The 72,089-nt window shown below is 39.5% G+C and overlaps 1 long non-coding RNA gene across 1 annotated transcript; it reads left to right on the top strand.

The window, feature by feature from the left end:
- The first annotated feature begins 39,061 nt into the window (after positions 1-39,061).
- Positions 39,062-44,448, top strand: LOC134146124 (uncharacterized). Its single transcript, XR_009959781.1, has 3 exons — positions 39,062-39,793; positions 42,937-43,060; positions 44,221-44,448. It is a non-coding gene; the product is annotated as an uncharacterized LOC134146124 (long non-coding RNA).
- Positions 44,449-72,089: the final 27,641 nt, after the last annotated feature.

Genomic DNA, 72,089 nt, shown 5'->3' with positions numbered 1-72,089 from the left:
GATTTCATTTGCGTGTGGAGTGTCTGTCTTTCTGATCTCATGATCCCATTTGATGGTTTTGCTGTAAAACCACCATGAGCAGCAGTTAACAAAATGCAATAGAAGATGACTTCTGTAATACAATCAAATGAAAAGCACATAATTCCAGCTGCTCCCAATGAGAGTAATTGTTATGAAGACTGAATTGCTCAGTGCTGCGTTCAGGAATCTCTGCACAAACCACCTCTCTTGACCCCTCTTACCACAGAGATCTGGCACAGAGTAGGAGGCTATTAGGAAACAGTTATGTAGGCTTATGAATTCAGTCTCCTGAGTAAAAACCATAAATCTTTCTTAACAAAAACAAAACAAAAAAAAAAAAAACACACACACAGAGCAGTAAATATACACAACGCTCTCTAGCCTCACCCAGAGCTCCTTGTGGCCTTCTCGGGCTCCAGAGAGGGGCTGTTCTTAGCTATGCCAGCCCTAGGCCACGGCAGAGGCGGGAGCAGCCTATCGCCCACCCCGTGCAGCTCCTCCGAATGGCTGCTGCAGGGCTGAAACACCTCCGTGGCCAAGGCTCTTGGTTTCCACTAGCGCAGCAGTACCAGCGTTCCTAAGCTCAGGACCGCTACTGATAAACACCAGCTCCAAGAACCTGCAGTACCGGACAGCAAACTAAAAAAGCAGCAAGTTACTTCCTAGTGTGGACAGGGAAAAAAAAAAAAAAAAACAGACGTGGAGTGTTAGGACTAGGATTGGAAGTTCTCTCACTTTGCATCTGCTAACATTTTTTCCCCCCCATGCAAAGTAGAAGAAAACCAAACGTTATACTCCCCTACACCCCGAATCTCACAGAGCCTGTAAATATACACCACGATGTTAGTAGCGAAGCTAGATGTGGGACACAGCGTTCAATGTCGCTGCCACATCTTTTATTACATGCTACTTCTGCAGATCCATCAAAACAGCCTCACCTCTACAGAAACGCCTGCGGTAGAGCCCGTTTCCTCTTCCACAGCGCGCGTGCACACTAGCCAGTTTGCTTTGCGTTACTCTCACAGAAGTCAGTCCAGCTACCTCTTAGCATGTTAAGGGCTCCCACACCATTCCCATACTGTCGGTCCCACCACCCCTGCCCTCGGCTTCTGCCTGCTCGCACTCGAGACGGCTGCACGGACGACGCGGGCCCTGGCGCAGCACAGCGACGGGGCAGCGGAGCACTGCCCGCAAATTCACTGCGGATTTCAGCCCCGTGCTCTTTCCAGAAGGGCTGCAGGAGCAACGCTTTGAAAGCGTATGCTGTCTTTTATCATTTCTTCCCCAACTTAAATAGCTTGTTTAGGAGCCATAATTAAGCAAAGTTCTTTACTGCTCATGACATTTCAAAACTAAACTTATTCAGCAGGATAACTGATTCTTTAAATAGTTTAGGCTGCAAAATATCATAAAAAAGTTTATTAATGTAAATTTCATTTTTTTCCAGGATAACTTTCAAACTAAAGTTATTTCAGGAGGTATTTTCAGAAACCCCACTCAGCAGTTTGTAACTAGTGGAACTACTATGCTCTGTTCATTGTTTCTTTTCATGCCGGCTCACACGTGGTGGTCTTGGTAAAAGCTCACTCCATAAGCTTTCTGGCAAATTTTCATTCCTCCCAATACTTTGTTTCCTCTGTTTCCTAAGCCATAATCAGTACATGATACTAATATTTTCATCTTTGCAAAATCCTAGAGGGTTTAGTGGAATGCTGCACGGCCGTGAGGATCAGAGCACTAGACACATCCAGATGTGCCTGAAGTTGTGGAGAGACTACTTACGCTCAGGAAGCATGAACAAGAACACTTTTCTTGTCTACTTCTTCAAAAGGAATTACAAAGTTTGAAAGGTTCACAGATGTCCTTCTAATATACACAGGATGTCTATACTTCTTCTTCACTTACTTTTCTGTAGCCTCCTCAAATTCTGCTTTCATGAAACTGATATCCTCATGTTGCTATAGCATCTGCAAAAATATGTTCTGCAAGTCATTTCCATTCCAAGATTCAGAGAAGTTTTAAAAGAGAGAAATCCTAAAATGATTCATACTGAAGATGAAAAGGTCCTTAAAAAGGGACTAAAAAAATTAGTCCTGGATGCCCACAATGGGTTTAGGTAACAGTAAGTTTAAGAAGAAACTCTCAGTTCAGTGATTCATCCTTCTGCTTTTCAGAACTATGCAACAGAACAGATTATATATGATAATCATACCCAATGTACACAAAACCCACCACTGTACAAGTTAGTGATATTATTTAAAATCCCATTCTCATTCCCGTAAGTGTTTAAGGATGGAATTCCAGCTTTCAAAAAAGTATAATGCAGGAAAGAAGAAAATTTCTACTTGGGCCTTCACTGGACAGCATAATTTCAGGGGAGAAAGAAAAAAAAATACGTAATTTGATAGAAATTCAGAACTTTTTGTATTCATTCAAGAGAAGTATAGAGCAATGAGGATGCTTCAGCCATACCTTCAAGCCTGAGCAATCTACTGCTTCACGTACAGCGCGTAATGTCAGTGCTAATGGGTTGTAGCGTAGATAACCATTCCCCAGGGCTCAGCAGCCCCAAGCGAGAGGCAATCCCTCGAGCCGCGCTTCTCCTGGGCCCCAACAGCGACAGCAGACAAGCCCAACAAAACAGGCGGCACCAGAGCAAAGTAAAGCCTTCCCCTCCCTGACAGAAAGAACCAGCGCTTCTGCCACTGAACTTAAAGCCTTCCCGAAGGGCGCGCAATTAGGAAGAGGACGATAGCTAAAGTACAGGAATCGAGAGAGCAGAGTAACCTGCTCACCCTTGTTGACAACCCTTTCACACAAGCAGAAAGAGAGATGCATGCTGATAATCTTGTAAAATGCAAACTGATGAATCACAACTGCAGTGACTTCAGTGCACCCTCTTCCCAGCTCCCCATATACTGCACAGGCTGACAGTCTGATGTTTTTCTCTGAGGATTTTTAAATTTAACAGCCATTGAAAAATAAAATAAAATGCTCTTATAGACGATATTAATCAAAACTTATCCCTAGCAAGGCATCAGCATCTAATTTTTCCCTAGCACTAACAAAACTAGTTATCTTGTTTCCCAGCATGGGAAAAACTCTCCAGTTCTGATCTGGGGCTGTTCTTCTAGTATTTGCTCACTCAGCAGCAATCGTCATGCCCAAAAAACACTAGATGATCTCCCATTCTTCAGCATGGGAATTTCTACTTTTGAGTCATATTCTGAATAATTCAAGTAGTTTCAAATAAATTAGTATCAAATTGCCTTTTTTTTTTTTTTTTTTTTTACACAAACGAGATGCTACAGTGATACTCATCAACACAGAGATCATCTCTGATGGCGCTCACTTCTGTGAGCTTTAAAAATAAGAAGAAATGTTGAAATACGGTGGAAGAAAGCAGAAAGGCAACCCTCAGACACAGGTGTAACAGAACTTATTTATCAAAGTGCAATTTATTTACACAAAATGCTTTAAATTATGTTTTCCTCTAACTAGACAATACTTGCTCTATGTCTGTTTTTTCCACCCCCACAAAACAATGACACTGATTTGCAATTAGTAGGCTGACTTCTGGCAATGACTAAAGCAAATACAAAAAGTTTCTGCCTTCTAAAGCACTGGTTTAATTCCATCTCTAACAGCCAGTATAATAATTCTGTTTTCTAGAGAAGCTGTAACAACACAGTTTGATTGTCTGTATTGCAGCTATTAAGAAAAACAAGTTTATACTGCTTGATGCTCTTCCTTGGGCTGCACAGCAGACTTAGATCGTCTGCCCAATCATTATATCATTTACAGGCAGCCTCTATTTAGCAAGATGGGCAGCAAGAAACAAACAGATGTCATTATGCCCCAGAAAGTTGCCAAGTAGGGCCAACAGAGAAAAACACAGTTAAGAGGTTTTTCTGAGTGGGTTAATTTTAAAATTTATGTTTCCTAAAAACATTTGAGTACAAGGCATTTAAAATAACTCCAATGAAGAGGTCCCCATCTATTTCTTGAACACAGGCACTTTGATTAAACCCCTTTTTCCTATTATTTCTCCTTTGGTAATCTGAAGGCTCCAGTTTTCCCTAAGCTGTTCATTAGAGCTTGCTTGTGCACACTCAGGGGCCCACTTCCAACACAGCCAAACTCTAAATTAATTCTTGGTCCTTTTGCAATATTATCTCCAGCATGAGCACAGCTGGCATAAGAGTGTCTGCAGAGAAGAGAAGACCCCAGGGCTTTGAGGTATTCTGTTTGCCTGCAAAGAGCAAAGCTCCAGCTGAGAAAAGATACATGAACATGAAAAATTAGCTGTGAAAGGGAGAGCAAAACTATTTTAGAACATAGAAAAGAAGTGATAGGATTGTTCACCTTCAGTTCAATCCTATCTACAGACCTGGTAGGATCTGATGGATTCAGCAGTGTACCTCTTCACCCATTCTTACTTTAAAGGAAAGAGATGTTTTCGTCTCTTATTTTACCTAGAATCCAAAATGTTACCTGCAGTGAAAGAGTGAAAAATGACAACTGATACTGCAGGCAGATTAAATTGCTCTGTACTCTCTGCAAAAGTTTTTCCAGAATTTTACATGGCTTGTTTATGCAAAACTACTTTAAGTATTCTCTACTCTGTTCTTCAAATATTTCCAGATGAAAGGCTATTGCCTTTTTCCTTATCTCTAACAACAACAACAAAAAGGCATCTCAAGATCAAATCTAAAAAGAGATGTGGAGAATGACTTCCTTATACCACCAAAATATAAACTGACATCTTGGTATTTACTTTGATAGCCCCCCCCCTTTTTTGAGACCAGGTCTTGCCCACGCTACTGAGACAACCGTAGGAAAAGCAAAATAAATATATATATATATATATAGTAAACAGGAAATCCAAGATGTATTTTTTTCAGTTCCTATTATTTTGCCTGCAAAAAAAGAATGGTGGAGAAGAGCCTGCTCTTTGGTGTACCTGAACTCCTGAGTTTTGCCTCTCTTCAGCCTTTCAACATGTCCTTGGCTACAGAGATCATTAAAGCAAAATGGAAAATACCAAACATGTTTTCTGATAAAATTCTTGAATTTTTCATCAAGAAGCAGTGAAGGCCAAAATTAATTCTTAATTAAGTTTCAGCCTATGTTGAGAGAGGTCAAATACACCACTACCATTATTAACGTCAGTGGTTTTGTTCAGTTAAAAAGCTACAAGTCTTTTTAGTTATCTTGACTTGCATTTTGCAAGCCATTATTGGATCATTTTGGCATATGTAGAATATTATCCACCCGAGGACCATCACATCACAAAAACACATTAAGATGTGCTCTCACTATGGACACACTGATTATTATAAATCCTTCTTCTCAGATCATAGGGTAGAAACTCACTTTAGCAGATGCAATTTATTGAAACATGCAGCAGTCAAAGGTTTCTCTGAAACTATGTAATCATATAACAACAGCACTGGAATCTCTCAGAGTGAAACAAAAAAAATCATTTTCAAATCCTTTTGATCATTTTGCCTTGCATGAGGATAAGCCTTGTCACATATTAACAGCTCTCATATATTAAAGTCAGTTTGTACTTAGAGAATCAACATCTTTCACTATGGGCATCCATTTTTTTCACGAGCCAGTGAAACCACTCTGCTTTGTCCTTCTTCCTTTGGATTCATCTACTAGCATTTGAAGAGACTGATTTAACTAGTACCTCTAATAGGTGGCTGCAAGTAGAAGCTTTTCCTTTCCTGTCTTAGGGACACGTGGTACCCATAGCATCCATCTCACAATCTTCACTGTATTTAATCTCGTGACACTTCCAGAGGCTGCACAAACACTATCCATCAACAGGGAAGTGAAGCACAGGCCCCCACAGCACCCAGGCACCTTGGGATCAGATGTGGTATCTGACCACCTTCTGAGACAGGAGTCTCAGTGGCTCTTCAGAAAGCTTCCAAGAAGCAGCAGCTTGTACCCAGCTCCCCAAAGCTACCCTGAAAAGATTATTAAATGATTTCGGGGGGGGGGGGAAGGGGGAAGCACACATATCCTTCTCATCAACTGAACAGCAGAGGAATTTTGAACACCCACCCGCAGAGGCACTGGAAAGGGACTGGCTTTCTCAATTGCTTTGCAATGAAGGCTGACCTAAAGTGGGCAACTAAAGCAGCACCACCTAACAGCGGTTACTCACTATCTCAGTTTTTCTTTGAGCTCCAAGGATCACTCACTTGGGCTTGTTCTAAGGAAACATTTGTCTGCTTATAAAGGAACCACACTTCAGTTGGGAAGGACTCATGATCGCATCCCAGGGCTGTCCCTTGATGCACACTTTCCTTCTTCCACACTCAACAGGAGAGCACACCTGGGCTATACTGCACCAAAGCCTTCTCCTCCTCATGCATCTCCAGTACCAAAAGACAGAACTTCTCCCACCACTCTCCTCACCTCAGATCCGGTTGTACAGCCTTGTCTCCATTGTGGAGTTCTCCATCTGCTTTCAGCTCTTCTCCCTCCCCTTTGTTTTTGAACAGAAAACACCCTTCCTCGCTCCCAGCTGATCTGATAACTGAAGAGGGCTGGTTGAGCTTGATAACATCTCTATATTGTTGCCTCAGTGACTGAAAAACATACAGAGGCTATTTGTACTATTAATATGGAGAACTACAGTGGACTACCCTCCTCCTTTGAGGAGCAAATTGAGAGTTTTCAGCAGGAAGCTCTCACGATTTCAGTACATTCTTTATCTGCCATTGTCCACAGTTGCTGACGAGCCAAACTGTTACATCCATCCCTTGCTGTTACTCCCTGGGAGTTCAATCAAGTCATTGTGTGATGTTTGGTGACAGCAGATATAGTTACCTTGCTGTGATAAAGAGTTGATCAATGTACTATTTTTTTTCCTTTCTTGGCTTTTCTTTCTTTCCAGCAATTGTGATACTACAGTATCACAGACAGTTTTCTACACTTAAAAACTCACCGTGCATTTCAAGTCCAAAGACAGTATTTCCTGCTTTATCAATAAAGGCATTTACTTTCACCATCTCAAAATTCACCATTTTCTAGCAATCCTTTGATTTTTCACAAAATGTAGTCGTTACTGCATTGGACTTTGCGCATTAGCCACCATTAATTGGAGACTTAAACCTCAAAGTAGCCATCTTCTCTACATATTCAAAAAAAAAAAAAAATCCTACTTCATTATCTTCCAGATTGCTGGCACTAGAAACTAAAATATTTAATTGGTCTGTTGTCCCATCCAACCTTGGTCCTTCTAGCTATTATACTAAAATCAAGCTGACCATGCCCAGATCAGTGAACATCAGCTGTAAAGCCATTGTACTCTGCCTTTTCCAGCAAGGTTGGGGTTAGCTTGGGCTGCTAGAACATGTTAAGTTTTACTCATCCACAGTAAAGCCTCAACCAAGCTGTTAGCCATATACGCTTTGTGCAAAGCTGCACAAATACTGATGATTAATTCCTAATTTTCATAACATTTCTTTCTACCAAGACAAAACATGAAATCTCCTTGGAAGAACAAAAGGAAAATAATCAGCATGAATATTGCTGTGGGTCTCCAGTGTCTGGATCTCATGGTAGCTTTTACGCAGTCAACATCACTATTTAGTCAAATCCTCAAAAAATGTTATACAAGAAATCAGAGCTCAATTCTTTTGATGCATATAAGAGAACTGGAGTCAGATATTAAGTTATTCGTGTATTTATGAAATAAGATTTCCTCAGACTTCTTTAATGGCTCTGCTTTTGACTTGAATTTAACATGCACAACATGCCACAACTACTGGATTATTAATTCACCGTATTTCCTTGGCTACCTCACAGAGTATGGCTTCTCTTCAATCACCAGATCAAACCCACATTTTCAGTGAGCCTGCATACATGTGTTCAAAATATATTTTCTACATACTTTCACTTCTGAAAAATTTGTCACAGGAAGTTGAAGATTTGGATTTTAAATGCTTCATGTGAAGCCACTTTCTTCTACATCTCATGTAGGAAACACTATCTTTGGCTGTAAAATACCATCTGACATCTAATAGGACAGCAAAACAGCACAGCATTGCCAGCAACACTTCATTCTACAACATCTGTTTTATTTGAAGGTCTCTCAACCCCCCAGTTCACTTGGGGATACTACAAGAGTGCAACCCTTTGGAGTAAATAGGCAGATTTCATATTAAAGATGAGTCTGGGCTGTCTGCAGAGCCTGCCTTGCTATTCAGTGCTGTTATATATTAAAAACATGTATTAAATTTAACTCCACATTTAAAAGGTAATTGAAGGATCAGAAAAACTAAACTCCCCTTCAGGCTTTTTGCTTTTACTGCCATTATCCATCTTATTAAGCAATGTCTTTATTGCGATGTCATTTTTTGTAAAGTAGTAATTGCAGGAAATGCAGAAATCACTCATCTACAGAAGGAGTTTGGAATGGGCACTTAACATCAGAACTTACCTGTACATTTTGATTATAAAAGAAAATGGCCCATATGGCATAAATATCTTCAAGTGAAATGAGAGTCCATGAATTTATAGCAAATGTGATAAGGGTAAAAAGACCTCAAGAGGAAATGCTGCTATAATGGTATTTTAATAGACTTGAGAGGAAAAAATGGCCAACTCTTACCATAGCTGAGCAAATAAAGGTACAAATCAATGACAAAAGTTGCCAGTTAAATAGAAGAGAATCCAGACCAAAGCTTAAATGATAAAGAAGTGATCTGCCTTCTAAAGCAAGTTAAAAAGTAAAATTCTTTTAGTAAGACAAATCTGAGAGCACTGAATAAAAATATGAAGACATCTGCATTAGTGAATGTTAAGAGCTTTTATTGTGCTTAGTGACTTAAAGTGTAGAACACAGCTCACAAGCTGCTTAATTAAGAGTTCTGTGTTGTTTTCTTTAGAAAATGTGATGTTCTTTACATGTGATGAAATTAATTCACTGTATTCAAAATTCAAATCTGTGTTCACTGGGGTATTAAAATACCTGTTTCTTAAGGAGATACCCTGTGGTTTCAAATACCAAATGATAAGAACACTTCTGAACTTAATCTGTGTTATTGCTTCTGGAAGCCTACTTTTATACTCTGGCACAGTCCAACAAGGAAAGAAACAAGCTCCTAGTTTGATCCTATTGAAAGAACTAAAAGATCACTTTTAATTAGCTTGAAACCTGCAAACTGTTGTTCAAATCCTGAAGTTCTCAACTGTTTTCTCCAACAGCCCTATCACAGACCAGCAGTTTCAACCCTAGCAGCAGCTCCTGTGCACCCTCTTTAGTCCTCAGCAGTCCTGTAAGCCTAAGGATTGTGCTCCAGTAACAGACGGAAGATCTCCAAGTCGAATGAACCTCCAACAGCTAAAAATTCTTTAAAACACAGTCTAGGGTCTGGGAATACTATTTAACTGAACTGCTGTATATGAAATGGAGACAGCTGAAAACACTGTTTTCTCTGAGGTTGGTTTCATTTTGTAAGGACACTCCCTATAAAGTTTAGGGCCATACAAGGAAGTGCAAGAAAAATGTAACAGCACAGATCAACTGGACTGTTTCACTGGCTGTGTAAAGCAGCAGCATGGGGACCTAACCAGAGAGCATGAGTGGTCACAAGCAACAAACAGCGCACAGAAACAGATGCCAACACACATCAAAACCCCATAATGATGCCAAACAAATCATTTAAACATAAGCATTCAAAATAATGCATTTGTCTAATTTAATTCAGTTCACGTGTCAACAAATGAGCATTCTTCTGTAGAAAAATGAACATACAGGAAAAAGACACACACACACACACTAGGTGATACATGCATGCACCTAGTGCAGACACCGACTCCAAAGGCCTCCCCGCTACATGCCAAGTCACTTGCACATTCCAGACAAACATCCCCCTTCAAAAGTAACAGCGTTCCCAAATCAAATCCTCCTGCCCAGGTAAAGTGAGGCAGAAACTAGAATCTTTTACTGCAGAATTTAGTGCCACTTTGCTGCATAATAAACAAGGCATTTATTATTCTCTTTCCTTTACCATAGATGAAAAGTTTTTGACATTTCACCCCTTAAACACAGCTGTAACTAATGGCAACAAAACAGGTAAAAATTTCAGTCAGGTTCGCCGCTTCCATTTCCCTTTCATCGTCCTGGAGCGAGAGCAGGAAGAGCAGACGGACAGAGTCGAAGACAACAGAGTCTTAGACACAAAAAAGTATAAACTTTTCCTTGATCTAATTCTTTCTTCTTGGAAGCAGCATTATACTCAAATCACATGGCAGGAGAAAATGAAAGACCTATGAAAATTTTAAATGGTATATAGACATAGCTATATACCTCCTATTGATTTCACCATAGTCAAATTTATCACACAGTACACTCTACCAAAGAGCTCTTTATTAAGTAAGAGGTTATTCAGTTTCTCCTGATGTAAATTAATGAATGCAGCTGAATTAACAGCTTCTCCCACATACCTACATACAGAAAACAAGGCTAGTTTTGGTGAACAAATTATTCATTTTGAATTATTCTTTACCATCCTCCTATCTGTTAGATGTGAATGTTTGCAGTTGTATCTTCACTCAAATTAGAAGTTCTTGTTTTGCCTCCATCCTCCTGCTCTTTCATCTCCCATTTTTCTTAACTTATTTTCCTCTCCCTTTCCCTGAAAGTTGAAAAATCTGCTTGGGAGTTTTAGTGTGGCTGTCTTCTGCTATGTGTACAACACAGATCACAAGTCCAGAAACAACAAAGCCTAATGAGAGAACCTCTGCAAAGACATATGAAATGATGACATATGATATGCAGGGTCATGCAGTACAATGTATATACATGATATATATATATATATATATATCATATATTCATATGACAACATACATAATTCAGCTGCAATATAATGACCAGGAAAAAAGATTCAGGAGTCATTGCAGGGAAAATATACATGCATATAGACACACGCTATCTCTCAGCAGAACGAGCTGCAGCAAATGTGAAGATGATATCAAAGCTGCTGAATTACACTGACAATTGCAGCTAAAATAGCTGAAAATAAGAATTCTAATGAACTTTCTAAAGCTAGGCTTTTGCCAAAATATCACAGCATGGATAATTTAAATATCTGAGGAAAGATGATAATCTAAGTAAAAGCACATGGCTTAAATTCACCATCAGGTTTGCAGAACTCTCTATTGGGTACTGGAGGTTTCCTTTAGTCTGAGGTCTGTCCAGCCAGGCAGGTGGAGCCAGGTGACCATGGACACCAGCCTGCCAGGGCCGTCGGCACAGCAAGCAGAGCTCCTGCCTTATTTCCACTGAAGGACCTTCTCTTGGGCAGCGAACTCTGCTGAAAATTTCTCAGCACTCTCAGTATGACTTTGAAGTCACTTCCCCCACAGGAAAAGCTAACCAACCACATCACCTTCTATGGTGCAACTTCACCAGGTAAGAGCAGAGGAAACTTTCAACCACATATTGCAGCAGCTGGTGAACTTAGCTTTTGCACTTTGGTTATCTTGCCAGTAAAACACTACAAACACGCTACAGAAATGAGAATCAAGCCTTCTGCTAAGAAGTATCTCCGGTCTGTCTAAGCAGACTTTTCAACCACAGTATACCAACAAGGCCACAGAAAGACTAGTTTTAAGGAATAAGGCTGGAAATGACAGGTTAACCTACACAAAAACACAGAGAAAAAACGTCATTTAGCTTTGATCTAAACTTATGAAATGAAAAATCTGGCAGGGGGAGGGAGGGGGAAGAGATCAATCAAGGGATCTAATAACACCGTAACATTTTGGGGCCTTGCTGTGCATGTGCATCAGCTGAAAAGATAGAGAAGCATAAAATCCAAACATTTCTGAAGTACCAATCAAACTTTTTTTTTTGCTCAAGTGAAGCAAGTTTTTTGTAGATTAAAGTTCTCTCTCTACACCTTTTATTTGGGCAAAATTTGCACTTTGGATGTTCTACTATTCTGCAGTACCATCTAGTGACATTACAATGAATGGAAGTTGAGCTTCCCTGCAGTGCAATCACTGGACCAAATCTTGCAAAACCCATTTTTAACTATTTGTTGCTTGGTTTGTTATGAACTTTTTTTTTTTTTTTTTTTTTTTTTAAAGGAGCATCCTACAAAGTGTGTGGTTAGAAGATACCACCTGGAAGAAATAAAAATATTTGTGAGCCAGACAGAAGGCACTTTCCACCCACTTCCAATCTGGAGGAGAAGAGAAGATTTCAGTGAATCTACAGGTCTGAAAGATGTCATTTCTGAAACCAGCTTTAAAATCTGATTAGGAAGTTCCTTAGGTTAATCTGTTGCCACTATCTGTTGGACAACTCTGTAGGAATCTATCTTAACTACAGGGAAAAACATAACAACAAAACCCCTAAAAGCTAGTGGGTTCACTGGTTCCTGAAAAAATTGAGCTGATCTTGCCCTTAGGACCTCTGGGGAAATCTAGGCAGGGAGAAGTTATTTCAATGCACATTCTAATATTCTATTGTGAAATAAATACAAATATTCTTATCGCAAAGTGTTAAAATAGTGGCTGTTAAAAGACTGTATTTGTTTAAAATACACACGCTTCAGATATTGTTCCCATATACCAAGAGAAATACTTCATTTGTAGACTGCCTTATCTCAGCTTTAGTAGGGAATTGAGAGAGACAAAAGATAATGAGTTTTTGAGATGACACAAAAGGTAAACAGGATCCTAAACTTAAAAAAGCTTTTTTCACAAAAAAGTTTTAACACCTTTACACAAAGAAACACATCAGTCTAGATTAAAACTTTTTTCCCTCAAAGTTGTTCTTACTCAGCTCACAAACACAGAAAAGCTCACTTTATATTCTCAACCCAGAACTTTCAATACCTTCTAACTACAATTCCAAGTAGTACCAAAACCAACTGCATAGCTTAAAAAGTTATTTTACACTAATATGGTGTATGCTTTACAAATTTCAGTTGTTTGTGTCCAACTAAACCAGAGTGCCTTTTTGTGCAATATTTAGATTCAAGACATATATAATGATTTGAAAAGAATACTAGAAAAACAGCTGATCACCAGCAATCCAGAATTACCAGCTATGCTCCCCCCCCCCTTCTTTCCCCCTTCTCTAATTTACTTAACAAATATTCAAATCATCTACGGTCTGGAGAGACAAGAGAAAGGAAAGTTTTTAAACTAGAAGTGCTGGCATCCACAGCCACTGCTGGATAACCTCCTATCCACACTTTCATCAGAAGAGGCAGGTAAAGCCATTACTTTTAGACAACAAGAAAAACATCCCTCAGGCAAGTAGTAACTTCACCTGGCTCTCGGGCATTTCTGTGCAGCTACCGAGGGCAAATGACATCAAAACACTGAGGCACTGACAAGCCTTGATGCTACAGGTCTTACCAGCAGCAACGATGCATCGGGACTCCAGGCTTTCATCTCCGTGCCCCCTCCAAAGGAAGGGCTACTAAAGAATCAGGCTCTGAATAAGCACTTCTGTACATGCATGTCCACAATTCAAATGTGACATCACATAAAACTCTTTATTTTCAGAAATTCTTAGTACTGCTTAATTTTGCTGTCACTACATTCAATATTCAAATTCTTCAACAGGAGCAAACATGTGAAACAAGGGCAAATGAAAAACTTCTGAAAATCCTCAAAGCACATGCACAGTGGTCTAATTGGCTAAGCTTGAGAATGAGTTCCATAAATTCAAATTATTTCAATAACCCAAATCAAACCTACTGTGCAGCACCATCTAGTGAAACTACATTGGTTTTGCAATAAACCAGAATTCCTAAACTTTCAGCCATTCAACCTGTGTGTATTAATACACTGCATGCAATTCATGTTGATCACTTGAGAGGCCTTTTAACTAGTATGGTTAGTTATATGTAAAACTAACAACAGCCTCCAAAACTCCAGACCATCATTGTATCAGTCGAGAAATAAATTACTTCTTAATCCTTCAATGGGTTTTAATTCTAAAAGTCCTATCAGCCACATTAATTAAAAGCAGAAACTTGAAAGCCATATATTAAGATGTGGGTTGTCCAAAGCAAGAGAATTGTTTTGTCACAATATTTTATTCAAATTTACGTGACAGATTTGAGACTACTGGATGTCTAAAAGTTTCAGATTCCAGGTAACTCATTCTTGTATCAGCAACCCCTAAGAGTACAGAAAAAGCTCCTACTCTTAAGACTTTTGAAGCTTTCTCTTTCAAGGAGGGCTCAGAAACCAATGTTTTAATTTGGATACTAGGGGAGCAAAGGCCTTTTTCACAAGAAGCTCTCACTATGTCTAACAGTTCCTGTTACTGCTGCGTTGAAGTTGCTCAGTCCTGTAGCTTTGTACTGACATGATTAAGACTAAGTTCCAGTGGCAGATTTCTAGCAGCTAAGAAATTAAAAAAAAAAAGTCAGGCGATTATAACAGAATCCTCCTCACTTTCTTCAGTAACTGCTGTTGTTTAAGGAGACTTATGTAGAAATCAGGCAATGGGGATTTAAATGACTTCCCTCAGGACAAGAATGAAAGCAGACAGCTCTGACCACAGCACTGAGCAACGGAGACCGAAGCTTTGGACCAACAGCTGCATTGCACATTAGCTACCAAAGGGCCACCACAAACCAGTGGATCTGGGCAGCCTCCAGCCACATTTTATAAGTTTTACTGTATGATCTAAAAATATTAAATATATAAACAGATAATGAATAAGGAAGGAACCTTAATGCTTTAATCTGATCAGCCTTGTTTTCCCCCCCGCTGTGAAATAGCATACTGATGCTACCTATTTGGGACCTCAGAAAAGGAGTAAGAAAGCATCCAGTCAAAAGCAGAGCTATTTCTGACCAAATATGACTGATCTATGCGGAGTAAGTGAAAGCAAAGGACAAGGTGCTAAAAGGCAGGATGTGTCAGGAAGAGGTGGTTTTGGCCTCTTGTACCTAACTGGAAAGGCATCAAACGACCCGTGTGTCTTCAACTTGCTCCAGCAATTCTTTGGACCTCAAGTGGATTTGGAGCAGTGCAAAGAAATAAGAGCCACTCTCCTGGACTGCATTTGTATTTATCAATAACCATATCCAGTCACAAGTTTGTAGGACAACACCGACTTCTCACCGTCGCACCGCTCGCTGACCCAGCGACACTCCCCACCAGCCCCCGGGCGTTCCCTGGCATCGCCCCACGGGGCGACACGGTCCCTCCGGCTTCGGCACCAGGGCTCAGCTCCACGTTAATTTCACTAAACGGGTTTTTACCCTTCAGAGTTACAGAGGGAGGGGAAATTTTGAAAACACGATTAAGTGCACCCACACCCAGATTTAAGAAGAAAGAAATCGGCTAGAGAGCAGACTCGCTCCCTCTCTCATGCAGCCTCTCCCCCCTCACGCACCCAACTGGCAAATCCACCAGTACAGCCACCAGCAGCCCTCGGGCCCCGGCTCAGCCCTTCCTGCCTCTCCCACACCCACTGGCAAACAGCTGTCCCGTGGCAAAGGTAAACGGGGACACGCCAACGCTGCAGCACCAGGGCAGCTCTAGAGGCTGCAAGAACCAGCGGCAGAAGAACGAGCAAGCAGTAAGACTCAGAAAGAAGGAAGCATGATAAACACATACAAATAATGCAAAAAATCCCTAGCTCAAATATGCACCCTTGTCAGACCCTCTTTTTCCCTGGTCGCTGTCAGTACTGCAAGTCTCAGGTAAGCATGGAATAGCAGTGATAATAATAATATATTACAAATACATTTTTAAGATTTTTTTTTTTTTTTTTTTTTTAAAGAGAGACTAGGAAGAAAAGCAAGACCACTGCAAGGAGGTGATTTAAAAGCCCAGGTCTCAGGTTGGTGCAGAAGGACCGTTATCACCACAAGATACTTTTTAGTCAGCCACACGTGATGACCAGAAGCAGCTCTGTGCTTTTCCCACCACCCTCCAGCCCCAGAAAGCTGCAAAGGGATCCCCCACTCTGCCAAGTGACGCCGACCTGCAGGACCATCCCAGCAGCTCTTGCAGCCCTCTTTGCCCAGTATTTCACCAAGACGAGTCTCTGCGGACACAAATACGCTGAAATAGCCTTCAGTTTAATAAATCAATCATTAATACTATGCAAAAAACAACTGTGGAGAAGCCTAGAACTTCTCCACAAAGAGATGTCTGGATTTCTAAAAGTCAAGGCTGCTTTAAAACAGAGCCCGTAGACACCAGCTAAAAAAAAAATTATGGACATTGCTTTTTATTATGAAGCTTTTACTTTTATTTGAACATACGGCAAAAGTACTAGGGTAAATCTGTTCTACTCTTAGTAGATTTATTTAGCCAAGGTACGTTCAATAAAACATTTACTCACTCTCCCTCATTACCTGTTATCTGATTCTTTCCAGCAGAGTAACAGTCGTTCCTCTGACTGCTGCGGGAGTAGTATATCCCTCTTAAGCAGGGCTATAGGATTTTGGGGGGGCAGAGGAGGTTTTGGGGGTTGGAGATGCCTATATGAAGTCAGTAGCTGACCATACAGCCTGTAGGTCTGCATTTCACTAGTCCTTTATAGACAAGCTCCAGAATCAAGTTAAAATTAAAAAATCTGCTGGAGAACAGCTTGGAGGACAGAACCACTCCCACATTCACACAAGGAAAAGCCTGCTGGCTTCCCATGGACTCAAAGCACGTTCCTCAGCAGCAGCTGTCCCACCTCACGCAGAGTTCTTCTGCGAGTCCAGCTCTGAGAACCACGTTTTCCAGGGCTGTCAAACACAACCATATCAAGAGCTGCTGTTGCGTGGGTCCAACACCCATCTCTGAATCTGCTTTTAACCCCTGCAGCTCTCCCAGGGCTGGCAGTGGTGGCCACGGCAATGTCCCCTGTCACCACAAGGACCTGGCCCATGGACCAGCAGCGCTGCAATGCCAGGGCGCTCCCTGGCCGCCAGGAGCACAAAGAAGTGCTATGGAGCTCAAATCCACGTTAGTGCTTCTCCTCCTCTCACTCCAACTGCCCATCAAAAAACGACAGCCCTTCTCCAAGTCCAGCTACAGGCAGAGCGACTCCCCTGCAGAAGGGGCAGAGGCATCAGCTCCTTCAGGCTGGGGCATCTTTCATTTTTGTTAGGTTTCCTGCGACAGATGAACAGTCTAGAGGATGCTCTAACCCTCAGGATGGTGGCGATGTGTGTGTAAAGAAGATTGGAGCCACACAGGTTACTTTTCTACAGGGAAAAATCTGTTATCTAATCAGTTTAATGAGGAGAGGACATCATCCAACTGTTCAGCTGAGATCTAAGCAACATCTTTAATGAATAAAATATTAGCACTAGAAAGTGTGTTTATTCTCTCCTACATGGGAATTTACAAGCAAAGCACAAAAACTATGGCAACAAGAATACAACGTGTTTGTAAATATTCATGACACTTTCTGTTCCACTTTATTTTTGCCCTAAAAATTCACTCAAGGCCCAACTGTTTTTTGGAGGACATTTGCTTTAAAATAAAGGAGAGTAAAGATTCAAAGGTCAATCTGACCATGCATTATCATTTTTAATTATGAATTTATTATACAATGGTTCTTTTTACAAAGGCAAAGGTAATGCCAGAATTAATTAGAATCCACACACTTTAATCCGCTACAAGAAGTTAATTTACTGCACAAGTGCCTTTGGGATTGCCACTATCTGTAGATTCGAGCCCCCCACCCCCACCGTCTTTTGTTTGTTTTTTTCTTTGTTTGTTTGTATTCCCATATCATTTTATCTGCAAAAGATGACAGGAAATGTAGACTAACACAATGAATTAATTTTTCAGGAAAGAAGCAAGGTAGCCTATGTATTATGGTAGGTATAAACTTTCAGCATTACTAGAGATGAAAACTGTTAAACTGAGCACAAATACTCAAAACCAGGATATTGCTACAGTTGGCAATAGTCTGCCTCATCACAGACCACCAGCTGCAACAACTACATGGCATCTTACATGCTCTCTAGATACTATAACTTTAGGAATTTTAACACACATTTGAATGGATATTTTATCTTTTGCAATTTGCATACAGAGTATTTCCCCTTGATAGGGTTTTCTCATTGAACACTACAATTCCACTGTACAATTCCATTTATAATCACATATGATAAATGACTATTCCTCTCTTTTTCTTGTCATCAGCTATTCGCAAGGAAGAATGCTATCAATACTCGGTAAAGCTGCTGCTGCACTTCCACTTCACATTTAGGGTTTTATTTTACTGTAGTAAATACATTATACTATATGGGACCTTAGCAGGTGAGGGAAGGGGGCATTTGTGGAAAATAACCATTCCATAGGTTTGAAACACTTTGCTTATTGGAAACATTTCTGCAAATTCCAGTTTTCAAGGCACAAAAAAGAAACAACACTAAGTGCACTGCTCCCCTACCAAATTTCCAGCTAGGTTTTGGAAGTGAAGAATTACTTATGAAACTAATACTACACAGAGGTTTTTCAAGCCATGAAAAATCCCATGTCAGCACTGGGTTGCAGATGCCAAGCCAAGCCAAGAAAGCAATCAACAGCACAGCCTGTTCATACCTGAGTTGGTACTTACCGCCAGTCTCTGAGCCTGTACAGAGCTCTTCAAGCACCCACAGACCATGTCCAGTGTTGCCTTGTTTTATTTGAGAGATTAATCTGTTTTTGAAACCTGAACCTCATGGGGTCAAGCATAAAAACCATAAGCAAGCTTCTGAACTTTGTCTGCAATGGAGGTACGCGATTACACAGACAGCAGCCGGCAAGCAGGGTAAAGTCCTAGCACAAGCACAGACTTCCAGTGATACCACAACAACCTCTCCTTGAAACAGGTTATGTTTTCTCCATACAGACAACTCATCCACAGTAGGAAGAACAGCTACACTGACAGTTATCCTCCAACATCCAAAAATCAAGGCAAATTCCAATAATATGCATCTTGAAAAAGGCAAAATACTGGAGGAAAGGGGAAAGAGGAGGAGGAAGACATGAATTAGCAGGTGGAAATCTGCAACAGGAAACAGTTTAAATAATCTTAACACCAGAACAGCACAACTGCTATCTCAGTCATATCACATCAGTCAGGAGGGCACATTCAGCTTTCAAAGCTCCTGGCCTCCATATGGAGCCCTTGTGAGGTGGGTGAAGTGGGCAGCCCAGTACCAGAGAAAACAGAAAAAGTCTGCTTACACCACTATGCAAAGCCTCAGATACCCTGTAAAGGGAAGCAGTTATCTCTCTTGGCACTGACAATGGTATCAGTACGGTCAAAGATTAAACCACAACTGGAGTTGCTGGGTAGGTCGCACACTGCTGCCGTACAGCTTCCGCAGCTCACGAGGCCATCCTCTTGCATTGCCTCTGGTACCGCATCTGCTGGCATGACTGTGCTTTTAACACAGTGTGGAAAGTTGGTCATTTTGTAAGCAGTTTCCCATGCCTGCTAGATCTTACTTTATAAGAATGAGATGTCATATTTGACTATTTTGACCTTTCCAGAGTCCTGCAATTTGATTCATTGGCAAATCCTACATATAACACAGCTCACCCACGTATGTGGACAACGCCGGTGTGCAAACAGCTCCAAAGCGAGCAGTTGGTGAAAAGGCTCAGTAAGGGTTTCCTGGCGGCTACAAGTCTATCTCACTCAGATATTCAGTAAGGATAAGAGTAGTTTCCAACAAAGAAAACCAAATTACATACAGGTAAGCACCAGAAAATTTTATCCACTTGCTGCTATTTTGAAGGTCTTAGTCATGGTTTTACGAAGCATTGCTTTTTCAACTACACTTAGACTAGAATCAAAAACATCAGGGTAGCTCCACTGACTAAAGCAAAAGCACAGCCTATGACTTTAAACAAATTCTCAGACACTAGAGGCTGTCATTTGAAGAGCTTTTGTCTTAAGAGCACAGCAACAGACAGCACCACAGTCATTTTCCACTCTTCAGCGAGCAACCGTGTGGTGCTTTGGCTTAGGTGCTGGCACAAGAAAGGTGATGAAAGGTTTTTTTTTTTTTTTAAAAAAACACCTCTGTCCTGATCCCAATACCTAATCCAAAAAAGTTCTCTTTCCATTGAAGATTGGCAAGAAATGAGTTCTCATCCTGGCAGACGAAGCCATTTCATTCCCACACACTCTGTGGTAATTTAGGATACTCAAATTGAGAAGCTACTACACAGTAAACTGGTGGGTGAATTTAGAGCATCTTCATTATTTCTCACGTGAATGCTTTTAGTAAGTGACAAGAACATCTTTGTCAATACAGTGCAATAGGTTGCACCATTTTATTTCTTCTCTGAAAGTTTATACAGAACCAATACAGTGCAGTAAATTCACTTGCTCTTTGACAACACCAGCATTGAGAAAAGCCTGTGTAACTCTATGCATCATTTAAATATCCTAAAAGGCAATATCCCGCATCAATATTCTTCCTTTTCTCAGGATTTCCCATTTGAAGCCTCGCTGGCTGGTTTACTGCAGAGCCCACACAGCACTCATCTCCACAACACCCAAGTGGAACAAACTCAAAACACACTGCTACTGCATAGGCAGCTTCAGGTGAGCAGTATGTACTTTTGGCCTCCTGCAGAGTCTCTAGAACAACCCTCTATCTTAATACCACCATGATTTTCACCACATTGAAGATGCAAGGAAAGAAAAGCTGCCCTGTGAGCTTCCCAGTGAAATTCCAGTCATCCCAGGCCCCAGCTCCTCCCCAGCAGCCCCAAGCAACACATTTACTTGCGCTGCTCCTTCCCGCAGGGCCAGCCCGTGCTGACCGAGCATGCCTGCAGCCAAGGCACTGGCACGGCGTCGAGCCCATTTCCAAAGGCTAGTCCTGCGGCAGGCGATCCAGGACAGCAAAGGACACCAGGCACAGCACTCCCCTTTGTGAGGAGCCTGGCTGCAATTGCTTTTTTCATACTCAGAGCCAGAAGATTTCTTTCTGTCAGGCCCTTATAGGCTGAAATGTTGCTGCATCAGCTATAATGAAATATGGGACCTTTCCTTTTCAAAAATATCTTCCTGCTTCCAAAATTGGACCTGAATAAAATGAGTATCTGAAATGCAGGAATTTACAGCCCTCTTCCTCCTACCTACATTACCATGGACCCGAGCTCGAGTGCCCGCTCTGCGCATGACTCACCGAAGCTGCTGTACAAGTAATTCCTTGGTGTTCTCTCCTCCTCTCTCAGAAAGGAATTCAGCATCTGTGCAGCTTTAAATAAAAGAGAAAAGGGGGGGGAAAAAGTATTATTTCCGATCCTCACTCAGAGAGGGCAGCACACTGGCTGCAGACAGCCAGACGCTGTCACTGAGATAGTACAAGGTGAAACCTGGACAATAGAAGTTATTTCAGCTTGTGGTTCTTCCCTGGCAAATCACATCAAGTTCATGAGACGTTACCACCTTTACCACCAGTTTTTAATTTTTAAGCATTTCAAGTGAAGAACGTAAACTGAGTGAAGGATATATCCTTAAGTTAATCAAAAGGCTTTTAAATTTCTAATACATATTGGATAATTTGTGAATATTTTTATCCTGTTTTTACAAGTGTGCATCTCCTCTTTGCACCTGGATGCCCCAAACCTGGGAAAGAAGTCATAAGCAATAGCAGCTTATTACACTACTGCCAGGAACTTGGTATCGCTGTCTTTCTGAGACCCTCCATTAGTACCAGGAGGCCTTCCAAAGAGCTTGCAAAGTTTGGCAGACTTGCTGGATTTTCTTCAGAGTTCATCCATTAGCTTAGCATATGTTTTTTTTTTCCTCCCTCATTTTCCAGAACAGGGTGAGGGGGAAAAGTCTTTACAGAAAAGGCAGAGTGCTCATTGGCTGCATTTTCCTTCAGAGTTCAGTAATACAGTCTACCCTGAAATCAGTAGTTTTCTTAAAACAGTGTAGAAGTGAGCCCACAGCAGCATGAGATGCTGCTGCTCCCTTGCTACGTGCCCCCTCCGAGCGCCCTGCGCTTTGGCAGGGAGCACCCTTGCTCCGCAGGGCTCTACCACGGCCATCGCAGGCTTCTGCCGTATTCCTGCCCCGTGCTTCCGAACGCCACGTGCCAGTACGCGGCTCAGCGCGACCACGTTCTACTCAAGCCAACGTCATCTGCAAAACTGCGTTGCTAACGTGGTAGATGTGAAATAATTCAGTTTGCAAATGCCAACAGGCAGCAACGAGCAAGAGAGTGGAATGATCAAGCATAATAAAAACTCTTATTTCATGGGTTCCTGAACAAACTCCACTACCATTTACTCTATCTCATCTGTGAGAACTTCTCAGAAATTCACACAGTAACCTTCAGGGAAATAAGTGGATTCAAGTATTTAATCTTCCTCTTCAGCCACTAAAACCATATTTACTCAGCTACTCTAGGAGTTTACTCACACCACAGTATATAGATATATAATCTTACATTGTTATTTTAACTAAAGAAACTATTGCTCTTTCATGCTAGAAAGGCACAATTTAAAATTCTTTGTACATTACAAGGGAAAAAAGGAAATTCAGTTTCAATATTCAAATCCTTGTATAAGACTGTGACCCTGCAGAAGAGCACACCACTGTTTTGGCAAGTAGTATCACCCGTAGGAAAAGGAGGGGATGACTTCACTAAGTTCTTCAATACAAGAAAAATGTATTTCATACACATTTTAGGGGTTAATTTCTATTAATATTTAATCTTAGTGTTTCTCATTAGAAGGAGCTCTTCCAGAGAAGCTTACAGAACAATATAAGGAATCAAATTTCTAGAACTTCATAACTGAACTTAGTGGACAATGGTAAAAATTCCGATAAAGTAGTGGAGCTGTTGAAACTTATGAAGTATACTTAATTGAAACCCATTTATTTCATTCAAGTAGTGCCTTATCTCATGATCTTTTTTGGAAGATAGCACTGATCAATACAAACTTTTTAAGCTGAGGTTGATATTGCATTCCAATACTCATTAGTTTGGATTTCACCTGCTAAGGCCAGTGTCCTGTAGGCACTTCTGGAATACCCACTGAGCATCATGCAGAACAAGGAATATGAAGAACAGTAGAAAGAAAGGGAGAAGAGGATCAAATATTGCACAGGTAACATTACTAAGGTGGCTGAAGTAATTGTAAGCTATCTAACCTGTATCATTTGTTCTTGAAAGAAGGTGAATTTTTAAAAAAGAGAAATGGGATTATACAGTGTTTTGCACTAGTTAGCTTACCTGATAGCAAGGCATATATCAAAAGTAAATGGAATTTACATTTATTTTTCATCTATGAATATAATAAAAACAGAATTTTGTATGTGTGTTCTATATATATATATTTCACATAAATCATTACATTGAATCCCAATGTAACAGAAATTCTTCTGAAAAAAGAACAGAAGGAACCACTTCAGTGACATGGACACCATTTCAGGAGTTCCTCCATCCAAGGATCTGAACTCATACTCTTACATATGTGCATTTCACCACCAGTTAGTGCCACTACCCACCTTAAATTTAGGTCATTTCCCCCCCCACACACACCTATCATTTTCAGCCAGTCATAGGAGGAAAAAAAAAAAGAAAAAGAAAAAAAGGAAAGTTTGATGTTCAAAAACTGAAAGTATTGACTGTGTTGCATAGGCAGTCCACTGGTCTTCCAAATTTCTTTTTTAAACTGTCTCAATATATTTCCTTAAAAGATAGAATTAAAGAGGTTTTTTGCTGCTTTTGTGCATTTTTTCCAATCTTTCTAAATGGCTGCTTCCTACTGTAATTCCCATAAAAGTGAATTTATTCTTATGTGGAGAAAAATGCACTTTGGGTACAGCAATAACTGGTTTTTGTACTTGGGATAACACTTTTCCACCCCAAGGAAGGTTGACTGTGTGTACAGAGGATTACTGACTTGCTGTCGAGAAGAAACCATTACTTAGGAAGAAAGATACAGGGTGGGAGAAAGGGTTGTTTATTTTCCTCAAACATTCAGATGAGTACCGCAAGATTAATTTCCTCCAAGAGTATTCAAAGAACTGGCTGATGAAACCCTTAAAACCATCAGCAGTTTTTTTTGAGAACTCAAAAGGGACGGGTATAAGAGATTAAAGTTAAAAACTGGCTAGTGTGGTGTGCCTGTGGAAGAGGATGAACTGGGTAGCTGTAGCGAAACAGCAGAACAAATAATCACACTGTGTTTCATTGCACAGAAGACAGGCATAAAACAGCAAACAGGATTTATCTCAAAGACATACTGAGTTAATCTAATCTCCATCTATAAATGGTAACAGGCCTTATAAAGAGAAAAGAGCAATAATAATGTTTTATCTACATCTTGACAAAAACAAAACAGCATTAAGCCACAATGAAATCATGGTATCAGAATGCTCTCTGCAGAAGTGCAGTATAAAGCAGTCTGTGTATATAACCAGCCTTTTAGGGAAGATTTCAGCAGGTTCCTGCCCAAAAAGAAAAGTTGCACCAAAGGGGATTCCACAGCAGTCAAGCCTGCAAGCCAATTCTATTAAGTACCTTAATGACAAGATCCACAAACTAAGGATTTCACTTATTCAGTTTGCAAACTTTAACAAAGCCAGGAGGACACAGTGGGAGCCACATAGCAATTATTGATCTTAAATTGGATATGTGCTCTGACAAAACATGGATGAGCAGAAGGTTCGACATTTCCAGCAGGAACCATCAGCCACCACACTAAACTGTTGTTGTTCAATAAATTGCACAAAAGCAGATGAGAGCTTAGAATTAAGATGTGGAGATGGAGGCATACACTCATATGATCACTTTTATTTACATGAAAGCCTGCTGCAGCAAACATTTTGTTTTTTCAAAACTGTAATAGCGAATAGCGTAATACATGTGGAAAAAGCTTAATGCAGAGTACAGGGAAACACTTGCCAGGAATGACACAGGCCTATTTGACCCTGCTTCAGAAAAAAAGCAAAGGATGAAACAGTCCTGCAGGTTCTTGCCCAGCCCAGTTGTACCATGACCTCAGGTTTCTTCCCAGCTGTCTACCAGAATTCCGTTTTCAGTTCTTTTGCTGTCATCCTTCTCTCCTCCGGTAGCTTCATCTTCAATATCTGTTTCATCACATTTGTGAATTAATATCTTTGCCATATCAGCATATCATTTTCTGGAACATCACTGATGCTTCAAAGCTGATCTACTGCTTTCATTCATATCTCAGAGACACCTTCTAAAGCATCCCACACCCATGAGTTTCTAGCCTTCTGAAATCTCAGCTATAACACAGCTAAAAGTCCAGCCTGCTGGGATCAGCTTTACACAACTTGCCTGATGTTAAAGCAAGGTGGCAGGAACCCAAATTATCCTAGTACTGTTTCTCCAGCCTTCTCCAGCAACAGAAGTTGCTGAATAAATCTGGAGATAGGATCCTGAAAGGCCAGGCCAGCTTCACTTAACTTGAACTCAGTTTGTCACACGGAAAGCCAGTGAAATCACAGCTTACTACACAAGGGAAAGCTTAACAGAGCATTAGCAATAAAGAATACAGGTACGCACTGCAGAGTAACAAGCACAAAGCTCCCAGTTAGAACTCACTGGAAAGGCTACATTTTTTCCAAATATTACACTCCATCACCACTTCTCTGTGCTCTGCTAGTTTCTGTTTAGGACCACATCATGATTTTTGTGCAGGAATTCTAACAGAATTACAGTAAAAACCTCCTAATCACTAATAAAATTGTTTGCAATTTAGTTTTTAAAAAGTACAGAAGCCATAAACACTGACACAGTGGTATTATCTTTGGATAATGGCAAAGGATAGTTAGTTAGCATCAATTAGCACCTTATAATGAAGGAATAAAAGGCATCCTAGAAGTCAGAAGGTATATAAATGAAAGATTAAGGTTTTGTATATCAAAGCTCCCATCAGCTGTAAATGGGCTTTAACTGTGACTCATTAATTACTAATCCCTTGAGACCACCTACTAATTAAGTTGACATAACCCCAAATTACTCAAACAGTTGACTGGTTACAAAGAAGCATTTTTTTTGTTTGGTTTATGAGACATCTTCAGCATTTCTGGCATCTCAGGCAGCTGACACCAGCTGCACAGCAAACTATTCAGTCCCCTAAAATACTAAACCAGATACATTTTTTCCTGAAACCTACTGAAGCCAAAGAGGCAGAGTAAAGTTCTGTTGATTATAGCAGACATACAAATTATATCTAACGCAAAGACATGGGTTGGTTAGTGGTAATAGAAGCCATCTCAGTGGCACGAGAGAGAAGGGAGAGCAAGGAAAGAAAAAAAGTCAGCAAAAAGCACTGGAACCTGCCTAGCAAGAGCAAGTTCTGCCTGGCTTGGACAGTCTCCTTAGAGTCCCTGACCGCCAAAGGCTCAGGAGGTAGGGAGCTGCCAGTTGCACTGAAGTGTATTGATTTTATTGAAAAGAAGAAATCATAAGGTACTGTGAATATACACATTGCAATCCAAATGAAGGTAAGTAATGAAAGGAATCTTCTTGAAGACATCTGTCACATCTTAAAATAATTTCTCCATAATTTATCAGTTTTCAGAATCAGATCTCAGGCATTTACTTATACTGTATTAGGGTCCAGACGCCACATCATAATTATTCTTAAATTTCCCTTACTGTGTGCCTATGACATATGGGGAGAGGGTCAAAATGTTTTAAGATGGCTCCCATCCTCAAACAAAAAATGCCTGAGAAATTGGATTTTTTTTTTTAATTTCTTGAAAGAATTTATGATTACATAAACAGGAAAAAGAAGGGGGGAAGCATTCAGAAGAATAGCACTGACTTAAAAAAAAAAAAAAAAATGAAGGAACCAAGGGAATTTCTTCTATTCCTAAAGAACAGCAGCTGTAGATCCAAGGATTTTTTCCCTTCTGATGCCAAAGTACATTGAATTAGTTAAAATGCAGGAAAGCATTTCCCGATTTCTGTAATTATCTTTGAAGATTTGGGGGGATTTCTATAGAAAGCACCATGTAATTTTACAAATGCATAAAGGCTCTAAATAATGAGGTCTTTCTCTCCCCAGTAATGAAATGAAGATTGTCATTGTATCTGTCTATAATAGAAATTAGTATCTTGCCTTTGTAACAAAGAGATACAGGCACAGACTCTGATGCAGTTGCTTGCTCGTAAAAAAATGATCAACTTTTATCCTACTTGAGGGACAATATGATTTCACTAAGCAGCATGAAGATTAAATTATTTAAAAACAAAGGCAAAATTAAATGTATAGAGAAGATAAATGCATGCTATTTGCTGGCATACAAGTGTGCTGAACCTGAATGCAAGAATTTCCCAATGAAGTTTTAGTGAATAAAATTAAGAGACATGTCTTTGGGGTCCAAGTTGTTTTCTAAACAAACACAATTGTGCTCACTTGTTTTCCCTCATTAAAACTTTACCTTGAGAACCAGTGGTCATGATATCTTATCACGCAAGGAGAAGCCAGTCATACTGCCCTTCACATTGCTTTCAAGTACTCAGGACATTAACAAAAGCAGAGCAACAATCTGGACGGGTTCCTGTTGCTTAGGATCTACGATTTTGATTCATCTAATGATTTATCTAAAAGCCAATGAAGTCAGGATGGATCTTTCCAGACTTGGCCTACATACCAGCCAGTAACACAATTTAGGTTCAAAGACAGACTAGAATTTGCTTTCAAATACACTCATAGAATAGTCACAGCCTGATAGAAACTGTATCTCACATCTTAGTAATGCTCCTCCAGTCCTGTCGTAACAGGAAGGTCCTTTGGTCTATTTAGGCAGATTTAAGGACCTGGTCTACTGGATCCAAAAGGTGTTTTCCCACAAGGTGTCTCAGTCTGCATCCTGTTTGCCAGACTCCCCCCAAACCTCACTTGGGGGGCTGTCCCCAGGCTGCCAGGCACACCAGACTAACCAGAACCCCAGAGACATCCCTCCTAGACAGCTTCTGTTTCCCTATCTCAGGAGGAGTTGGGAAACCCAACCAGACTGGCCAAGGGCTCTCTGCCACTGTAAGCCCCCTTGCACCAGTCCTGTCATGCTTTATAATCAAATTGACAGGAGATGATTTGCTGCTGACTCCTCTTACTTCAGAAACTAAAGAATTCATAGTATCTATTCATAATACATAAAGTATAAAAGCAGATAATTTTCTCATGTGAATACTTTTCAAGAGAGTTTCCCTGCCTCAGAAGGACCCAACAAGTTGCAGCCTAATTATGAACCTGTCATGAGGACAGGAACACGTCTATTGCAGATTATGGAACAGCAGTAGTTTTGCCAGAACTGATAGAAGACATTATCAGTAACCTTTAGATTCAGTTGCATCTTTAATGGAGTCGGTCATGGCATTTTTTTTGGTCAGATTAGCACCTGCCATGTGTCATCTTTGTCGTGTCACGTAGGTAGAGGGAACACCAGGGACCGCACTGGGCATGAGTTGGCACAGCACTACAGAGCGAGGCAACGAGCCTGACTGGCAGTAACTCAGACCGACGGTGACAGAGGAAAAGATATTCCTACTTGAGAGTGAAAATACAAAGTTACAGGGAAAGAAAAGAGAAAGGAGAAACAGATGAGACAGTGGAGGTGTAATTCAGCAGTAAACTGATACTGTGCAATGTTTGTGTACATAACATTGTACAGGTCAAATTTTAATTACTTAAAAAAAACTGCTGTCAGCGTTGGAAACAACAGTCTTAAGACAACTGCCATGAGAAAGCAGTTTTTACTTTGCTTTCAACATGGTTGTTACACTAGAAGTTAGCTTCACTTTCACTTCCATGCAACGACATTAGCAGCAATCCTACAAGCCTTCCTGGAACGCCATGATTATGTTTGTGCACCAGAATGGTTCCTTGGAAATTTTTCAGACTATTCCTAACTCAATAAGCATACGCAGCAAAGTTTAAGGGTAGGTATACTACTGTTACATTAAAGTTTAAATACAGTGAGCATCCCAAATTCATATTTGGCAGTTATAAATCCCCAAAAGTCTTAAAGTTCACCAGACAAATCACTGGCTAATACTTCAAATTTAAACAGCTATTGCCATTCCAAAGCATTTAAAAGCTTTAATTATCCCTACATCGCACACACATATCCATTAGCAATGGGTATCTATAATGCCTGCACAACTAGAGTGGCGCATACGTGCACCAACACCAAGATTATAGCTTAGGAGATATCTGCATAGAGCCCTTGGGCAGACTACTGCATTAAGCATTTCAGACAATACTGCACAGTAACTTGACTACTGATTCAAGTATATTTCTATCCAGAAGACTAATGATTCAATGTATATTTTGTTGGGGACATGAGAACACACTCAGTGCTTTGAAGAGCAAATCCTCAGGCCTGGGGGAAGGGGAGGGAACATGCAGAATTTAGTGGCTTTATAAACAAAAAATCATTCAAACAAAAGAGGAAGTGCTCCAAGAGTATCAGTCAGTTATATGCATCTCTAACTATACACTTGAATGATGACTACTCAGATGGGGGGGGGAAAGTCATCTAACTGTAAACAGTTCAAAACGACCATTGGAAAGTCGATCAAAATATTTCAAAATGGTATTTTGCCATGGCAGTCAGGACAACATACATCAGAGCTATTCCCAGAAATAAAACTGTTTCCATTACTCTGACAAATATCCAAACAGCCAGTTGAGCATCATGCATTTAAACTGGAAATCAACTGGCATTAAATTACCATTTGCCTCTTGGAGGGGGAAGCAGATTATGCCAGGCAGTGTGAAAATACTGTAAGGAAAAGCAATTGGGCGAAATCATATTGTTTCTGACAAAAAAAAAAAAAAAAAAAAAAAAAAAGCTTCCCTCTCTTATGAGTACAGGGTTGATGTAAAGGCTACTTGCCAGTTGGCCATCTAAACAATCAACTGGCAAGCCAGTTTTTGGATGCTACTGTAAATATATTTAAGGCAGGCAATTAGTTTATTTCGGCAGCAAATAGGACATGTTTCCGAGGGAATTTTGAACAAAACGTTTGTTCCCTCATCTGTTGTGAATGGCCAGCAGACAGCTGGTGGCTCTCATGCATTTAATTTTAAAGAACTGGCTGCCAAGCCCCTCTGAAATTCTGAGCAATAAGGCCAGCACAATTTCCACACCTGAAGCGGAACTGGCATATTTAGACATCTGTATTGCAATCAAGAGAGCTGACTACACAGAACTTAACATCTTGGGGAACCCATAGCTAATTGCAGGGTATAGGCCCAACTTTGTCCAAAATAGTGAGGGCAAGTGATACATGCTGGTTTCAAGATCTAGAAGGGCATTTATTCAGTTAGAGATCTTGCCTGCCCCTCGGGTCCAGCATTCATTTCTCCTCAGTTCTTCAACACAACCTGGATCCCTAAGGGCTGCCCCTGGTGCTGAGCAGACTCTGCTCCCAGCTACCAGGCTCCTATTGCTCTTTCCCTTTCTGCTTAACCTCCGATCTGACTTAGACTGTTTGTCCCCTGGAAGGCTTGAAAAGTGAAAAAGAATTTGTTGTTCATTGTAACTAAATGTTGTGCCCGGGTAACTGACAGCTGCCCATTTTTCCAGTCCTGTCCTGCTGTGAAAGGTACCACCACCAAACCCTACTGACTATTCCCTCATCTCCTAGAATGCCTTTGCTGTGCTGAACATCTTCAAAACATACAGAAGATCTTGCAATTTTTCAGCTCACATTGCATACACAGAAGATTTAAAATACATTAACTGATAAAATCAAAGGTAGCCTAGTAGTATTAAGATGCTATGAACCGCACTGAAGGACAGAGGCCACACTGAAGCTTGCTCCTTAAGAGAGTAAAGCTCTTGTTACTCTATTTGGAAGATCCACAGAGTGACAGAAAATGATTATTTCATGTTCAATTACATTTTTGTATTTGTAAGATGTCTGTACCATACTTATACATTTTCCTTGAAAGCACACCTTGCTCACAATTGAAATATATATATATATATATATATATATATATACACACACACACACAATTACAAACACAGCAGCCTTCAAAACCTGGGATATATATATGCTGCATACAGAATTTATGGCATACATTTTCTGGAAGCCTTGCAACCTCTAAGCTCAAGTAGGAGAAAGAACAAAACTAGATTTTAGGCTTAAGTTTGAACCAAAACATAACTCCTAAAGTGCACTTCAATGAAGTATAAGCTGTTCTGGAAGTGTTTAGAATAAGCATTGCAAATATGGTCATTTTTGTTGCTTAATAAGTGGCGCAAAAGAATGATGTAGTTGCTTTGTATTTTTAGTTTGCCCACTTTTGCATGCAAAAGTGTTCATGCATCTCAATGGAACTAAACAAGACAGCCACTGAAATGCAAGTGGGTCTTTGGAAGGAAGGCAGCACAGATAAAACAGTGAAAAACTTGATTCTAGAGAGAAATTTTGAGAAATAAGACAGCATAACAAAGGATAAATAAAGGAGAACATACACTTGAAACAGTTGAAATTCACAGCAGTGAGCTGAGAACTAAGTAAGACCAGACTTCTATAAAAGCATTAGAATAATCAGAGTCTATAATGACACAGAATAAGATGGGGGATGAAGGAGTGGACTGGATCCAAAGCCAAGACACTCACACCCACTGGAAACCCACCCTGATCCCAAACACTGCTTAGAATGATTGGGTCAGGAGTTGTAAAGCAGCTGCAAAGACACTGCTGCTGCAGACCAGACTGATGTGTACAGGAGAAGAACAAAGAGCTGAATCAATTATCTTCCCTCTGAACAGCTTTCTTTCCTCAGCTGCTCTTTATGCTCTTACTTCATTAAGATGTCAGAAATAGGAATTAACATTCTACGAAAAAAAAGCTCAAACACATTTGCCAAAGCCTTTTTCTTACTGGAACATGAAGCAGAATGTTTCTAGAAAAAAAAATTAAGGTTATTCCAAAATACGCTCTGAAAAAGACCCACAGGATTGAGACCTACAGAAAAAGCGGGAATTGTTTTTATTACATTCACTTTTTAGGTTCATTTGTGGTTTTGCCACAAGCTCATTGTGAAAGATCCTTTAGCAGCATAGGGCCAGTGTCAACTCACTCATAAGGAAGGTGAAAAGAGCCAAGATGCCCCTCAGTACTCTGCCTTGCCCTTCCCAGCCTTTCTGCTCTAAAGATATTCTGCTTCAAATCTGCTCTGTTTACACATGGCAATCTAGGCTACAAGAAGGATCAGGAGCTTTTTGACTCTCTCTTTCACCTGGCTATCTAGTCTTACAGATGTCCTGAAGGAATATCCTACCTCCATGCCTACAGTCTAGCTCCGCAGCTGCAAATAAGCTGGTGAAGCAAATCCCAATAGTAACCGTACCACTTTTGATTAATGTAGTTAGGGATTTATTTAAGATGAGTCTAAGGGCAAATTCAGTTTTAAAAGAGAAGTTACATTATGAGATTGCTCTTCATATTGAATGTCCCTATCTGCCTCTCTTTCACTTTGTTGTCCTACTTCAAACTTAGAAGACTGTGCTGAACACTGTTCTGTAAATGCAGTTTGGCATTCAGCCAAAACATACTGTTCAGCACATGGACATGGTAAGAAGGAAGAATGACTGGGATGTACATCTGATGTAGTGATAGAGGATCCAGTTTGTAGGAATACTTGCTGTTAATCTTAAAGGCAATATCTGAAAGAGTCAGGCAGATCAAAAAACACCCAAAACAGAACTTCATTCTTTTCAGTGGAATTTGGCATCGTTTCAGAAGTAGCTGGTAGATATCAGATACACATACCTGTGCACTGATGCTGCAGGTCCAAACTGTGCACACAACCACAAAGGCAGTGGCTGGTGCTGACACTATGGGGCAGGACAGCTAGGGCGCATTCTACTGGACCAGGACTCAGAAAGCTTGAATTCTATTTCTCTAGCCCACTAGGAACCCAGAACACAGAGAAAGTAGTCATCATGGCAGAGATATGGACCCTAACTTACTGTGCAAACCTCTTCACGTTGCTTTCCACAAGCTTCAAAGCCTTCTACAGCAGCCAGGCAATACATTTAGAGGTTGTGTTCACTTATACTTGAAGTTAATTCAAGTAAGGTTGGACATGACCAAGCAGCAGACTGAATTATAACAGCAGGGCTTCATTTCAGTCTCAGTATCTTTCTCAGTGCATGCCATCTTTATTTTTCCTCTCAGCAATTTACATTTATTTTCTATGTTCACAGATTTACAGCTGAGATTAATAGGAAGATGGCCATATTAAACCTGAAAAGGATGGTGCTAAATACTTTATTGTTTTAAGCCGGTTGCATTGGCCTTTTAAGCTGCTGATAAATTTAGTCTCTATAAATACAAGTGTCATGATAAAGTCAGCCTAGTGCATTAAAAAAGTACTTCCTAGCCTGCTAGGGACAAAGATGATTAAAATCAGGTTAGAGAGATGAATAACAACAGTGTCATTTTAGCTAATGCACTAGACAAAAGCTTTCTGTCTTAAGAAACTCAGCATCAGCACCAGTGTGATTCACTTTGTAATTACTAATGACTAGCAGGAACTCTGAAACCAGATCTCTAATTCTATCCTTGTCAAAATAAAATTATGTCAGTTATCTGAAAGGCATATCAGGAATATTAGACCTTTACAGCAACGATTCATAGCTTTGCAGTACTTAAGAAAAGCACAGTGACTACACCCACAAAATGAAGCAGCTTTGCTTCTGATTTTCTTCAATTTTTTGCATTTACTCCAGTAAATCACACTCCTTTCTGGGGACCGATTAGGTAGAACCCACACATATAAACTCAAAGGAAACAAGCAGAAGGAGCAGCAAGAGAAGCATTACTATTTTTTTCTTTTCTTTCTTTCTTTTTTTATTATGTATTCACTTGTGACTTCTGTCACACCTACCGTAGACATCTCCAGCCTGCAAACACCACCAGCCACCTGGAAAAGCACTCCTGCCTCCTCTTCCTCCTCTACCCTTCAGCACCTGAAGAGGGGCCAGACTACTTAGCGCCCTTCCATATATCAGTGAAGTCCCAGTTCAGTCACACCAAGTCCCTACCATTCTGTTATTCACAGTCAGTTCTCTAAGGAGCCTCCATGCATAACCATTTCTATGATTTTATCATACTGCCTTTTTTGTTTGTTTGTTTGTTTTAATGTCGAGCATGATTGTTCTCACATGACATTGCACCTTGCCTCTCATTGCATGAAAAATAAATCTCAAAACTCCCTACCATCTCAGTTTTAAATATGGGAGAAATGAGGATGGTGATAGAGTGAACTAAATGATGGCAGCCAAAATACAAATACACTAAAGGAAAGAATCCCGCTTCAATCTCAGATTAATGCTTAGTCTCTTTTCCTGTTAGATAATCTCATGTCCGTTGCTGGGTTTTTTATCCTTTCAAAGGCTTTCCCCTTCAGAAGTATTTCCTCATCTGCTTTCTCTGTGTTATCCCTTCTGCAGGGCTGGGAAGCGCTTATCTTGCTTTCGGTGATGCATGTGAATATATACCTTTCAGAAACTGATGCGACACAGGAGCGATACTTGAGAGCAAACCAGTCAATCCTCATACACAGTCAAAAACCAAGAGAGTTTTAATGGGGGCACAAAGCTGGCTCTGAGCTGAGAACAAAGTAGTGCTTCCCAACATGTGTGTGTTTGATAATACTGTATATGTAAGGGATCTTAAAAACACCCCACACACCCTTCACTCACAGAGGTTTCAAATAGCTGAAACCCAGCACCAACCCTCACCAACAAGTGTATTAACCAGCAACACAGTAAACACACTACTTTCTCAAAAGTGTTGATCAAAAGCCTCTGAGAACTGAGGATCCTTAGCTGGATGTTTTTCTGGCCAGAGAAAATATTCAGTCTAGAAGGTCAGATTATTCCAGTCCTCCGCCTATTATTTTTTATACAGATTCCACTTAAAAACTGATTAAACTCATTTTTTCCAGATCTCCTGCTGCTGGAACTTCTTCTAGTTTGGGGCTGCCAAATCAGTGGAATAGACTCCCCATTTAAAATTGAATTATGCTCTCCAAGTTAGTAAGACCAAAACATTGGAAGTTTCAATTTGTCAGGTACAGTGGTTCATCATATACAGTGGTTCAAATCATAATAAATGCTTCACTTTATATTACTTTAGCTCTGTCCTCTCTCCCCCCTAGCCTTCTCATTAAAACTTTTCCTTAAATATTACTTAAATATAGCATCTAAAATAATAAAAATATTTTAAAACTGATATTGCATCTTCTTCCACTGCTATCCTAGCTGTTTCGGCAACACAAATACTATATATATATATATATATATATATATATATATATATGTTTTTATATATATATATGTATTATATATATATATTTATATATTTTATATATATATATATAAATGAATTTGATTCACCACTTCTTATTTTATCTTTGATATCCTATGCTTTGATAGCATCACCAGCACCTTTCCAAGATATTCCAATTGGATAAAATAGACTCAAAGATCACAACCACTACAAAACAGGTGAGGTCACACACAAGAAAAATAATCCATAGGAAAAGTTTTCTCAACTCCTATGGCCTTTAAATACGTGTATAGTGTGAAGCCACGTAAGACAACCTGGATTCTCCAGTTTTTACACTGTACAAGCTTTTCTTTCAGACAACATTATAAACCAAGCAGAACTACTATTATATCTGCCTTGTTATTACAGATGGAACTGCTTCCTTTAGGCCAGGCCTAACTGCTTTCTGAGAGAGCAATTACTGAATTGCTAAATACCTTAAGGGAACTTAGTACTTGTTTACTTTTCTCACTCTCACCCTTCCTCCTGGAAGGAGAGCCTTTCCTCAGCCATGCTGACTCTAAGCAGCATTAGTTTCCCACGACCTGAGGGGAGTTGTATGCATTTCAGAAGGAAGGAGGGAAAGGTATCCTCCCTCAGCATGTACGCATGCTAGGAATGGTTAGAAGTTTTCAAGACCAATTAGTAAGACATAAATTGAAATCATACTGCTAATTAAACATTTGTAGGCCTTGCATAATTTAGACTCAATTTGACTAGTTAATGTTGTAGCAGGTTATACTGTAAATGATCAGGTGCTGCTTACAATATGAAGGGCTCACTCCTCCCCACACTTGCCAGACTATACTGGACTCCACTATAATCAGTCAAACCTCAAACAGAACTGCAATAACTCACAGCAGCTAGAAGCCTGGTTCTTCGCCTTGGCAGTGGCTGCAGGAAGGAAGTCTCACTCTGCATGCATCCTTCTCCCCTGCACCCTTTCCCGTTGCTAGTTTTTAGATAAACAAATCAGGCTTCTCGAAGAGAAAAGACTAGAGCTTCTGCTAAACCAGAGGCCCATAAAAACACCTCAGGTTTCATCCAGGGTATTTAGCAAATGAACTAGATAGGTGAAGGCAGCATTGACTCTTCAAGATTGGGGGGGAGGGGGCTATAGGACAGCACGGTGAGGAACAGCACAGCTGTATTACGGGAACTCTGGAAACAGCAACAGGGGAACTAACAGCAAATCACTATCATTTAGCGCCTAAGGCCGCACTGTAATCTGGTGAGAAGGCAAAATACTAGCCTAGCTTCTCCACAGCTTTGTACTTAGTCTAGTTACTTATCACTGATCAAACACTACCACCGTAAGCCGAGCGGCACGCCAGGCTCGGCCCTCAGCCCCAGCTCAGAGAGCTCTGCAGAGACGGCAGCGATCGGGCGCAGAGGCCCTCGCAGGCACCGAGGAGTCACTCTGACGAGTCACTCTGACGGCACCTCCGGTTATCTACTGTTAAGATCAAACCAATTCACCACTTTCAGAAGCTGAGACTTGTGAAGTATTGATCACTTCTACTGCTTACTGTACATTTAAATAATTTATCCTGTAGTCAGGGCTCAGAGTGGAGGGCAGGGCCACTTGATACTTCATCTCCACAGCTATAGATTTTGCCATTTTTATATTTGCCTTATGTTACACTGGACTAAGATTGTATTTTTGATTTATAGCAGTAGACAAGCAATTTATTCTGCTGTTTACTTTTACAGTTGTTTAGGTGGGAGTAATATATAGTAGGAGATACTAAGCCACTAATATCTTTTATTAAGTGGTATACGTTTTTTTTATTTAAAGACAACGAACATTTGGTAATTTGAACAGAAAGGAAACCTTGCAAACTGCAGACAACAGCAGCATCACCATCACCTACTAAAGGTGATTAATTATAGTACTGTATGTCCACGAAAGTCCAGAGACTACTGAGTTGCCTCAGGGCAACTGTCCTGTCTCTCCGTATTGAATTAGTCCTGTTAAAGACAGAGTGAATAGTTACCTAAGCACACAAAGTCAGACTAAAAGGAACCTTGGCAAAAAGTTTAAAACCAAGAACTGTGCTTAATCTGACATTAGAGGATTTTTGTGATGTGGCAGGTTTCCCTGCTTCCCATCACATGGGGGAAGGAGCAATTGTTTGTCTTTGCTTCTCTTTCCATATTAGCAGCAGAAAAGCCCAAGCAAGAACACAATTTAAAGCCTTGCCCCGAAGAAGCTGACCCTGCAGCAACAGCAGGTTAAGTAAAATTTCTGGAGATTGCAACCCAGCTTGGACAACGGCAAAGAAGTGCCACAGGCCTGCAAGCCAGGCCAGCGTGGTTGGTTTATGCTCATGGATAAGGAAGAACAAGGTGCTTGTAGTTCCCTTAACTAAACTGCTTACGCAGCTCCAAAGGACAGATCAGTGAGTCCAGAACAGTGTATTGGATCTGCTGCAAACAAAACCTAGCAAGGATCTTTATCTACAGGAAAATATATACATATATATATATATATATACACACACACACACACATATATATATATATATAAAATCTCTTTGGTATTTGCTCAACCTTTTCCCCTTCTAGTCCATGCAACATTGTCCCTAGCCTGCTATCAGATTTTCCTTTCTAAATTTGCACAAAGCTTTCCACAACAGACTTCTCCAAGACTTGAAAAGGGAGGTAACTGGAAACTTCAAGAATTCCACTTACAATATTCCCAATGCCTTCCCCACTAGACAATCTTACAGCTATTAGTGTTGAGCTGCAGTACTAGACCTCATTTCAAACAGAAATACTCTATCAGAAGTCCTTATGCATAATCATAATATACAGTCCACATTTCAGAACTGCTTTTGAAAAGATATTTTAAGAGAAGTCACAGAAGCATTAAGTGACTAGCAGAAAGAGAGAATGATGAAAATATCCTTTGTTTTTTAAAAAGAAAAGTACTCACTGATGCAGGTGGAAGAGGTATAACAAGCAGAAAACTATCACAGCTGGGATACATGGTATACCACTATAGGAGAGAAGAGACAGATCAATGCTTAGGAATATTCTGTCCAAGGGCCCAAAAAGTCTTTTATGTGAACAATAGTTTGCCTCATATACTCAAAAGTAATTCCTGCCTGTCTCACAGTTTAGACAGATGGAGGGGAAAACCACCTTTGATCAAGTCCTTTTAAAAAAAACAACAGAACAAAACACCTTTTGATATATGTATGTGAATGTGCTTTCAAATGATGCACAGGAAAAGCCTGACGAGCCCATAAGGCTGTGCACGCACAGAGCAACAAGACCTTATGAAACGTTCCCGTGGGTCGTGTTCCCACGCTCCCTGAACCAGCAGGGTCTGCTCAGTAGTCGCTGGGGGCAGAGGGGATCGCTTAACCTCACCGAGGAGGGAACGCGTAGCCCCGCAGCACGAAGCTGAAGGGCCCGTCACCAGCCAGGTGCACCCGCTGCACTGCCCGGCCTTGCGGGTAGGGACGGCAATTCCTTAGCACAGCAGACAGCACAGCTACTCAGCTCGCAAAGACGTTACACACTGGATCTGGCATTCAGAGAAGCAAATCCAAGCTAGGCGTAGCTGTATCATGAAAAGCGGCACTGCTCACGTGCACTAAGCACGCGCTGTAAACTCAGGGATTACTGCAATCGCCATCTACTCCCTTCGGCAGAAGCCACGACTGCTCCTGTGACGCTCGGCGGGACGGAGCGGCGGCCCTGCGCGGTCTGAGGGAGGCCAGAGCAGTCTCTGACGGCACGGTGCTCTGCAGTGACGTGACACCTACCGCCTCCTCCTCCGCGTGCGCCAGTGCCGGCACGCCCGGCCGCGGCGGGGCCTTACGCCCTTCTCCTCCGCTCCAGTAGCGCCCAGGTGGCTTACGGAGACAGACGGCAGGCCGTACCGCGGCAGATGTTCCCTTCCACCTGCAGCGCTGCTTTCCGAGGCCACCGCTTGCAACGCTGCTCGCCGGCGCGCAGGCTGGTAGAGGCACCCTCTTCAGCAGGGGACCCGCGCCCGCCGGCGGCCCAGCTTTTGGGCGCCGCCTCGAGAGAGGGCGGCAGGTTTCACGCAGAAGCCGTCGCTCCCTTCCTGCCGCGGAGCCGCCGCACCGCGCCGGCAGGGAGGGCTCCGCTCCTCTGACCGCGTTCACGCGGCGCATGGGAGCAAGTCCGCACGCGCGCCCCTCCAAACCACTCCGGAGGGGCCACCGCGCATCCCCGGACCGGGGCAGACGGACTGGCCACCCGGGGCGAAGGCCACGCCGGCTCCAGAGAGGAGACCGTGCCCCATCTTCCAAGAAGAGAGCTTTACTTAACCTCAGGAGAAGTCAGTCAACTAGCAACTCTTAAAAACACTTGCAGCCTCCCCCAGCTCCTCGCAGCAAAGCCTGCTCAGCTGAAGCACATCTGCCCCCACCCGCCTTCCCTTCGAGGCTGCTCCGGCCCTGGGGCGGGTAAGTGGCTGCACCTGCCCCTCGCCGCGGTGGGCGCCGGGCCGGGCCGGGCCGGCCGCGCTGCCTCCCCCCTCGCCCCCGCAGACCTGCTGCTCCACCTGGAAGCTGTGGGCACCCTGGGGCTTTAAAACGGGGGCTGGCTTCACTCTCAGGCAATTTTAACCCTCCCTTAGTTCCTCCTAACAGCCTAATGCGCTGTGCTGGCTGCAGCGGCCCTCGGGCACCGCCAAAAACGTCCCCTGTCCTTTCAGCCTTTTCTGTATTTCTTTGCAGAGTATGTTTGTGTATTTAAATACAAACAGAAACACTGCACTTCACCAGAGAGAGAAATCATTAGAGGGGTATAAGAAAAAAAAAAAAGGTTGCTTGCATCTTTACAAGTTTCTTGGCTATAGCTCAACTTTATGTGCTGAAATTTATTTCAGTATTAATTTCCATTTAGTATCTACAGTTGGGATGCTTTTACTCAAGAAGATCAAATCATTAACCGTGCTTTTAACAAGGAAATGCATCTCTCCGCGTGGCCCCCGTATTTTGCCTGGCTCCCCGAGTCCCGATCCGCAAAGATCGATGCTCGCGGCCGAGCCGGACCGAGGCCAGCAGCGCGTCCCCGTTGCCCGCTGCTTCGTGAACCCGCCGGGGAGCTCCAGCAGGGATTTGGGCCCAAACTTACCCGTTTTCCCTCTGAGAATGTCTTCTATACAGAGCCCCCGCAGCTCACTAGAGAAGTTTTTATTTTCAGTTCCAGTAAACAGAATGGTTTCTGATGTTTTGTGGGAAGGTTTATGGAAGAATGTCATAATTTTGTAAACCCTGATGACAATTCAGTGTCTAGATTGATGTCAGTGTTAATTACTGCTATATTAACAATATGGCCTTGACATAATACTGCTGAAATGCTTAGCTTAAATCTGAGAATAGTATTTTAACATCAGATAGAATAAAGATATGAAAACCCATTTTCCATCAAGTGGTAAACAGCAAAAAACCCTAGAACAGAGAGCTGATTTTACCCTGGAGTAAATCCATGGTAGTCAGTGGAACACCACATGAAATCAAGCTCTCAGTTCTCTCTGACTGCACAGATACCATCCCTGATTCGTCTGGTATGGAACTGAAAATAATTATCATCTGTACTTTTGAATAAAAATGAGATTTCCAGCTCACTGCATGCTTGCCCACTAGGAAAAGGAAAGCCAAGGAAAGAATCAGTTCTTGTGAGTGTTTGGCTCAGCAGAAATAAATACATTGCTTGCTGCCCAAACAGTTCCTGGTGTGGTTCCTGCGTACCTCATATATGTAACGAAGAGCCATCAGAAATTTTTAAAGAAAGGCTGTATTTTTGTTCTGTTTCTATGGAAAAAAAAAATGAAATTAACACAGCTGATGGGTTAAGAATTCAAGAAGCTAAAAATATTGTCCTGTCATGATGTGTTAGTTTTGACATTTAGAAATCACAACTGTAAAATTTGTATTTATGTGCAAATAGAACAAATTGATTCAGAGCTTCCTTTTCTCCAAGACAAGCTAATTTATATTTTAATTTGCTGAAGGTAATTGATTACCATGGAGTAAATGCATTGTACTGAAAACTCTATTAAATCACTGACTTAATGGGAGCAGAATGCTTTTTTTTCTCTTTTTTGGATAAAGTTTTACATTCCTAAGCATTTTAAAACTAATGTATCAGACTCTCAAATATTTTATGGCCTATATTAAGCACTGTTTGGGGTTCATGTCCCTTTAGACTCCAACACAGTACATTATACTATACAAAGCAATTTGCCCAGAGTAATGAGTTCTGTAGCAGCTTCATGAAGACCAGTATTGAATTGCTGCTGCTGCAAGAAAGTATTTGATCTGATGTAAAGTATAGTGGGGAAGGGGCTAGGAGACTGTTGCTCCTACTATTTGTCCTGCAACTAGCACAGGCATAAATATGCTCTAGCTAATAGCTGTTGGTAGATGCATGGCCTATAGAAACCAATCCAAATCTACAGACCAGATTTTTTAAATATTCGATATGGCTATAAAGTGTAATCTAGTTGATAATTAGACTAAAAAAAAAACAAGGAAAATTGATGATGAGTAAGTGAAATAGAAAAGCTATGCATTTCCAGTGACCGATACCCTAAAACTGAAGATCAGAGCTAGCTGAATAAAAAACAGAAAATGAATTCAAATAATATCCATGTTTTATTAATCCCATGTCTCAATGTTCCTGTAGTGTTTGTGTATACTGATCACATTTACCAAGGTAATTTTCATTTTATGACCAGTGTAATTTTTCCTTATGAGTATCCGTCTAGCTTTTTAGCTGCATAGATTTAAATATGATTTGCAAAAGATATATGTAGTTTAAAAGGTTCAGATTTTACTGAGCATAGAGATTCTTTTAGAATCCAGGCACAACATTTTTCTAGTAGATGACCTATTCTCTTGAGAAATAATTACCGCTCAGAAATGGGAAAAAAGTTCCCCAATTCTTTAAATGTAAATCTGTAGCATATTCTATTAAGCCTTTTGAAGGAGTCCTCCTATGTACAGAATGAATTAAAAACATCTGAGTATAATATTACTGACAGAGGCATTACCTGGTAATTCAAGCTGCACAAGAGGAAGTACATAAGATCACTTTGAAAATCCAAGGAGATGAGACTGAAACTCCCAAAACCTCAACCTGCAACATGCTTTTTCCCCTGCTATCACTGAGAAGTGATGCAGAAGCAGTTATTCTTCCCATGTCCTCTGCAAAAACTGACAAGAAGCCACAGACAGGAGGAAGAAGCTTATTTCTGCTCCCTTAATTTCCTATGTGGTTGTGGAAAGAGTTCCAAATTTCTAACTTTTTACAAGGCACTGAGGTGCTGCATGCATGTTTAGAAACAGTGTTGATTTTACTTTGTAAGCACAATGCAGAAAACAATTTGGGGAAAGAAAAGGGGAGGGAATCAGTAAATAAAAAGACAACCCAATCATAAGCCCTCACTGCAGGTTCCCTGCTGCCTGTTAAGAAGTTTAGCTAGCAATTCTGTTGTTGGCAGAGAATGTTTTTACTTATGTGCAGATGCATGTTTATGTTATGCATAAACAGTTCCTCCTTTTTTTCCCCAAACCCTGCACCTGCTTCTAACATCATCCAGGAGCCTTGTACCCTGATGGCAGTGCCAAAGGGCCAAGCAACAGCTCTTACAGCCAAACTCTAATGGAAAGAGCAGCAACCTTCCACAGGAGGAGAAGTGAGGATCTAAAGACAGCAATATAAAGGTCTGTAGTCAACATCAACAAAAACAATATTAAGTTATTTTACAGTACTAGCGTACAGCCAGCTACAGAATGATTTAGATAAGAACTGCGTCCTGCTTTTGGTCTAACTGCATAGCTATAGGCCACTCTTTTTCTCACCCTGCTTATGGTCTAAAATGATTCGAATCATATTTCTGAGACCCAGTGCCTTACCATGTCTCCTACCTTGTCCTCTTTTTTTAATCTGAAATATGACAGCCCTAGATTTTCTGACTAGCTGCACTCTGATATGTATCTGGAACAATCTGGCATTATTTGAAGCAGGGGACTATAAGGCAAATGACAATAAGACCAGGTTTCCAGCCAACTTTGAGGATACGTGCCTGTCCAGTTCACATTTATTCACATTCTATTTATTTCACATCTGCTAAAACTTTCACTTTAAATTATTCATTTTAAAAAATCAAACTCTTACAGAGCAGATGGTAAAATTTTCACTGCAAATTATGTGGGATGCTCCTATTATTTTTTAACAGAAGTCAGAAGCCTAATTTCCTGTACACCTTTCTGATGATATAACCCATATTGTCCAAACAGAAAATTATTAAGAAAAAAAAATTGAAAATCACTGGTAGCTGCAGGTATAATACAAGCTGTAAAGCAGACAGACTATGAAACACTTGCAATAAAGAAAGGATAATATATGGACCAATTATTTGGATTTCAAAGATTTACAATTAAAATCCTGGAAAGTGCTATGCTTGTTGATAGCAAAATGTAAGTTTCTTAATCCTTACAAATTTTCCAATTAATCTCCATCTTCTCAGGCTCCTCATACAAAAATCATGTGCTATCAGATTACAAATCTGATTTTCACTTTTGCTCTAATTGAAAACTGGGGTCAAAATCATAGTTCACTCTCTCATTTTATCTTTCAGAAGTATATCTAGTTCCTTCAGTGGAGCTCAGAGCACCATCTGGGAGTGATTGTGGACATTTTTACCTGTCCTAGGATCAGCAAAAGGGATAATGGGATTGCAGAGACTATAAAAAACAAATGCAAATTCAGGAAAGATTTGTTGCTAACAAATTCTCCATGAGGAGCTCAGCAGTGTTGGGTGGTACTCCTTGCCTGTGTGAATAATGTTTCCTAATGCTGGAAACTTCTCCTCCTTTGCCAGAGCTATCACAGAAGAGTCCATCAAATGTCAATCAGTCAAACAAAGAAGTGAACAACATGACAACTGTAAAACATCCTGCAGTTCAGCTTGTTTGTTACAAAACAAGGGCATCCGATAACCTAACAGAACCATTACACCTTGGGAGGCTGCTCCAAAGAGACAGAAGAACAGAAGTAATGCTTTTCATGCTGCACTGTCAAATTAAACTTTTTAAATGTTCTAACTTTATTCTGGCTCTACTTGTATATGGCTGCCTGTAATCTGCTCAAAAACATTGCAGTTTCTATGGCTATAGTGACATATTGACTCTAAAGTAATATATTCTAAATAATGCTTTGGGGTAGAGATTTTGTAGTATGTGTCACCAGTTAACCTTCTCAAAAACTAGTTTTAAAATGTCTCATTACACTCCACCATTAATCTTTCTCTCTCCAAATTCTGATTATTCTGAGAAAATTGTGAAACTGGTAAGTCTCTTCCATTTTAAAAAAGAATTATTTCTTTGCACTCTGTTCCACCCCTCCAAATTGCATTTTCCCCTAATTTAGCATTAACAGCATCAAATTGTAAACGTAAACCATGATAGGCTGAGAATAAGCCTCCTTTTCACTGACTAGGGAGAGGGAAGTTGTCTCTCCAGGTATCACATCTGGAGAGACAGCCATGGCATGTTTTCCTTCCCAGGTGAATGGAACCATAGACCCTTTGAGGAATATTTTCATCCAAAGTATGACAAATAAGTATCTATAAGATACTTTTTTTATTTAAAAAAATAGATTCTATTTTATTTTTCAAACACAAGGACATTCTATATTATTATTATTTTAAACACTCCATGTTTTTTCAGCCAATCTCATTTTAAGACCTAACTCTGGTGAATTTAGCTCTCTATAGCATTTAAACAGGAATAAAAACAGGGCAGAATTCAGTTTATCAGGTCACCCTGATAAATGAAAAAAAAATAGGGCTTTCAGAGGCTCAAAAGTCATTAAACTAGGAAATATACTTTGTATACATGCATGGAACAATCTGGTCTACAGAGGGTTTTGCTAAAATTCAGAAACAGATTCTTTCAAAGTTGAAAGCCAATTGTTTTCTAAATTAAAAGACAAACCTAGCAAACCTCTGTTCCAATGCCAAATTTCTGCTCTTCAGTCACCAGCATTTGTCCTGTATTAACATCTGTCTTGATGGTAGGGTTCCTAGATCCATCTAGATCCCAAGCAGGATTTCATGCACTGAACTACTAAGTGCCCCATCATTGCTGAATTTAAATAGTTACTTGTTATCCCCTGTCATGTATTTCAGACCTGGTAAAGTACTAGAATACCAAGCACTACAAGAAAAAATGGCCAAGATGTGCTGCTCCAAAACCACTATTTGCTCTTTATCTGCTTAGTGCACTAATTCCCTTGCATCCTGACTAGTTATTTACTTGCATAGTTTTCCCCAGCAAGGCAGTTACAAGTGGGTCAAATTAATGAAATGAGGATATATGGCAATGAGGCCTCTATGAAAGGAAGAGGGAGAAATTCATTGTGGATATTAAATGTGTGAGAGAAGAAAGCCAGTCAGATCCATTATTTTTATATACATCTGCTGCATACTGCTGCTGGTCATTTTGACTGCATAAGTGTTCTTTGATATAAGCATGCCTCTAAAGATAGCACTGGGAATCTTCCACTGTACTACTGAAGTGTACTATCATGAGCATGAGGCAGGAAGTAGCTCTTATTTGGGGGGCAGGGGGAGAATAAATTCACGGTTTTAGTGCAGGAATTCTCCTCTAGAGGCATAACATTGTGCTTAAAATAGTAAGAATTTCTCCCTGGGGTATCCCTTATCAAGAAAGAGCTATAGTCTAAAATCATCATGCTAGAAACACTACTGTAAAGAAAGTTACAGTACAGTGATGAAAGACTGAAATTCATTTCTGTAACCTAAGAAAAATTCTACCATCGCTCAAAGTTGATGCCATTGTAATTCTAGAAACATTTATGCCCTAAAGACAGGTCCTAATATAACAATAAATACTAGTCATGCAATGGTGGAAATCTGAACATGACAGTAGAAATATAATGGTCTCATGAGGATGACTGCCTCCACTTAGGACTAAACAAGACCTGCACATTTTCACTATGATCACTATGATGCTCATCATCAATATCTGTTTCACAATGTGCTTAATAATTGGGGCATTTCAACCCTTAACACTTTATTCTGCAGTGAAATGTGGACTTTGAGACAGTTTAGTGAGCTACGTTATCCCTTCTTTGTGGCAACATTAGAAAACCATTCATGCTGAAGGACAATATGAAAAGCTAACTTGCTACTAGTTACACTTGAGACTCACCTACTAGGAGAAGGCGGCTCCCATCTAGCAATGATGAATAAACAAGTCGTGATGATTTACACTCAAGTCAGCTGTGGAAGCTACCTTGATATCAGAATTAATGGCATCATTCCTTTCCTAAATTGAGATAGTGATTGTAGAAAGATTTGAGCATAAGCAAGAACTTCATCATTTTACCACACATCACATCAAAAAGTTGCTCTCTTTTATTGACCTTCAATAGGTTCACAGAATTGAAGAGAATATCAAAGGATAAGTTAATTTTTTAACAGACTCTAATTAAGTGACTCTATATCACGTTCTAAACAGGGGTAATAGATAAGAACTAATTTGGAAAATTGCATACAGTTCTGATTACCCTTGTTTACCTGAATGTACATGAAATGGAGAAAGGAAGACGGGTTACTGTTTGAAGTATTTGTCATCTGAAAAGAGGATAAGGTTGACTTTGTTTAGTCTATATAAATAGAAAATCAGTGTGGAGTGGGCATGAAGATGGTTTAATTATCTAGCGTAAGTGTTGAGAGACAAATGACAGAAGTGTAGTTGAGACATAAGATCTGGAAGTAGGGTGAGTGCACTGGTATTTTTAGAGGTGTTAAAATTCTTCAGTGTCTGGTGTGTCTAACCAGAGAGATGCAAGCCAATGATGGTGCTCATGAACCCTCCTGGTTTTGTTTTTTGATTTTGTTTTTTTTTTTTATGTGCCACCTTCAAATTTACAGATACGGCGTTTTAAGTTAATTATAGGGCATAGAGAAATGCTTTATGTAGAACCCTTAAACTGAATATCTATGATGTCATTGCACTGCTCAGTAGGGATTTAACTCAGCATTCAAAATCTTCTCAGCATTCCTTTCTAGTCTTCTGTTCAAAAGTTTAATTCTAATATATTTTCTATCTTTCTGATGTGTGTATTAAACAACAGACATCCACAGAATCACAGATTAGCTGAGATTGGAAGGGACCTCTGGAGATCCTCTAGTTCAACCTCCTGCTCAAAGCAGGGTCAACTGGTGCAGTTTGCTCAAGACCATGTCCGGTCAAGTTTTGGATATCTCCAAGCATGGAGACGCTGCAACATCTCTGGTAACCTATTCTAGTCTGACCACTCTCCCAGCAAAAAAGTTCTTTCTTACATTTAAATGGAAGGTTTTTGTATATCAGTTTGTGCCTATTGACTCTTGTCCTTTCATTGGGACCGCTGAGAAAAGTCTGGCTTCATTTTCTATACTCCTTCATATCACATACTTACACATATTGATAAGTTCCCCCTGAGCCTTCTCTTATCCAGGCCAAACAATACCGGCTCTATCAGCCTCTTCTTGTATGACAGATGCTCCAAGCCCTTTCTAAGTGTGCACCTGTCCCATCATTTAGGTCGTTAAGGAAGATGTTATACAGTATCGACCCCTGGGATACACAGCTAGTGACTGGCCTGCAGCTGGACTTTGTGCCACTGGTCCTCACTGATCAGTTCACCTCACTATCCACATCCAAATAGACATCCACATGCTAACGTTTGAAGAATTATGATTATTATTTGATAAGGATAAATTAGAATTAAAAAAAATAGATGTATGGTTGGATGGATGGATGTAATGATGGATGTATGCTTGCTCATCTACATATTTGCAATTGTCTCTCCAAGGACAATAATTGCACTATAGCTGTCTAAGACTTCATCAATATATATGCAGTTACTGAACAGCATCAACATGGTCCCAAAGAAATTAGAAAATCTTGATATATATGAAATGTGGACCTGCACTACCAATCACTACTTTGATTCCTCCTCCAGTCCATTGCCGAATATCCATTATCCATGTCTAATTCATGCAGAACAGACATAGCGTCAAGCCATTGACTGAGATGGCAGAAACACTTCTCAGACGTACCATCTTGGCCCATCCTCATGTGGCCAACACAGGTTCATAGGCAGCTACACTTCTGTTTTGACCAGGTCAGTATGCAGCTACACTTCTGTTTTGACCTTAGTATGTATTCGACCTCAGTAAAACTCCAGTGTACATAGTGTTTATACATTTTGTTTTGTTGTCCATTGTGTTTAATGGGACAATTCGAAGTACCTCCAGGGTGTTTAATCCTTTGGAATTCATTTCACATCCACTTTATTACAAATGAAATGTGAAACTTAAGCATTGGTCTTGCTTTCCCTGTTCATAATATAGGGGTTATAATGATCTCCATAAAGTGGGAAAGTATTTAAATGTTTTGCCTTTAATGTATAGCCACATAGCTATGGTCTACAATGCAGATCCTTCAGGGGACTAAAATATGGGGAAAACAAAAAGACAACTGCAAAATAATACAGCTGTTGTGTAGTGAAGCGTAATGTATAAAATCTTATGTACTTAAAAATACAAGTTATTTTCGTGTCTCGGAAAAAAAAATAAAAATAAGAAGAAAGAACTGCCTCTTCAGTTTCAGAGAAACCAGCAGTTCTTACCAGAAGAATAAATCAGACAGTAGGAGACAAAAACTATTACAGATTCGCTGCGTGAAAAAGTGACCTCACTGAAATTGGCTTTAGCATTGTGGATGAATGCCCAATGGCTCGAAACAGATCTAGTTTAGTCAACCTTATCTTCTTCAGCAGGAGGTGTTATGAAACATATTAGTTATAAGGTCAGAATTGCAAGGTCAAAAGCATGCGTTGTCATGTCCTGTGCATTGTATTTTTAAATGCAAATGAAATAAGGAAGAAATATGGCAATATGTCACTTATTGAGCAGCCAGGGAGTTTTATAAGAGAAGGTGGAGAACAAAGGAAGGAAAAGTAAAATGATACTGATTCAATTAATAACTGAAATCAAGAGAGCATGGATTCATGCCCCTAAAGGCCTCACCCAGCATTTTAGCTCCCAAAACTGTGTTTTAGCCTGATCTACCCCTTAGAGCCTTTGCAAACAGCAGAAGTCATCGCAGATGTATTCAATACAGTAAAATCACCCATACTGCTTCAGTTCCTCTCAAGTGTTATCATTATCTGGTGGACTGGCACTGTAAATCAGCCACGGCCAAATTAGCTAAAGACTAATGGACCAGTTGCCAAGATACTACTGTGTGTCTTGAAATGCCGAAACCTGCAGAGGAAACTCTTGTCCTATTTGCTGGTAGCATCTGCATCTTTACACTAAAAGTAGTACAACACAATAACTCCCCCGAACATCCTCCTCATTTCAGTAGGAGATAGCAATCTTGGACCACTACGTACTGAGCCAAAGCTCAGTGCCATTTAGAATATTACCAAATACCCTATGAGAGAAGGAAAAGAAAAGCCATGAATTATATCTCGATTGCTCTGAGAAAAAGATGGAAAAACAAAACTACACCTTTATTTTGAGGAAAAGAGGGGAGAGAAAGCAAGTCACTTCAATCACTTCATGCAAAGTTTAATGAGGAGGACAAAATGTAGTGTAACAGAAAATGCACATGCTTCTCTTCAACAACTAAGAAGTGCTCATAATAAAACTTCCCACCGTTTGGAGAAGCTGGGTACATCTAACAAGCTGTAAGTAACACCATATCTGTTAAAAATATTAATTAGAGGAGTCTGAGCTGGCAAATCATGGCTTTGACAATGTCACATAAAGCACAGCTGAAACAAAAGTTTTTGTTTTGCCGGATGTCTTCTAACTTGGGCAAGTATTTGTAGAAGATTGCAGAGAAGTGTCACTTGAAGGTTCAGGCCCAGCAACTAGACCCTGAACACTCAGTTTGTAAACAGTGTAGAGAATCACCTCCCAGTGCTAGGCTTCAAAGACACTAAATAAAGGAGTTCTTGTATAACACAATTCTATATCTCAAATAAAATGCATATGGACATGGCTTTTTTGCAGACTCTTGCTTCCTTTCCAGCCCATCCTACCTGACATCCAGTGAAAGAACTGCTGCACATGTACAGTTAAAAATGTGCATTTCCTTGTTATGCAAGGTTCAGTTCTTTACTGCTTGTACTACAAGTCTGCTCAGATTCTTACACCACTGAGGATTCACTCAGGTTATGCATGATGTATCTGCACAAAGGTATAAAAGGCCCCTTTACTGAGGACCTACAAAATCCTCAAGCATTCCTTGCTGTAAAAACATGTAAGGTGTCAGACTTCCCAAGTATGAAGCTTGTTCATTGAGTTTCCTCGAAGTAGGTTACTCTACTTTCCCTTAAAGGTTTACAAGGAAAAATTCTGTGTTAGAAATTTAAGGACAGTACATATGGAAACATGAATAGTAGAAAAAGCCTGAACATACTTCATTGAATTTTTACGTTCCAGTGTTATCTACATGACTTTCCTGGAATTGTAAGTTAAAGCCACCCCAAGGACTTGTCACTGCCTGTTATGAAGGAAAAGACAAACTGAATCACAACACAAGAGATCACAAAAACTGTAAAAGGAAAATAATCTAGCAGAAGTTCAGTCAGCCATCCTTCTCTAAATTTACCATTGCTGAATGCAGTGAGGCCAGACACGTGTATTAGCCTCAGGCTTGACAATCTGTCAGAAAACAATGCTAGTCTCCCATGCCATTTTGCATTTGGTTATAAAATAAATCATGCAGTGTTTTTTCAGGCCTGAAAAAGCTATTCATGCTCTAAAGCATCTAAAAGGACAGGCAGAGTCCATTAATGATAACATTTGTCTGGGAAAAAGCAAATGAGTATGTACTGGGCTATAGTTAGGGAAGCATTGCATTTAAAAAAACACTTAAGCACATTGGAAACTGCTACACTGAGATCTTGGTGTAAAAATCAAAAGCCTGACTTCTCAGGTCCTGTGATACCTTTCATATCTTCAAACCAACTGCTGCCTAATCCTCACAGCACCACAGTGAAGTGCATGCCTATTATCACCATCTTTCATAGAAATTGCGTTGTCTCACTCAGAGGTCTGACTCAAGAGTCAGTTATGAGACTGTAATCCTTGCCTCTCACTGCCTCGTTCCTACAGCAAGAATATGCTTCTCTCATGCTTGAACTTCACTATTTAACAAGACTTAGGTCTTACAAACCTATCGCTGTGATAACATAAACAGGTTCCCTTGACTGAAGAATGGGAGAAAGAATTTTACTATAGAGCTGAATTAAAAATACTATTTATTTAATAACCGATCCTATTTCTATTTTTATGGGGAGTTCACAAAATAAAACTATCTTGCGCTAAGACTTTGCTCTTTCCTTTGAAGGCATTGTTTTGCTGGACTCTTTCCAGAGGGCCAAGTCAGCAGGCTATCAGCACTGCACAGAACAGCAGAGAAATGGAAAAGCAAACTGCAAAGTGAAATGTGATTTCATGTTAACATTGGGTCTGTTCCTTTAGGGTCTAATGGTTCTTTATTTTCTAAAAGGGCACTGCCAACATCATATACGTGTACTGTCTACTATTACCCCCAGGTCTGAAGAAAATACAGTTAGAGCTGCAAACCTGTGCTCTTGAGCATGGCAAAAGCAGAGTTGTGAAAATATTTTTTGTTCATGCTGAATGATTAGAAATATTTTGGAAACATTCTACCTATAGAACAGCAACAAAGAAAACAGCTCTCCTAAGCAAAATACAGAAATCTATGCACAAAATAAATTGTGAATGAAAATGTTTGGAAGTCAATGCAATACCATTTCCCAAAAGGAAGTTCTATACATTTCCATATAGACAGGATGGAGAGACTTCATCTGAAATGGTGCATATGCACTCCCTTTAAAGGGACACTACTTACCTGTAAGAGGCCAAAACATTTACTTAAAGCAAAATGCATACTTTTATGTTCCTTATCATTATAAAATCATCTGCTGTTAGATAGCAATGGCTTTGTGATATAACATTATATAGTGCTGCATTTAGAAAGACCTACAAATTAAAAGAAAACAACTTACTAAAAATATCTTCAGAATTACTTTTTTCCAGTCAGTTCTTTCATGCTATCAAAAAGATGCATTAAAAAAAATTCCTTCCTGTGTTATCAATTATAAATTCTAACGGCTTGTCTGCCTGTTTGTTTGAATTTAACAGATGCTACTTCATGAATTCTCTAGATGCCTTATTCAGCTTGCATTTTTTTGCCCTAACATTTTCTGAAATCATTTCTTACTTCCTTAGTTCATAAAAAGCTTCATAAAATTTATTATCACAAATGCTTTCGTATGTGCAGTTGAAGAAATGCATAGGGTACCATACTATATGGACATTCAAAATACTACATCTAGAAATGATCTGGATGTCCAAACAGTCATAGAAAAAGAGATCAGCAGTGAAAGAGGAATAGGAAACAATAGAGGGAAAACAGAATGAAGGAATATAAAAGAGGAAAGAGAAACAATAAAAAATAAAGGGAGATGGGAAGACTAGAGAAATACAAAACGAGATAAAAAGCTATAAATAGAGAAGAAACCAAATATCTCTTAAGTAAGCAGAAATCAGGTGAAATACTAAAAGGGAAGCCAGGAGACATTTCGATATTTAATCCCAAAAGACCTATACAGTATTAGAAGAATACTATGGTTTAAAACCCAGCAGCTGCAAGTTAGGAAATGCCAGGAATGGCATAAGCCTACTTCTCTGTGCCTCGTGCTTCTCTTTCCCATGGCCTGGCTCCCGCCCACCACGTCTAAGTCTCTAAACCCTGCAATCTGGGACATGCCCTCTCCTTTTTATCACTACTTCTGGTTTTGTTTCAAAGATTTCATAGAATGGTAAGGTTGGAAGGGACCTCTGGAGATCATCTAGTCCAACCCTCAGCATAGTCCCATATGGGGATTGAACCCATGACCTTGGCATTAGCAGCACCATGCTCTAACCAACTGAGCTAGTTTCCTTCATGTCTTATTAAAGTTTCCTTCTACAGATATTTGTTTCCCATTCAGTGCTCTTATCTGTCTGCTGCACAGCAGATACTTCAGGTTTCTATCCTTACCTGCCCTTTCCTTCACCAGTAGCTTACTCTCTGTTTCCCTTTTCTTGCCATTCACTCACATTCAGTTCAGGCATTTTTCTACTGCTCCTTCCAGGCTGTCAGCACAGGACAGATATTCTCCCTGCTCTCAGTTGCTATACTAGGAAATACATTTGGAAATAGCAGGGAAGAGCTGCTTTTCTGTGAAATTCCTCCTGGGTCAGTTGGAGCATGTTCAGTATCTGTCCTAGGATGGTGCCATTGCTAACCCATCAGCAGGACAGGTGCTGGATCACGCTCACTTCACTGAAAATCTTAAGAGAAGGTAGGTCTGGCTTGTTAACAAACATATGAAATTGGGACATGTTAGAAGCTTACAGCTTGCCTATATTTTTCGTAGAGACTTTGAAGGGCAGATCCCTGCCTGCACACTTCAGTTTTCTCAGCCCAAAGACTGCTTTTCAGGAGAAGTGGTTTGCTGGTTTGGGGTGGAGTGGGGGTTCTTTTTCAGGTGTTGATAAAAATTAGTTTCATGTCAGACTAATACTTACAAAATCAGTAAAGCTACAAACCTTTCTGTGTATCACAGAGAATGCTGGTAAGTTTAGTCATTCATGGTTTGGACAAAGAGAGGGTAAAGGAATACGGTCCCTCTTTGCTACAGGCTTTTTATTTAAATAGAACCCATTATCTGTTAGTGACAATTATACAGCAGTAACATGCTATTGAAAATAGTACTGTGGTAATTTGCAATTTGTGACTTTTTAGGGATAAAATTGCTGATGTTGTACAGTATTTATAAAAAAATGTACTATGGCTACACAAAACACAATAATTGTTCATCGTTACTACATAAAGGTACTGTAACTCGGACATCAACCTGGAACACCCAGTTCTTCAGTCAGTTCCTTGAATGGGAGATCTATAACTTTCTGCTTTATCTTGTTTATTTTCTCATACCTTTGAGCCCTTGTCCTGCAAAAAACTTCTGAAAGGTCTTGTCTGATTCCACCCCGAATGGGAGGTGGGGTGGGGAGGGGAGCAGAAATCAGACTTCAATCAAAATGCTTCACAAAATGAAACCGCTCTCTGGCCGGCCCTACTTGCAATGTTCGTACACAACAAAATACAGGAAAGCAAGTATCAATAAAAGGCATATCTTACATCTAGTGATAATCACATTGCTGACACCTAGTAATAAAAATAAGGTTTTCTAGCTCTTCCTTTTCTCTTTGCAAGAGGCAGAAATTAGAAAAAGGAGTATCATCTCTTGCATCAATCAGTTCAAGCACATTATTTCTATCAGTTCAAAGGGAAGCCATAAAATGCCACATTACAAGTCAGAATAGTATCAGCATCCTCTCCCGTATGCCTGACACCATGCAAAAATACACAGACAGTGCAGACACCACTATCAGTTGTATACAATCTCTAGAGGCTCCAGTAGTCTAGATCCGCACATCAGAAGCAGATTTATTGGACTGTGACTCTGTGCTCTGCATGTTAAGAACCAATAAATCTTGTGTTAGATTGACCAAAATTGTAGTTGTACAGTCTCTGTGATCCAAAGAACAAGGAGTCATTTTTCACAGTGAAACACTTAACAATTGGACAGACTGGAATTGTCTGGCTCATGGCATTTGTAACTGTTCTTTACATTGCCACATAAATCAAACACGTGTATTTTGACTCACCTGCACATGATGCCACCAAATAAGAAGGTACAACAAAAAGAACACTGCTGTTTGAACGTAGAATGGCTTTTTTAGAAGGAAAAACAACAGCCATGAAAAATTACTTTTACAGAAAATCTGATGATTTTCATATAAATAATACAAAAAATAGACAATCAGAAATTAGGTTGCTTAACTGTATTAATATTCTATTTTTATTACTTTAGAGAGAAAGCGAGGAGAAAAAAGGGGGAAATGCAGCCATACAGATGCCTGGCAAAATGAATAGGCTCATTTCAAAATCAGAATGGAGGAAAAAAACAGAGAATTGAATTACCTCCATTTATTTATTTCTGTTAAAACTGTTCATAAGATCAAGACTTGGAAATCCTTTATCTCCCCGATTAGTAATGTTTTCAGGCAGTCAACAGCACACAAAAGTTTCAGAAGTAACTGTCCAGTCTTCTTTGTCATCTATTGGAGTTATGCAGAAAAACACCTAAAGCATAAACCAAGTAGGTAAAGAAATTGTGAAATACCATAGCTTCTGCTAGACCTCCTCAGGAACTCTATTACAGCTCACGGGCTAAGAAATAGACAAGATTGGATGTCATTTTACAGTGTTAGTGCTCAGAGTTGTTCTCCACTATAGCAGAAGAACTGTAAGTACTTATTTTCAGATGGCACAAAAAAAAAAGAAAAAAAGAAAAGAAAAAAAGAAAAAAGAAGTAAAAAAGCCTTTGACCCTCACAAAAAATAGCAACACTTCCAGCATTCAGAAACTTTTCTTAAGAGCCTGCTCACCAGCTTCTGAAACCTCCTATGTTCTCATATTCTGTAATGGACCAGCATAGAATATACTGTGACTATGGTCCCTTGCTCGTTCAGCAGCCACATGGAATTTTCTGATACAGTTCAAAGCTATCATACAATTAATAAGTGAGGTTGATAAGGGACAGAAGCCAGAACACAGTTCAGAGACAGAGCCTAGGACAATGACTGTCCAAGGGGACTGCTATGGCCCTAGACACTGTTGTTCAGACTCATTATGTCTTGCAGTTAATGAGTTAACTTCATATTATTGATTTTTTTCCTCTAAACTATCTAATTACAATTCAAAGAGCTGCACAGATAAGAGATTAGAGACACATTAGTGACACCCGTTGAATGCAACATAGCTGACCAGCAGCAAAATTAAGCAAGCAAAATTAAGACTTTACATTCGACTTTAACACCAACAGATTCTGAAGCATACAAAACTGTGTTTACAAGTTTCTCCTGCAGCATTCACTGTTTTCTGCACCTGAATCCAAGTGATTTGAAGCTACCATTCAATTTTTCTCTGAAGAGCCCTTCAACATTTTAGAAGACCAGAGCATACTGCACTGCTAAATCACTCTATCAGTGTCAGGGTCATGTGTTTATTGGATAATCGCTGATGGGCTGTAAAGAACATTTCTTGAGATAAATGTATCACCATGACTGGTGTTCTGTACCTTTCTATTATAGATGAGAGCCACTTCAGAAGAAGGGGAGACTAAGGCATATCTACTTTTAAAAATAGATATATTTAAAATCAGTTTTCCTCATTTGAAATTTCCTCCTTTTAAATTGTAGCTTGAGCCACTCTGGACACTTGCTGGTAGCTTTCCCTCCTGAAGAAACATGATGTTGCCCCTGTTCTAGGAGTCCATTCCTTGGACAGTCAAGAGGGCTGGATGTTCTACCGGTTACTGTAAGATACGCTTACATTGTAAATACAAGACAAAGCAACTGGCTGTGAAAGATTATGCTCAGCTAAAGAAGCGTTTGCTTTTCCTCCTAAATACATAGGAGCTGTTCTGCCTCCATTTTCTGTTTCAGCTAACAGCCACAGGAATTTTGCAAATTTCCTGTGTCCAGTATGTCTGTGCTCATTTGACCTCCCTCAACAGGTTTCTCCTAGTGATATTCTCCAGAAGTATGCTGAGAAAAAGCAAACCTAGAGTCTTTATCATCTGTTGCCATTAGAAGAGTTTCCTGAGAATAAAACCACATGACAATACATTTATTAACATATAAAATGTTGTCATAGCTGAACAATGAGCAATTCAACACACACAAATGGACCACTAGAAAAAGCCTCTCAGAGTTTGTTCTGGTCCTCAGCTCTGTAATTCACTGCTGTCTTTCTGGTGTTTGGTACAACCAACTTCTGACTCTACCTTTCCATCCATTTTCTGAGAGCAAGTTGAGAACTGGAAGGTCATTGTCTGCCTTCTTTTATGTCAACAAAGCCTAGTTTAATAGTAGAGGGAAAATAAATGTTAATGAGAAAGGCTATCTAATACTCTCTTCTTTTAGGAGGAATTTCTTCCCTGTGAGAGTGACGGAGCACTGCAACAGGTTGCCCAGAGAGGTTGTGGAGTCTCCTTCTCTGGAGATATTCAAGGCCCGTCTGGATGCAACCCTAACATGCTCTAGGTGACCCTGCTTGAGCAGGGGGGTTGGATTAGATGATCTCCAGAGGTCCCTTCTAACCTTAACAGTTCTATGACTCTATGATCCTTTTGTGTAGCCTTGGATGTTGCAAGAAGAGCAAAGCCCTGGGGAACATGGGCCATCAATCTTGCAGAATACTGATTTTAAGAGAAAATTCTCTAAGATTTTGAAAAGTCAGGCACATAAACGCTATTATGGACTTCCAGAGTCTTATCCTGGATTATCTCTGGAACACTTATCTGTATATCTGCACAGTCCTGTAGGTCCCATTCTCTGGAACAATGTAGTACAGATGAGAAATGTGACTGCAGTTAGACTTTGCAGGAAAGGTTTTTTTTTTTTTTTCATTCACACAAAGGGAGATTAGTCTTTCTACAGGAAAGACTTGGAGAGGAAACAAACCAAAAAGCAATTTATAGTGAATATCAATTACTTGTTTGCATGTCCAGGATGTCAATCTGCGTTCAGTCTTCCCTACTGTATGTTTAAATACAAGACAATACAAAGAGGGACACAGCAGAGGTCTATTGGACCATTTATACTGAGTATTTGTTAACTCTACACACACCTCAGCTATCTCTAAATGAGCTGCTTGGATCATCAGAGTCAGCCGTGCAGCTGCAGTTGCCAAGCCTGTATCAGGAACCAGCTACCAGAACACTTGTTTGTTCTTGGGTGAACTTTGCAGCCCATATTGCTCTATATTGCTCTTCTGTGCAAGCTTGTTTAAGGGGGTATGGATGGATGGGTAGATGGATACAGACGTATGCATTGAATATGCCTGGCCCCACTCAAGCAACTACAATAGACCCAGTACCCTGAATATGCAAGATTCAGTTATGACAGTAAAGAGTATTGTTACTGTGGGACTCCCTTGGCATTGCACTTAAATATCTAAAAACTGAATCATATTTGTTCTGACATTTCTTCCCACAACATAGAAAAAATATGATTATTGGTATTTTACAGCAAGGGGAACTAACTGAGGCAAGAAGAGACATCTAGGGACAGGAAGCCTCTTACGGATGACATACACGGAAGACTCAGGTAAGCACATGAAAGCCAAACCTTTTAGCGAGGAAGAATATGAAGAGATCACAGTCATTTGTAATTTATTTATAGTGGAAGAATAGCTCTCCTCTGGCATGGAGAAGTCATTCACAGTGCCCTACCTTCCTATGCTGATGTATTTCAATCTGCTCTAGTTGCGACTGGCAAGAGATTGGTGCCTAAGGGATGCTAACACGGAGCCCTGAGCTGGCACAAGCAATGCCAGGCGGCCAGCTGGCGAGCTGCGGGAGGGAAACGGAGAGGAGCACTGTGGGGAAGAGCCAGAAGAGACCACACCAAACCACGTGAATGAAAGAGCACTCTGGTAAAGGTGTAGGGAGGGTCTTCTTGTTAAAACATGGTCCTGTCACTGCCTGAGGATATACTGTTCACATGCACATTGGAGGGATTCACTTTTCTCATGTGCATTCCTCACATCACTTAAAGACCTTTTTCTTTTTCTTTTTTTTTTTTTTTTTAATTTGGCCTCCTCAATTTGGTGGATAGACAAAATGGCCAAAAAAAAAAAAAAAAAAAAAAGCAGTTGCCCACATGCAAGACATGCTTCCTGCAGTGTAATGGGTACGATTTAGCCTGATATGGAATAACCTTCAGGATGGCCTTCTCTCCTTTCTAACAATCTGATTAAACCATTGATTTTCTTATGATTTTATTGCAAAACTTTACAGGTTTGTCAGAAAATACTGTATGTTGGGGGAACTTAAGTCTTTCTTTTCAGCTCTCATGTCTTTTGGCTCTTCCCTTAAATAGGCCATAAGCTCTTAAATCCATTCAATTTCTTCACATAGTACAGTGATTAACAGGTCTCTCTTAAATAGCTGTGTGTGCTTTATGGAATTTTTTTGAGACTTCCAATTTTCCCAGTAGACAAGTCAATTTAGGAGAAAATTGTTTTTGTTTTATTTATCCAGAATGCCTCAAAGTCTCAAAAAAAAAAAGTCCTAGACTAAGCTTTCTCAAGAAGATGGGCCATTGTTTTTCCTCTGTCCTCCTCCTCCTTCCCCCAAAATGTTAGGAAGGCTCTTGGTTTAAAAGCTGATTTAATCTCAGTGGAGAGAGTGCAATAAATCACTAAACAATAGCACATGTGAGATTCTATTTAACAAACACCATGTTATATGCTGCGAACACATCAGAAAAGAAGGGCTGAATTGCAAGAAAATTAATTCTTATTTGTTACTATTCTAATTCAAGTCAAAAGGATGAGAAGGTGTCTAGGATTTGGAGCAGAAAGGGGGTGAGTGTAATGGTGCATCTTCCATCCCTCACAATTTAAGAAAAGCTGCATTCACGGTAACTTCTATGGTATAGAACCTTTTATCATTTACACAGACGCATAAAGACACAGTCCTTGTGTTGCAAGCATAAGCAAAACTTACTTCCTTGATGTGACTGTCACAATCTGAATGGAAAAAAATTCCTTATCTTGACAGATGGTAAGACATGGTACTCGTTCTTCACAAACAATGCCCACTTCGGAATGGCACTGTAGTGGCAGTGCACTAAGGTTTCGTGAACTTCCTGTAATATTTTTGGTGAGTAAGAAAGCAAAGTACTCAGTATCTCAGGGGAGCAGCTGAGAGGTAAGAAAAATCAAACCATTTAAATGTATTATTTTAAAAAATAATAGAAATTACTATAGAAATATCTCTGCAATGAATGAAGTTTTTCAACCAAAAGTGAAAAGTCTATCTGAAGTATTTCCCTGCTGAGCGTTATGTCCAAATCTTCCACTGTATCTTACTTCTAAGACAGAAGACTTTACTGCATGTGAGAAAGTCTCATCATTTTAAATTGAAGTAGAATCCTGCATAACTCCACCATCCTCTCGGGGCATTCAATATAAACAAATCCACAACTAAAAATAGATTATTGTTTCAAAGGCTGTTTCTCCAGTCTCTTTCTCAAGTTATGTCAATCAAACCCATATTATACAGAAGGAAAAGCTCAGGGCAGTACTTTTATGTAGTACAGTCTCTACCCAAATGTTAGTGGCAAATATCATCATTCTGAAAACTTACAAAATATGTATATGTATTTTGAATCAAAGGCACTCACACAACACAGTGATACTGGTTTTTGAAATGCCCTCCTTTTTTGGTCCTGCTCTGAAATAGTGATTGTTATATCAGATCAAAATTAAGCAAACTATAAGTCATTTTCTGATTTGTCCATGCACTGAGATGCAACGTCCCCTGAGGAAGTAGCTGACCTTGGCTATCCCATCTTCCTCATGTCTCTCTATCTGCTTTGAAATAAATCATTATCTGCTTATTACTAACTATTTGAGTAAAGCAATGAGAAGTTATGGTCAAAATTACTAAGTAAAGTCTGTACAGAAATACACTTTGTAGTCATACATCCTCCAGACATCTTACAATAAAGTGAAATATAAATTATATTCTAAAATGTACTGCATCTTTAACTAGTCTTTCAAAAGTTGCACAGAATATGTTTAAGATACATTATATATTCTAGCTGCTCATTTAATTTTATTACTAAATTTTTTGCAATAGTCTTCAAATTTTAACATAAGCAACTAATCAAATTTTGTAAATCTTCTGATTCACATACTAGTTAAGTGACTGCTGTTGCTAGAAGTACCATTGCTAAAATTGCTTTGCTAGCCACAGTATATCTGACCATGCTGAAATCTCTCAGCTGTAGTGCAGCCATTGCAAGCCACCATATTTTTAAGGATCAGTTTTGGCTATTCTGGATCATGCTGGCGACGTTTCATTGAAATCCACATTTGCCACTTCCCATTTAGGGAGAAAGCAATAGCTTAATTCTGCTGGACTGTACCCTAATACATGTTATCTTGCTAAGAAATACTGGGCAGTGTGAAACAATGTCCACTTTGATGCTTTCACAGTATTATTTTGGTAGTGACTTACAAGTCAGGGGTGCTACCGCCAACTGGGCCCAATTTCCAAAAAGTTTCCTAATGCATCTTATAAATTATGTGCATGCTAAACTATTTTGGCCTAGAAAGATAGAAACTTGGCTTTAAATTCATTACCAGAAATATAGATGAATTTACTACCTTTCATCATGAATGTTTGTTCATTCAAATGATTTTCTAACCTGATGAAAATTCAGTTTTTAATGGCCATTTGATAGGCACAACAGAAAACTTCCTCCTTAAGGGAAAGTGCTTTGGAGATGTACTAGAGAAGTAACACGGTGGAGAGGTGGAGGAGGACAGGGTCAGGCACTACGGGGCACTCTGCCCTCAGATACTGTCATAGAGCTAAAGGCACCACTGCAGTGGACAAAATGTGAAGATCAGCTCCTAAACACTAGTGTGTGATACTTTTGTACACTATCCTATACCCCACAGGCACGGCTAAACATACCTGTTGGGGTAATTCCCTCTAATCCACTGACAATTCCCACGAGTAGTTTAAATTGGGTAGAATATGCCCCTTCACTCCATCCCAAATCTGTGAGCAATGTTGGTTTGCCCAGTTAATAGATGTTTTATTCTGGTCAGAGGTAACTTACTGCTATATAAAAGGAAATCTTTAGCTTAAGCCATCTGTATACTTCTAACCCTGAAATGATATACTTCAGGAGTGAGCACAGAGGAAAGTGGGATCATGAGGTATCTCACACACACCAAAACCATATATATGAAGAGGTATTTGTGATGTGCAGAAGAACAAAAGGCTTTATATACATAGAATATTATTATTATTATTGCCTGTAAGTACTAGAATTTGACTGTTTCACCTCTAGATGTGAAGGACAATAATTAATTTGTACAAAGTAGATAAATGAGATGGAAGCTAGTCAGAAGAGTGTTTGTTTATCTGTTCTTTGATGATATATTACACTGCAATAATAAGACAGTAACTGTGTGTTCTATCTGGCTGAGAATAACTTCCAACATCATTTCTCATTTTTACATATCAGATCTGAAAGCACCTCCCAGTCTTTGAAGTTCATCAAAATTCAAAAACAGTAATTAAGCCTAGCCAACTGGTAACAAGGGATTTTGACAAGATAAGTAACAACATTAAATTCCTCTGTGTCTGCAATATGTTATTTCTCTCAACTGATTTGAGTTGTATGTCTTCCCCCATCTCCTCTGGATTTAATGGTCGCATTTTAAGAACAATTACCTGATCATATTAAAGGGGTAACTTTTTTTAGGATTGGGCAGCTCCTAATGCACATGTTTTTAATTGCATTTTACTTAAAAAAAAATACAAAAATATTCATTGCTCTTTGTTAGTACATTATCTTAGGGTACATGAAAGCAATATATTTTGCTGTATACACAGTCTGTCACATGTATCCACTATAAACTACATGCTTGCTGGCAAGTGGGAGGATGGGGACAGTTTGTAAAACAAAAGCTTCTGTCTTACGCTGACAATACAGAGGTTTACCAAAGAGCTGATGTGGTTCAGCAGAAAATACAACTATGCTTCCAGATTAAAGACAAGCAAGAAAATAATGTAGTTTACAACTTGAGTTTACATTCCCAAAGGCAAGGGCCTCTCCTTCTCTCCCTTCTGATAAATACTGAAATGAAAGCATTTTATGCTTGCTTTTTCTGGGATTCACAGCAGTAGATCTGCCTTTGCCCTCCAAAGGACAAGAGCTACAGAACTGCAGCAATGTGACCGCACACACAATGCTTCATTTCTTTCCAATTACAATACACTGCTATCTGGTTTTCCTTAAAGACACGAAATGCAAGCTGTATATGTAAAAAAAAAAAAAAAAAAAATGTACAGGCTGGATGAAGTCGATGAAGAGCTACTATTTCTGACAGGACATTTATCAATAGAGAAAATAATAAAATAAATGAAGAGGGGGAACAAGTCTATTTAAGCAAGTCAAAGAGACTAGATAGAACAAAAATAATGAACTTTATGTTGTGATAGGAATTAGATTTAACAGAATTTATGAACCATACATATGGTCTTTCACATATACATAAATGCAAGCAGAGGTCTAATACTATTCCAGTTCCTTCCCTGCAGTCTCACTTTCATAAATGTAAAAGGCACTGACAGTGGAAAAAGAAATAATGCATTACTTCAAGAGTTTAAAAGAAAAGAAGCTGCACTATTATTATGTAATAATAGTCATATCATCTACCAACTTACTATATTTTCTTTGATAAAACACACAAATAATAAAAGCAGCATAGGAGAGCCTTGCCTGCGACAGTGAGCAGCTGTCTCGGGAGCGCGTCACCTGCGCTGCCACCAGCAGCCGGGGAATCTCCCGGGACTTCCAGGCAGGCACAGAGGAGTTGCTAGTAGGCCACAATACAACTTTGGAGATTCTTGCAAAATCAGAATTGCTGATAATTTTAAACATCCTCTAAATGTTTTGCTTCAGAATTCAATGCAGTGGGATACAAATGATGCAAAGAATCACCGAAACTAGGTGAATTGAGATGCTTGTTACATGCCAATATCTACATTCTGCATACACACATTCACATTTTAGACTAAAAGGTCTATGTATATTTTGGAAAAACAGATTTTTAGAAGAAAATATACAATATATTATTAACAGATCACACAAGAAACAGAGATTCTGTTATTGACAAAACTCTCCGTGTATAAAAGTTCTTTCCCAGGCAAGTGAGAGATTATTTTTATGGGCTTATGCACAAATTACACAAATATTTAAATTCTAAATGTGGGAACTCAATTTCTTATTTTGCTGCATTTTTTATTTACATATATGTTCAGTGCAGCTAACCTTTCCTAAGAAAACATGTGAGTTATTTTGCTCCTACTTTTAATCTCTCCCTTTGCCCCTAAGAGAATGATGCTCCACGCTTACCCCACAAGAGTGCCAAGCGGAGCAGTTAATAGTAACGCTGCTCACAGTTGGTTTTACCTAAGTGGCAAGTTCTTCAGCGTGCCCTAGTCACTCACAAATAATCCAAAGTGTCCGATGGGGAAGGGATTCATTCCTGCAAGACCTAGAGCTATATAATGAAAATGCTGACAGTCTTTTAATTATCAGTGGCACAAGCGGGTGCTACTATAATAAATCGCTGTTTCCTAAACACAGATGAATCACAAAACTAATTAGTAGTTTCATCAAAGCTGTCTCGGATCAAAGCTGGTCAAAAAGATTATACAGGAAAAGCTTCTCCAACAGAGTTGAATATGAAGACAGTCATTTGGGTATCCTGAAACACCCCAGACTGATAGCTAAATGAAAACGCTACAATATTCTGCCGACAAAGAAAGATAATACGGTAACCATACATACACTTCATAATTTTACTTTTTTTCCTTTTCCTTATATTTATTATGAAGGGCATTGAATAGAGTGAGCAAAAGGCCTGGAATCCTGAAACAGAATTAGAAGGATAATTATACAACCTTACAAGATCTTTTCAGTCTCCACTTCACTGTAAAATCAAGAAAATGGATATCAAATATTGGTGACTGGCAAGATAGGAGCTCTGGATAACTATTTCTGTCTCCCTCTAACAGTAGTGTCAATGATGCACTAAGATCTTAAAACAAGGCAGTTGATTCCGATAGCAATTACAAACGCTAATAAGGAACAGCAAATTAACAGTCCAGTAAAAGCATAAAGGTTGAAATATATCAATGTAAAATACTTGAATAATTCTCAATAAATTGACTATAAAATATCACAGTCTGTTTGCTGGCATGTTAGAAACAGGAAGAGAGGCATTCATCTTAGAAATCTGCCTTTCTATCTATCATTTACAAAGCCTGTCTTCTTCACAGAAAGGCAGTATTGACCAGCTGAATTCTGGATGCACACAATATTGAGTTTAAAGCTCCAACACTTATCGCAATAAATTGTAACACACATTTCTAGAGTTGAGGAAAACAATCTAAAATATTATCAAGAGCATCTTATTTCAAGTTTATGCTATTAAAAGTTTATGCTTTTTCACTACAAATGACTGAAAGTAATTATAATTTCATTAATATCATGAAGATAAAACAAATGCAAATTCCTTGCATATTTAAAATGGGAAAAATAACACTTCTAAAACAAAAATAAACAGAGAGTCATAAAATTTAATGCACTTAGATAAATAAAATATTACATTAGATTTTCTGTGACATGGAGATAAAGCATTAATTAGGAGATTTTATAAGCACAAAGGGCATTACGTTGCCCATGGGCACGGTGGGCCAGCCTGCCCTTTGTGACTTTAAAGGCCTTGCCATAAAGCAAGAGATAACTACTGTAATAAGAAAAGTTTTAGTATTGTCTATGTAGCTGTAGGGAAGTACATGGAAAATACACTTTAAAAGAACAACGCTTACTGGATGCAGAACACCACAAAAGTGCTCGTCTGCAAACCTGGATACTTGCAAACCTTTGAATAAAAAAATACTGGATTAAGACTGAAACATTTTGCAAGATCTATCAAGTCATAAATTGGAAAATCAATACTATTGTGATTTGTACAAGAAAATTGCTGAAGGTGTTAGAGTATGAAATTCAGTTCCTACAGCTAGCTTTTGAAAGCATTTGTATCTCATTTTCAAATTACAACTTTTCAAATGTCACAAATTTTTCTCCTGACCCCAAAGAAAACATAGGTAAAAGTTGAAGTTCTCAGTTGAAGTTCTAACTAGGCCGTCTAGTGAGCAGTCACTTTGTCCTTGATGTCTGCTCAGGCTAGAATTTAAGCAGACCTAAACATTTCTATCCCATAACACAAATACAACAAAGCCCAGGCAGAGGAACACCAGCAAATGGTTTGGATCCAGCAAGCTCAGTGAAATTTCTCCATTTCTATTTCTAGCAATTCAATCTTCTTTCTTTTCTCTCACAAAAACTGCTGCACTTCCAAGCCTTCTTACTTGAATTATGTTCCTAAATGCACATATTCTGATAAGTTATTATTTTTCACTTTTGGGGTAAAACACCAAACTCTTGACTTGTCGTATAACAAACAAGCAATAGAAGCAGTGAAACATGGATACTTATGGATTTTGGTCAGGTGAATGGTTTTTTAGAGCCTGAAAGGTAGGAGCTCATCTGAAATCAGAACATCTGTTATTTTCTGCAATGAAACAAGGCAAGAGTGATGAAGCAGCATACAGAATAACCAAGAAAGTTACTTTCAGTTCTGCACTTCCATGTAGTGTTTACACAAGAGCAGAAGATGCAAAATGAAATGACAAAGCAAGATTTTCCAGGTCCACATCATGAGTCCAGATACAACATTCTGGTAACAGCCAGGCAGAACAAACTGATTCCTTTTTTTTTTTTTCTTCCCCCAGAGCACCTTACATGGGAATAGCATCTGAGAATGGCAAAAGCAAATAAGGTCCCTCACAAAGGATGCTGTGACACAGGCAAAACATGCTGCATTGCAAGGAAAGTGCGTTCTATGAGTTTTTAGGGGATGATTTGTAGATGAAGGAAGATACCTTACTCATGCAAGATGCTGTAATAGGTGAAGCTGAGGTAACTCAGTTGGAGAGTTCCCTAAATAGTTTTATTGCTGGAAAAAAAGACCAGCTCCTACCAACAGCATGCTGCTGTTCTTCAGGATGATACAGTGCAAAGCAATTGGTTGGGTGGTTATCACGATTATTACTTAAGAATAGGATGTAGAGATTATATCAAGACTTTCCCTTGAATTTAATCACAACGAAGAAATCTCTCGAGCAGAGAGATTTAGAAATAAACCAACTTCTTAAACATTCAGTTTTTTTCCATCTTTTGTTCCTAGGTTTTTGCATCTAAAATACAAACAGATTTCCTAGACACTGGAGGAAGTATGGTTGAAAAGCTTATTCCTATTCAGGAATCACCCCATCATCCCTTCCTTTTAATATCTTTTAATAAATGGTCTTCAGCATGTCAGAATTTGCTTGGCTTGAGAAAAGAGCCAACTTAGGGGGATTTTGTGGCTCAGTATACTCATATTTCCATTTAAAAAATTTCATTGGATAAGCAATCAAATTCTCCAATATGAAGAGAGAAAACTATAAAGTTTATAAAATAATAAAAGGTCTAGAAATAGTACTTTTTAAATTAGACATGTTTAAAGAGAAGTGTATATAATATCAACCTAAAATAAACAGAACAATCAATATTTTGGGCAAGTTACTTTACATTCTGCAGTTGTGGCTTATTGCAGCTGTTCTTGAAATACCCTCTTTAATTTGTTGTGGTGGTTTGAATTTGATTTTGGAACAAGGCCATATATTTTATGAAGCAATTTTCTGATGCTCTGCATTTATTACAGTCATAGTCTTGACAGTTTTTAGGGGAAGGTGTTAGAGTATGAAATTCAGTTCCTACAGATAGCTTTTGACCTTGATTATGATTTGATATTTATACAGCACTAAATGGAATCTTCTGCATGAAGCTGCCACAACAGTCATGTATAACGTTGCTTAATTCTACAGTAGGATTCTTGCTTATTATCTACAGCTGTATAGAAAATTTAATCCTACTGAAAAAAAGAGGTGGAGAGGGAGACACAGCAGGTGAATCATCTGGTAAATAAATAAGAAGGGGACCTGTCCACTTTAATTACTGCACAAATGAAATGCAAAGCCTTCCTACGTAATTCAACCCCCTTTTTTCAATAAAAAGTGCAGGCTTATGTTTACGTTTCCTAGGTCAGATATTAAACAGTCTCCTTTTAATGAATGACAAGCAGAAGGAAAACTATCTTAATTATTTGGGCTGAAAAAATAGGCCAAAAGCAGTATGACAGAATTCCCAGATGTTGAAATGAGACCAAGTTCAATAAAAATTATAATTAATATTCATGTTATATATCAACCCTCTTATCTGTTCTCACTTGAAAATAAATGGGTATTAAGATTACCTGCTAAGCACTCAAACTTTCCTTGTTATAGACAGAATTCAGAAATACATTAGCAATTCACAGTAATTACAATAATTTTATCATAACTACTTAGTGCTTTTATATCACTGCATGTACCAATAATGATAAATCTACTATACTGATAATAAAATTGGTCAAAATCGGGGATCTTATTTTTCATTACACTTACAAAAGCATTTTATTCCAAAATGGAATGAAACATGATATTTTCACTCCCCTAATACTGAGAACTCAAAAAAATTACTTTTTTTTACATTGCAAAGTTTTACTTTTTTTTCCTTCTACATCTTCCGTTCAACAGCTCTGTATGCCACATGGCATTAGAGCCAGAGCTATGGAAGCCCAGCAGCCCGCGTGCCTGATTATTAAAGCTGCTAAAGAGGAAACTGTGGGATTTTTAATGGATCTTTATCAACTGATATGTTCATACAGAGCATTTCCATTTAGACTTTTCAACAGAAAAGCATCTAATTTAAAATAGCCTAATTTAAATATTCATAAATACAAAGGTTTTCCACAATTAGTCTTAAAACAGCTCCCTCTGAAAGCTTTCTTCCCCCCACACTATAGGCTCAAGTAATTTTCATATGTGATAAATCTGACATTTGATATGAGAGGGAAAAACAGAAGTTGATTCAGCCACAGAGTAGGACAGGATGAAAACAAGCCCTTTCCACATAGAAAATACTTTATTTAATCCATCTTTTTTTTTTTTTTCTTTTTTAAGAAATCTTGGGATACTATCTTGTAAGACACTGACCTCACCTGTAACTTTATTCCAACTTTTTCCTCATTCAGAATATTGAAACAGTTTCTCCTGCACCTCTATAGTCATCTCGATGATCAGAAGAACATTAATGTTAGTAGACATACCTGAGGACATAAAACTGGCTGGAGTAATCTAATATTATTTTCAGCTGTTGTAAGCATCCAGGAGGAGAAGCAAAAAGATGTAGTAAAAGATACACTATTTATATCACTAAGAAGTGAAAAGCTGTGTTGCGCCATTTATTTATACCAAACACAGATGCAGGCTCAAAGGCTTATTTTATGCCTTATCGTAGCTAGACTCTTTGCATGCCTCAGGTGGCTTGTGAAAGTAGAACAACTATTCCCCATAGTCACAAAAATTCTGTGGGTGAAAATGTTTGTTCAAGAAATCATATATGAGACAGAGAACACTGTAGAGATTCAAACCTAAATGAAGTAAGCAGAGCATACACATACGTTTATACAAACTTGTGAAGACAACACACTGGAAAAAAAAGTGCATTAAGGTGAAATTCCTAGTTGACAGCTTTCTATTTTGAGAGCAATCTTGCTCTCAATAGATGGTGTGGCAGCTGTTCTGACTGACACATATATTTATCTGCAAACTCCAAACTTTATAAACACCACCGTGAAACTAGCAAGTATATTTGTCTACTTGTAATTTAGTTATGATGCTATTTTAACTCATCTTATCAAAGTGGAGAGTTCAGCTACTGGCTTCTATTCTGTGCATTTGATTCTTGGCTACCCCCTGAAATCAGTTAGCTTGATTTTTATTCTATGCACTGGGACGCTACAAAAAAACAAGAACTTCCCCAGTCTTCAGGTAAGAGACATGGGATGTTTTTGGTAGGTACTAATAGTTAACAGCTACACCGTAGTTTTTCCAAATCATATGCAAGTAAATCAGTTTTGCCCATCAACCACCTGTTGTACTATGTAACACTTGATACAGAACAATTCAAAGCATTTCCATACTTTGCTTTTCTTTTTTGGTTCTTGCTTGCTGGGGAATGTTGGCCAAATACTCACTGCCAATATCTGGCAAGATGAAAGCTTCCTCTGAACTGAATTTGACCCACAAGTTGCTGATTAAAGTTATACATCATGTATGATACATAAGTAAAATTCTTCAATATAGCCTTGTTAATCTGTTCTCCCAAATCACCTGTCAGATATTTACATGTACTGAAACGGATGCCCTTTCTAGGTGCCTCGGGACAAAGAGCACAGTGAAACGTTTGTAGCCAGCTACCTGTAACATTCAACAATTTGACATACGAATTAAGGCACTTGATAGGAAATTGCAGAAGACTGAAGCTTTTGCTCTTTATCCACATAGTGGATGGCAAAGTAGATGACATGAAAAGACATTTCATACTTCTCAGTTATGACTGTCCAGCTAACTCAACACCAGAAATTAACATTACTCCATCCCTGTTGACAGAATTGCATCTTCTCATGGACCTCTGTAACTTCAAACTGAGGATAGCCACAGTGGAGCCCTTCATCACAGTTGCACCTTTGCATATTGTCTTTGTTCTTATCTGATGAAAAATACAGTTTTCTATACTCTCTAAATAGTGTAGCATTTAAGCCATGATCTCTATCACCTTGTACAATGCAGCACTTGCTGAAAGGCTACAGAAACTTCATGACAGAGAGAATCCTTTCTATAATTTGCTCTCAACTACTAAAAGTATATTTATTCATGTGGTTAGCAATCACAAACAACCACTCAGGAAAGAAACATGATTAAAACACGCAGAAGCCACTCTAAACATTTCAGCACTTGTAATTTTCTATTCATTGTTACATTTTCCTGCTCAGTGAACAGAAACAAAATATTTTCTGCTTAGAAGCTCACCTTACTGCACAATATGGGTGCCCCAGTAGCTGTAAATTGAATTACTTTTCTTCTCATTTCTCAATTAACAGAAAACGAGCGTTGTCTCCTTCGAGCTTCCAAGTTGGCTGAGTTGTCCACTCTGACCTCCATGAAATAGCAGTGCACCATTTAGGAGCTTTATTTTAATAGGAGTCAAAAAGGGTGCATCAGCACAGTGTGGATGTTCAGGCAAGCTGCTGGGCGACTGGAGCGATGCTCTCTAAGCACGGCCTCTGCAGTCTCCTCTTTCACGAAAGCAGAGCGTGCAAAGGTCTGAATGAGCACACGCACGGGCTTCAGACGCGTTATCAGGATCCAAATGTAGGTGCACCCTAATACTCCTTCTTGAAGGGCCATGCAGCCCTGAACAAACCAGAAGCCTGATTTTCTGATAACCGTGAGGCATGTACTTTCTGCTGTGCTGTTGGACTCTGTAACTTTAAACAACCATGTGTAATCTTTAAACTGAAAGGCTTTTCTACACAGTTTCAAAACTTTCAGGCAAATGCAAACAGGATGTCATTATGGGAATTATAATTCCTGCTACACTATAACGCATGTAACATTACATTAGATTTTCTGTAATGTACTGACTACACTTGAGCATTTTAGACATACATTTACTGATCTACTTCAATTCGATTCATCTCTTTTACTGTTCTGGTAGGTGGTGGAGCACTGTTTAAAGACAACTTTCATTTCTCTAAGACAAATTTTTGTTATTTTGATTTCCATGCTAATGGGTTAAGCCTGAAATATTTATTATCCTGTCTCTCCTGCCACTTTCTCTGATTCTAAAATGTTTTCACTCTCATAGGTAATTTTCACTTGCAAATCATTGCGGCACATCTGGTTGCATCAGTTATAAATGTTCATTTC

The sequence above is a fragment of the Rhea pennata genome, chromosome 13 (assembly GCF_028389875.1).
Source record: "Rhea pennata isolate bPtePen1 chromosome 13, bPtePen1.pri, whole genome shotgun sequence".
NCBI lineage: Eukaryota > Metazoa > Chordata > Aves > Rheiformes > Rheidae > Rhea > Rhea pennata.
Note: the sequence above shows the minus strand (reverse complement) of the source record. Positions and strands in the feature narration are given on the sequence as shown.